Here is a 72,089-nt window from a genome sequence, read left to right as displayed (position 1 = left end):
CATTCATATTATTCAGCCGAGTAGGCGTCGGCACACTAGGCCAGGGCCATGAGAGGTCGTGACTAAGGCCGAGGTAGGCATAGAGCACGCACCATAATTAGCACCCCTACTCGTGCAGCTGCTGTAGAGCCACCATTAGCTCCTGTTGAGGAGAAGGTTCATGATTATCTTGAGCCGGAGATACCAACTCAGGTTCCCCAGGGTTTACTTGTTTCACTAGCTGTTCCGGATGCTTTGATTCATATGGCCAGTTAGTTTGAGACTTTGGCTCAAGCTGGGGCATTTTCTATTGTACCAGCTACTTCCTAGGCACAGGGTAGAGCGCAGAATCTAGCTACTTATACCCCAGAGCAGATGGCCCAAAGTTATAAGACCCCGGAGTGTTACTAGTTAAGGTACTTCAGCCTACTATTACTGTACAGCTTGAGGATAGGCCCGCGATATCAGCTGATGAACTAAAGAGATTAGATAAGTTCATGAAGTTGTATCCTCCTCACTTTAGTGGTACACCTTCAGAGGATGCCTAAGATTTTTGGATCGTTGTCATGAGATTCTATGTAATTTGGGACTAGTTGCGTCCAATAGAGTTGATTTTATCGCCTTATAGATGCAGGATCCAGCCAAGAGGTGGTGCCAGGTTTATGAGTTGGGCAGACTAGTAGCATCACCTCATCTTAGATGGGCTCAGTTTTCCAGGGCCTTTTTGGAGTAGTTTATGCCCCGCACTATGAGAGAGTAGATAAGGAGGCAGTTTGAGTACCTTGAGTAGGGTCACATATAAGTTACGTAGTATGAGATGATATTTATATAGCTGTCCCGTCATGCTACTATTTTGATTCCCACTAAAGAGGGGAGAGTGAAGAGGTTCATTGAGGGTCTTCACTATAGTATTTGCCTTGCTATGGCTAGAGAGACAGAGATCGTGACTTTATTTCACTAGGTTATGGAGATAGCACGTCGTGTTAGGAGCATCCGCAGTGAGATAATAGAGTTGATGCAGGGGGGATAAGAGGTCTCGACATTCATGTAGCTTCAACAGCGCCTTATCTAGGGGTCGAGGTCAATTTTGGCAGAGGGCATTCTAGCAGGCCAGTTTATCATTCACCACCGCGCAGTCAAGGAGCTTCTATGCAGTCTTCATTTAGTACACTTCCAGTGCAGGGTTCTTATTGCGCTCCATCTATTCAGGGTTCATAGGTACCAGGTTCTTCTTATGGGTATTCTGGTTCACGGGGTCCACCTCAGGGTATTTTTGGTCAGAGGTTGTTACGAGTGTGGAGATATGGGGCACGTCAGGAAATACTGCCCCGTCTTCGCAAAGATTTAGAACAGTAGGGAGGAAAAACTATGATTCCTGCGCTGGTTGTTACACCACCCGCTCAGCCAGCTTGGGATGGAGGTCATCCAGGACATGGTCGTCCTAGAGGGGGAGCTCAGCCCAATGAAGGTTAGGCCAGATGCTATGCATTCCTAGGGAGGAATGGGGTCATTGCTTTTCATGAAGTGACAGGTATTATTTCTATATGCCACAAGGATGATTTAGTATTGTTTGATCCTGGTTCTACTTATTCATATGTGTCATCATACTTTGCTTCTTATCTGGATATGCCACATGGTTCTCTTGATACCACTGTGCATGTGTCTACACCTGTTGGTGACTAGATTATGGTGGATCATATGTATCGGTATTGTGTGGTCACTATTGGTGGTTATGATACTAGTGCTAACCTTCTATTTCTTAGTATGGTAGATTTTGATGTGATCTTGGGTATGGATTGGCTATTTTGTACCATGTTATTCTTGATTTTCATGCTAAGACCGTGATGTTGGCTATGACGAGGTTATCGAGGTTGGAATGAAAAGGTTCTCTTGGTTGCACTCCTAGCAGACTGATCTCATTTTTGAAGGCTCAACGGATGGTTGAGACAGGATGTTTGGCGTATATAGCCTTTGTCAGAGATATTAGTGCTCACACTCCTACTATTGAGTCAGTTCCAATAGTGAGGGGGTTTTAAGATGTGTTTCCTGCAGACTTACCGGGCATGCCACCAGATAAGAATATTGATTTCGGCATTAATTTGGCACCAGGTACTCAATTTATTTCTGTTCCACCATATCTCATGGATCCTATTGAGTTGAAGGAATTGAAGGAGCGGTTACAGGAGTTGGTGGATAAGTGGTTCATCAGGCCTAATATGTTACCCTGGGATGCACCAATGTTGTTTGTTAAGAAATTGGATGGGTCTATAAGAATATGTATTGACTTCCAAAAGTTAAAAAAGGTTACCATCAAGAATAAGTATTTGTTGCCATGAATTGATGATCTGTTTGATTATCTTTAATGTGCCAGAGTGTTCTCGAAGATTGAATTGAGATATTGGTATCACTAGTTAAAGGTTAGGGCTTTGGACACTCCTAAGATGGCTTTCAGGACTCGTTATAGGCATTATGAGTTTTTGGTGATGTCGTTTAGGTTGACTAATGCCCCAGCAGCTTTTATGCATTTGATGAACAGTGTGTTCCTGCCTTACTTGGATTCATTTGTCATTGTGTTCATTGATGAAATATTGGTGTATTCCCGTAGTAGGGAGGAGCACGAGCAGCATTTGAGGATCGTGCTTTAGACTTCGAGGGAGAAGAAGCTATATGTTAAGTTCTCCAAGTGCATGTTTTGGTTGGACTCTATGGCATTCTTGAGTCATGTGGTATCTAGCAGTGGTATCAAGGTGGACCCGAAGAAGATTGAGGCAGTTCAGAGTTGGTCAGACCTTCTACCGCTATAGAGATCGGGAGTGTCTTAGGCTTGGCTGGGTATTATCACCACTTTATGGAGGGGTTTTTATATATTTTAGACCTATTAACTAATTTGACTCAGAAGGTCTCTCCATTCAAGTGGTCGGATGAGTGTGAGGAGAGCTTTTAGAAGCTCAAGAAAGCTTTGACTATGACTCCAGCTTTGGTTTTGCCTTTAGGATCGGGGTCGTATACGGTTTATTATGATGCTTCACGGGTTGGTATTGTGTGTGTGAGTTGATGCAAGACGGTAGGGTGATTGACTACGCGTAGCCAGTTAAAGACCCATGAGAAGATCTATCAAGTACCTGATTTGGAGTTGGCATCTATTGTTCACGCGCTCAAGATTTGGAGGCATTACTTATATGGTGTGTCTTGTGAGGTGTATATGATTCATCAAAGTTTCCATCATCTATTTAAATAGAAAGACTAGAATTTGAGGCAGCGAAGATGGTTGGACTTGTTGAAGGATTATCATATCACTATTCTCTACCATCTGAGGAAGGCCCATGTGGTAGAAGACGCCTTGAGTAGAAAGGCGGATAGTATAGGAAGTTTTGCATTCATTCCAACTGTGGAAAGACCTTTGGCTATGGATGTTCGGGCTTTGGCTAATAGGTTGGTGAGATTAGATATTTTGGAGCCTAGTAGGGCCTTTGCTTGTGTTGTATCTCAGTTATCCTAGTTTGAGTACATTAAGGCTCGTCAGTATGACGATCCTTATTTGCTTGTCCTTAAGGACACGGTGCAGCGAGGTGGTGCTAAAGAGGTGCCTATTCGTGATGATAGTATATTGCGGCTTCAGGGCCGGATTTGTGTTCCTAATGTGGATGACTTGAGGGATTTTATTCTTGAGGAGGCTCATAGTTCGTGGTATTACATTCATCCAGGTTGTACGAAGTTGTATCGTGATTTGAAGCAGTAATACTGGTAGTGAAGGATAAAGAAGGACATTGTTGAATATGTTGCTAGGTGTTTGAATTACCAGCAGGTCAAGTATGAGCATCAGAGACCTGGTGGTTTACTTCAGAGTCTAGATATACCGAAGTGAAAGTGGGAGAGCATCACCATGGACTTTGTGGTAGTGTTTTCACGGACATTGAAGAGATTTAACGTTGTTTGGGTTATTGTGGATAGACTGGCCAAGTCTGCAAATTTCATTCCAGTCATGACTCCTTACACTTTGAAGTAGTTGACTAAGATCTGCATCAGAGAGATTGTCCGCTTGCATAGTGTGCATGTTTCTCTCATCTCAAATCGTGGCGCTCAGTTTACTTTGCATTTCTAAAGAGCGGTTCAGTGTGATTTTGGCATGCAGGTTACGTTGAGCATTGCATTTCACCCTTAGATGGAAAGGTAGTCCGAGCGGACCATTCAGATCTTGGAGGATATGTTGAGAACCCGTGTCATATATTTCGAAGCCCAGTGGGTTTAGTTTCTTCCATTAGCAGAGTTTGCATACAACAACAGCTATCGGTAGAGCATCAAGATAGCTCTGTATGGGTCCTTATATGGGAGGCAATGTCGTTCTCTGATCGGTTGGTTTCAGCTAGGCGAGGCTAGATTTTTTGTCACGGACTTGATTTGTGATGCTATGAAGAAGGTGAAATTGACTCAGGAGCAGCTTCGTACAGCGCAATCTAGGCAAAATAGCTATGGTGATAGGAAGTTCGGGATGTAGCTTTCATGGAAGGTGAGAAGGTTCTTCTACGAGTTTTGCCTCTGAAGGGTATGATGAGATTTGGAAAGAAGGGCAAGTTGAGCCCTCGGTATATTGGTCCATTTGAGGTATTAGAGAGAGTGGGTAAGGTATCCTACAGACTTGCTTTAATACCTAGCTTATCGGGAGTTCACCCAGTGTTCTATGTTTTCATGCTTCAGAAGACTTATAAGGATCAATTACACGTGCGAATTTCAAATCAGTGCAGTAGGATGAGAATCTGGATTATGAAGAAGAGCCAATGGCCATTTTCGATGGGCAGGTTTGAAAGTAGATGTCTAAGGATATTGCATCAGTGAAGGTTTAATGGAGAGGCCAACTGATCAAGGAGGCGACTTGAGAGACCGAGCATGATATGCGAAGCATATATCCTCATATTCTTTATATCTTATGTATTATTCTAAACCCGTTTGAGGATGAACATTTGTTTAAGAGGGGGAGAATATAACGACCTAGTCAATTATTTTGTTTGTTTGAGCCTTGTTCCCCAATTTTATGCTTCCTATATGCTTGTTTGCTGTTATGTGATTTACGGGGATGGTTGGTTTAGTTTTGGAAAAGTTTTAGAATGAATCGGAATACTTAGTTCTATAGTTGGAAGCTTAAGTTGTAAGAGTTGACCAAGGTTTGACTTTTAAGTAGATGATCTCTAATTGGTGATTTTACTGTTCTAATATTTCTGTATGATAATTTTGGACTTAGGCGTGTGTCTCGATTTGGATTTGGAGGTTCCTAGGGTATTTTGGCTCTAATTGTAAAAAGTTGGAAAGTTGAAGGTTTGGAAGATTCATAGATTTGATCGGGAGTTGATTTTGAAAATATCGGGTTCGGACTGCCGTTTTGGGACTTGGAATAGGTTTGTTGGTCATTTTGGATTCGTGTGCAAAGTTTGGTTGAAATCCGAATTGGTTAGGCTTGAATCGAACACTTGGTTTGAAGTTGGAAGTTTATAAACTTAAGAGATTGATCTTGAGCGACTATTCTTGGTTTTGATGTTAATTATGATGTTGGGAGCCTTTGGATAGGTTTGGGTGATGTATTAGGACTTGTTGGTATGATTGGACGGGTCCTGAGGGACTCGGATGTGTTTCGGATAGATTCCGGACCATTTTGATATTGGATGGCAAGTCCGGTTCAAGTATGTCGCACCTCCAAAACTTTGACCGCATGTGCGTGTAAGAGTCCATAGAAGCAGAACTAGGCCTGGGGGAGAGTTTACAGATGCAAAGTTCAGTGTGCAAATGCTATTGCACAGGTACGAAGTTTTATCCGGAGGAGCAGATCCGCAGAAGCGGATGTTTGGCTGCAGGTGCGAATGGTTGGGAGTTTAGTGAAACTCAGAGAAGTGAGTCTTTTACCACACAAACAATGCTACAAAAGTGGCAAAAATGGTCGCAGATACAAAATCACTAGGCACAATATTATAATCGAGGGAGTGAGAATGCATGGGAGAACAATCTATTATTGATGTTAATTGTAATAGAATGAAACCTATTTATAAGTACACATAATATATAACCTACTCCTATTACATACGGGACTAGGACTAATTACATATATATTCACATAGCTATTCTAACACTCCCCCGCAAACTAGTGCATACAAATCATATGTACCGAGCTTGTTACATATATAACTAATACGAGGACTAGTGACTTGGTGAAAATATATACAAGATGATCATTCGACTTTACAAACATTATAGTAATATCTCCTAAGAGTATCTTTTCTCTGACGAAGTTACAGTCAATCTCAATATGTTTAGTTCTCTCATGGAACACTAGATTCGATGCAATATGAAGGGCAGCTTGATTATCACACACAAGTTCCATTTGGCTGATTTCACCAAATTTCAACTCCTTGACCAACTGCTTGATCCAAACTAGCTCATATGTTGCCATAGCCATTGCTCGATATTCTACTTCCGCACTATACTGAGAAATGACATTCTGTTTCTTGCGCTTCCAAGACACCAAGTTACCTTCTACTAAAACACAATATCCAGACGTAGAACGTCTATAAGAAGGTGATCCTGCCTAATCAGCATCTGTGTATCCAACTATCTGCTCATAGCCTTGATCCTCAAACAATAGTCCTTTTCCTAGAGCTGATTTTATATACCGAAGAATGCGTACAACTGCATCTCAATGACTATCACAGGGAGAATCCATAAATTATCTCATTGCACTTACAAGAAAGGAAATGTTAGGTCTATTCATTGTAAGGTAATTTGATTTACCAACCAGCCACCTATATCTTGCAGGATCGCTAAGTGGCTCCCCTTGTCCTGGTAGAAGTTTAGAATTTGGATCCATAGGAGTGTCAATAGGTCTACAGTCTGTCATTTTCGTCTCCTCAAGAATGTCTAAGGCATACTCATGTTGTGAGATCACAATACCTGAGCTAGACTGAGCGACCTCAATACCCAAAAAATACTTTAATCTACCCAGATCCGCAGTCTGAAAGTGCTTAAAGAGATGTTGCTTCAACTTAGTAATATCATCCTGATCATTGTCGGTTAACAATATCATCAACATAAACCACTATATAAATACAGATATTTGAAGTATAATACCGATAAAACACAGAGAGCTTCACTACGCGTCATGCTAAACTCTTGAATAATTGTGCTGAACTTACCAAACCAGGCTCGAGGAGATAGCTTTAGACCATAGAGTGACTGGCGCAGCTGATATACAAGGCCACTAGACTCCCCCTAAGCAACAAAACTAGGTGGTTGCTCCATATAAACTTCATCCTCAAGGTCACCGTGAAGAAAAGCATTCTTAATATCAAACTGATAGAGAGGCCAATGGTGAACAGTAGTCACAGATAGAAAAAGGCGGACCGGTGCTATTTTAGCCACGGGAGAGAAAGTATCACTGTAATTAAGCCCAAATATCTAAGTATACCCTTTGGCAACATGATAAGACTTAAGTCGATCAACCTGGCCATCTGGACAAACTTTGAATGCATACACCCAACGACAACCAACAGTAGATTTACCTGAAGACAGAGGAATAAGCTCCCAGTACCACTCGTATGTAAAGTAGACATCTCATTAACCATAGCATGTCGCCATCTTGGATGAGACAGTGCATCACCTATAGACTTAGGGATGGAAACAGAGGACAAAGAAGATACAAAAACATAATGGGGTGATGATAGACGATGATAACTTAAATCGACATACTAGAGATTAGGATTCAGTATGGTTTTTATACCTTTTTGAAGTGAAATCGGCTGACTAGAAGGAGACAAGTCCGCATTAGGAGCAGGGCTAGGTGCAGGACGTGAATTAGTTGGGCCTGATGTTGGGCGCGAACGACGATGATAAGTCAAGAGTGGTGTTCCTGTGGTTGGGGATCTAGGAGGAGTAACACTAGATTCCTCAATGGTTGGTCTGTGTAAGACTTATGTGGTTGAGAATTTAGGAGGATCTATAGGTGGTAGGGCTAAATCTCCAAAAGATGGAACTAGTAGTACCTCAGAAATGTCTAAGTGATCACCTAGGCCTGTGAAATATGGCTGAGTTTCAAAGAAGGTAACATCAGTAAACATAGGCACCGCTGGAGGTCAGGTGAGTAGCATCGATACCCCTTTTTGTGTTGTCGAGTAACCTAGAAATACACACTTAAGAGCACGGGGAGCTAACTTATCTTTTCCTGGAGTAAGATTATGAATAAAAAATGTGCTCCCAAAGACATGAGGTGGAAGGGAGAACAAGGGTGAGTGAGGAAACAACACATAGAATGGAACTTAATTCTGGATAGATGAGGATGGCATACGATTAATAAGATAACAAGAGGTGAGAACTGTATCCCCCTACAAACTCAAAGGAACATGAGATTGTATGAGTGGGATATGAGCAGTCTCAATGAGATGCCTATTCTTCCTTTCCGCTACCCTATTTTGTTGAGATGTGTATGGACAAGATGTTTGATGAATGATCCCATGAGAGTTCATAAACTGCTGAAATTGAGAAGAAAATACTCTAGGGCATTATCACTATGAAATGTGCGAATAGAAACCCTAAATTAATTTTGGATTTCAGCATAGAAGGTCTGAAAAATAGAAAATAATTCAGATCGGTTTTTCATAAAGATTATCCAAGTTCACTGGGAATAATCATCAATGAAACTAACAAAGTATCGGAATTCCAAGGTAGAACTAACCCGAATAGGACACCAAACAGCTGACTGGACTAAAGTGAAAGGTGACTCTGCTCGATTATCAGGATGCCGAGGGAAATGGGAGCGAGTATGCTTACCGGGCTGACATGACTCACACTCTAGAGTGAACAAATGAGACAAACCAGTTACCATTTTCTAAAGTTTTGACAAATTGGTATGTCCCAACTATTTATATAATAAATCTAGTGAATCAGTAACAGAATAAGTTGTTCATGTGGGTTCATGTGATTTAGCAAGGATAAGGTAATAAAGTCCATTTGATTCACACCTGGTACCAATGATTCGCCTTATACTACATTCCTATATAAAAACAAGGTCATCAAGAAATGAAACAGAGCATTTAAGTGATTTGACTAAATGACTAACGGCTATGAGATTAAAAGGACTACCGGGAACATATAGAATGGAATCTAAAAGTAAGGAAGGAAGTAGATTTGCTTGACCTATTTCAGTTGCCATGGTTTGAGACTCGTTGGCCATTGTGACTGTTGGAAGAGATTGAGAATATGAAATAGTAGTAAAAAGAGAGTTGTTACCAGAAATTTGATCAGATGCACCTGAATCAATGACCCAAGAATCAGAGGATGAAGATTGGGAGACACAAGTCAGAATATTATATGTTTGAACAATGGAAGTTGTCTCTGAAGATGTATGTTTACATGTTTTTTACTTAAGGAACTCAATATAATCTAGTAGAGAAACCATCCAAATATTCTTAGTATTTGTAACCATTTCGCTATAATTAATTTCTCAAATTCTTGACTAAAAGTTGTAGGGTTAACTTGGAATAGTGAAAATCAGTAACTCTTGCGGGAAAACTGAAGAAATATCTGGGAAAGCATTATTAACAGCAGAGACCAAGAATACTATTTTACGCCGAAAAATGATGTTCACACCAAAAAACACTGTAGCTCAACGAAAAAGTCCAAAGTTGTCGGAATCTATCAGAAATAGTACTGCTGGACTCGGAACTGTGGTGCGAGTAAGCTGTCTTGAAGGAAGTTTGTTGGAATATGGATGGAATGGGTCTCATGCGCCCGGCGCGTGCACAGATCTCGCTAGAAAATTTCCAGTCGGCCTCGCGCGTGAGTTGGTTTGTGCACAACACTGATAAATAGTGACTTTAACACAAATAGTCGTCACCGAGAAATTACACGGTGACTGAGTTCTTTCTTCCCAAATGTCGCTGGAATGATGCACAACTATCTTTTCTCATTGATGCTCTAATACCATGTGAGAATGCATGAGAGAAAAATCTATTATTAATGTTAATTGTAATATAATGAACCTTATTTATAAGTACACATAATATATAATCTACTCCTATTACATAGGAGAATAAGACTAATTACATATATATTCACATAGTTATTCTAACACAGAGGGTTTGGCTTCATTATGTCATATTTTGAGATTGGAATCTCAAATTGGGGCGATATTTTAGGCGATTTTTACCCACTTGGATTGGGTAAGATTTTTTAACTCAGATTTGATATTATTTGTAATTCTATCCTTGATTTTGGATTTTGGTTGATGAAATCTAACGGAGAAAATTGAGGCATTTTGTAAGAAATTTTGGAGAATGAATAATTGAGATTTGAATCCTAATTTGGAGTCGGATTTGGATGAAACTTGTATATTTGGACTTGTGTTAGAATGGATGATCGAGATTTGTGACTTTTGTCGGGTTCCGGTGTGCGGGCCCGGATTGACGTTTTGACTGACTTTGTATATTTGATTAATGATTGAGCCTATATGCTCTGTTATTGTTCCTTTTAGCATTATTTGACATTGTGGTGTGTTATTTGACTAGATTCTCACTGTTCAGAGGTCGATTCGCAAGGAAAGGTAATTTTGGAGTATTGACTTAGCTCGTTTGAGGTAAGTAACTTGTCTAAGCTTGATTGAGGGTAATTTCTCCATTGGCTATGATATTTGATACATGTCGGGAGTGACACACGTGTGAGAGGACGAGTGGATATGTTTACACCATAGTTATGAATGATACGGGTAGACTTTAGGCTATTATGTGCTTTGTTTTGCTATTATAGCTCTTTGTTATCGTGTTTTTCCCACTTATATGACTACATGAACTATTATTCATGTTAGGAATCATGTCTAGGCTATGTACTTATTTATTTGGGATATGATAGGTTTAGTATTACTATGTTGAGCTGTTTGCCTTAATTTTAGTCATATTCTCATTCATCATATTATATCCACATAATATATCTCTATCTCTGTGCAATATTTGTATGTTACTTCACAAGTTATTAGCGTCTTTATATGTGTGATATGGGCTGAGCTGAGTATTGTAAGATGTGAGCATTTTAAGACTCGGCCGGTTTGATGACTGATCTTGGGCTATAGAGCCGAGTTGATATTGATAGTGAGATAACGCATACTCCAGGCCCCATATTGGGCTAGGTGATATTTATAGTGGGGTGACGCGTGCACTAGGCCCAGTATTGGGCTAAGTGATATTGATCGTTGACTTAGATCCGATCAGCGCTTGAGTTAGGATCCGCCACTCCGAAGTCAGGTAATAATAAGTGGGTGCAGGCATACGATACGTGCTTGGTAAGGGACTTATGCCAGGCGCCTGTATAGTGATGAGTATGGTTGTGTGTGATAATTGAGGGATACTTGTGCCAAGCACTATACATGTGCTGAGACTTGGTATACTTGATGATTAAACTACGATATCGTTGGTTTTGGCATGTATACTTATCATGTAGGCATAGGGTTGTGATTTTTCCCTCATAATAATTTGTACTTGATGTCTCTATTTGATTTTTAGAACTTGGAATCGCAGTTAAATTTATAAACCCATGTCTAGGTGATTTCTACGGAAATATTTATGCCTTAACTTTTATACTTGAAAAGCATGCTTATTTCTACTCTTACTGCAAAAAGGTTGAACTTGATATTACTTGAGGTACGTGTTCTTTTTGTCATTACTGTACTGTTATTGTGTTGTTGGCTATCAAAAATGAATATGGGGCCTTGTCTAGATCGTCATTGCTTTCAGTCCGATGTTAGGCTTGTTACTTATTGAGTACATAATGCCGGTTGTACTCATACTATACTCTTCACTTTATGTGCAGATCCAGGTGCTTCTGATAGAGGCGATTGCTTGAGGGCGGCATCTATTCCTGTTGGAGACTCCGAGGTAGCTCTGTTGTTCCGTTTGCAGGCCTTGAAGTCCCTTTTCCAATTTCATACTATTACTATTTAGTCGTTCAAACAGTATTGTATTTTGATCAGATTTATGTACTTAATAATCTTTAGAGATCATGTACTCATTGACACCAGATTTTGGGTTGGTTTTCAATTGTATGACTATTCTAACTTCAATTATTTATGTTATTCCGTTGTTGAGACTATTTTTTGCTATTGTTGATGCTTATTTCTGATTTGTGGTGGGTTGACTTGCCTAGCAAGCGGTGTTAGGCTCTATTACGGCTCCGGTAGAATTTTGGATCGTGATATGAACCCATAATTAAAAAGTATAATGAATTTAGTGTTGAGAATTTTAAAGATCAAACCCATTAAAATTAGGAGAATGACAAAAATAGGACATTCCAGTGCCACTAATGATTTTTTTAACCCAGTAACAGAAGTTCGAAAAAAAAAGCTCCATGCCAGAATTTTAAAGTTTCGCTCAGCAGGATTTTCTCAATTGCTAGAATGTTAAAGTATACAGATAGAATTTTAAAGCATGCAGTAGTTATGGTGATCGTCAGGATATTGTCACAAATTCTTACGGATCACCAGAATTTTCAGCATTGTAGATAAAATTCTAGTGATCGTCATAATTTTCAGTGCTTCAAAATTCTGGCGAGTGTGTTTTAAATTTTTGACGGGCTATTTCTTAAAACTTTTCTTAACGACAGACTCTATCTAAGATTTTCCTACCATAGACAGATTCAGAATTTAAACTTGAAGGTTATCTTTAAGATTCTTAACATTAAATTCATTGCACTTTTAAAATTGCAATTTCATATCTAACTTCTATATATATATATATATATATATATATATATATATATATATATATATATTCCACGTCAAAAAAGACCTAAAGAAATTAAATTCAGATGAACCCGTAATCTGTGAGTTGCATCCACCACTGGTCCTTATAGGGACTAGGGAGTACTAACTTTGGAAAAAAAAGTAATACCAAATATACACCTCTCCTTCCTCATAGACTCACAGTATATCCATTTATATATTTTATACTCTCTCTATTTCATTTTGTTTATCGTAAATTTGACTTGGCATAACTTTTTAAAAATAGAAAGACTTTTGAAATGTGTAGTCTTAAATATTTTATAATATTTTGAGGTTATAAATATTTTAAACTTATTATCTTAAATGTGTTATAATATTTATGTGACTAAAAGATTCTCATTGAGAAAATATTAAAATGTGTGTCTTTTTTTTTTTTTGAACGAAGGGAGCAGTATAAAACATGTTTCTGAAACCGTAGTGGTGCTTGGAAATTGGAAACCAAACTTGAGTACTCTTTTTATTATTATCATAACTTAAGAGATTTATCTAATAGCTAAACTACAACGATCACTTCTCAAATCGGTTCAATATGTTTCTTAGCTTCTCTTTAACACTTTGCTAGTTTTAGAAGATGATCTCAAATTGGTTCAATATGTTTCTTCTCTTTAACACTTCATTAGTTTTAGAAGATGATCTCAAATTGGTTCAATATGTGTCTTCTCTTTAACACTTCATTAGTTTTAGAAGACGTCAATAATCAAGTTCCTAAAGTATTATATTGCTTGCATCTTAGAAGAAACTTGTTCATGACCAACAAACGTGTAGTGACTAGTGACAAATAACTAATTGACAATAACATTTTAGGAAAAATGCTAAAAGGTATTAAAAACGTTAACGTTAATTACTTACTTCTTTCTGTTCATATTATTACTGACAAAAATAGTAAGATTTAACTTTAATTCTCCACAACATGCATGTTAGTGATAGACCAACAGATAAGAGAAATCTTTGTGGCAATAAATTTAAAGGATTGGTGCTTAATTCTCATAAAGGAATCGAAAAGTACAAAATCTATTTCCTCCTAACGAATGGCCAAGAAAAAAATCCTAATATTCCCAATCTATATAACGTGTTCGCGTTTACTTTCCATGATACTTTATCAAGGGTTAAATAATTCAATTTTCAGATATGACTGTAAATATACATGCATTAGGTATTTACACTAAATCTATAAATACGTGACACATGTCTTCTAGTATAGTTAACAGTAAATCATAGTTAATTTATAAATGCACATTTTCACTTTAAGTATATTTATCACTTAACACTCGATGCAAATATGTTTTAACCACATCTATGTCCAAAATTAAAAAAAAATCCCCATTATATTAGTTATTAGTGAAAGGATGGAAAAAAGAAAACTCCTTATACTTACTCCATTTCACGTTACCAAAATAACCTGTCGACGAGTCCCTTTTTTGGTTTGTGTAGGGCTTATTGTTAATTGCCAATCTATCAAGCTTTTGCTTCTTGCTAAAACAATTCTGAATTTTGAACTAAAGGATCTAAAGAATAAAATTTATTACAAAAGGTGCCAGGACTCGGGAACATCATCCCCATCATTGTAATTTAGGGGGGGGTTACTTCTGAGGAAGATCTTAATTAGATTATCTGTAGTCACTGGGTTACCACAAAGTCACTTAGTTGTAAAATAAATGGCTGGTTGATAATGCAATTGCTCAAAAGAATTGTGAAAAAACACATGGGAAAAGCCAATACCTTTTGATCAATATTTAAATATCTGAATTATGTTACTCCTTCCTGTCCAAATAAGTATCAATTTGATCCAAAATAAGCATTAACAACTTTTTTCAAATTTAGCCTCGCTCTAACCAATGATCTAAAAAATATGAGGAGAGATAAATGGTAATTTAAATCAAAGTTTTTTTTTTTAATTAGTGGATGTGACAAATCTTAGATGACACTTATTTTGGATTGGAGAGAGTAATGTTCAACCTCTTTCATCACCATTCCACATGTCTTTAAACTTTGGACCAGTTGGTCCTTGCTCACCCAATACCTCATTTGGTAGGCTTCTCACAATTTTCTCAACAGCCCTCTTAAGTTTCCCAGGCATAAATCTCTCTACTTTGTTGAGCTCTTTTGATATATCATAGCTGATTTTAGGACCCCATTCCCTTGCATAATTTAGCCAAGGTGGCTCCACTATAGTTGTACCCAAGTATTCTGCACCAACTACTAAGAAATTTCCTCCTGTATCCATCAACTTCCCCTTTCCTGTATCATTTCTGATTCCTACATCTCCACTGCCTTGCAAATTCTGTCCTGGTTTCGGATAAGCAGCGTGTCCGTGCAACGATGAATACACCACAGGTTTGTTACCATTTTGGAATTCAAGCTGCGAAGTACTTACCCAAATGCCTCCACTGTGTTCCGACAAGTATACGCCTTGTAACTCTCCATTGAAGTTGCTAATCCTCAATGTAACATGCTCCCAATCGCCAACGTGCTCTCCAATTTTTCCCAATGAAATAGTCATGAACTCGAGTTTAGCCTTTGCAGCGCCATTGAAAGGGTAAAATAGCCACACAGCAATATCAGTACACGTTGCGCCAAACATTGGTTTAATGTGTAAGTAGGCTGTGGCACCCAGCAAATCTCCTCTCTTGACATTAGCTTTTGCTGCATTATCACTTGGGAGGTCCAACCAGTAAGCACCATCATTCGAACCACCTTGGGGAAGATTTGAACCTGTTGGCTGAATACCAACCGGTGAAGATTCTTGTCCTTTGGTGTATAATAATGCTCCATTCTGGAAAAACCAAGTTACTGATGAGGGGTAGAACTCTTCATTAGGATGAAAGTAAATCAATGGAGAGTATGCTTGAACCAAAGCTTTAACTTGGTTCAAATTTGGCATAGCAGATAAATTAGCTTTGACATTTTTTAAACAAGCTAGTGAGTCTGCAGCTCCATTGTTCTGAGCCATAAAAGCACCTGTTGACACTCCTAAAGCTTGTGTTCCCCTGTCTCTAGGTCTTGAAGAGTAAACATTCAAGCCATTGGTGCCCCAAATCCAATCATGACTTTCAGATACATCGGTAAGATCAGCACGAACACAACGGACTTTATCCAGAGAAGGCTTCTGAGGCGAGGTCGTGACAACATGGCCTATGGCTTTATAGCCCTCAGGAGGTATTGGCAGCCAGATATAGCCAACACCGTCCTGATTAATTTTCAACTTCTGACTACTCCATACTAGCGCGTAATCAGATGGCATCTTTAGGGCACCTCCTGATGTATCTTTTCCAGCAAGAATCCATCCGAAAAGGGGCATATTGTTAGGTTGGCTATAGGAACCAAGCATAAAGAATCCATTTGGTAAATTTGATGGTTCAAAAAACGTAGCTCCAAGATTATCTGGTCCACCTTCATGGGTAGCCCAAACTTTAGTTAACAACGATACTTGGGACACAAGTAATCCTCCAAGATCAATGACTCCACTTGCAAAGCCTTCACCTGAAATTTCAAAAAAACTGTGTTTTGACATGAACTTCACTTAAAAAAAGATTTGTGAAAGTTGATAACTGTGAGCAGAAACCATTGAAGTATATTATTTCACCAGCATCTCAAATTTCACAGCAATATTTGCAAATACTGAAGTATATTATTTGAAAATTGAAATAGTGAAAGAATATATCGACGACAAGAAACAAGTGATCGAATACTAATCAGGACAAGATGGGTAGTAAAATGGAAGGAATACTATATCGACGAAGAGAAAATACCTGAAGGCCACCTGGGCAATGGAGAAGGAAGCTGAAAGTGAGTATGAATTGGGATTGACATGCTGTTCTTTCTTGAAACATTATCCAGCAAAGAAGTTGCATTTAAGTTGCTTCCCATGGTTGAATCTTTGAAGGGAAGACTTGAACAACTCATTCTTAAAGGAAGCGCTGAGACTAAAATAATGCAAGAGACAACAAGCATATTCTGCAGACAATATATATTGTGAAGAGAGAATCAGACTGAAATTCCCACATTAGCTAAGACTATATATTGGTTAGTCGTGCAAGGGAGAGCTAAATCTGGTATGCAAGTAAAAAGTTACAATTTCCCAGCCTTGAAGAACTTATCTTCCTCTGTCTAGACAATTTAATTAAACAGTTTCTCTGATTTGCTTTTGCAGTTGCAAATTAGCATATTTAACAACCACAGGAACATTGCATACAAATATTCTTTCTTTTCTTAAGGGAAAAAAGAAAACTAGTTGCCTAGTCAAACATCGTCAAATAAAATGAAACGGAAGGAGGGCTTTGTTCGTGATCAGAATATGTTGAAATATAAAAAAAGGTTGTGCGTTGTTACTAAAATCTTTTTGTTTCACAAGGAGACTTGGTATTGGTGGAACTATCTTCAAGCTAAGTTGTTAGATTGCTTCAAGCTAAATGTTTAATTTTTTTGTACGTCATGATTCTTATTTATAAAGTTACAGTGCATCGACGCATGGAAGTCGTGAGCCATGGCAATAACAATAATCAAAGTATACATCTTTTTTTTAGTATAAGATAATCACAATATACTTGTGTGTGGCTATATTCAATAACTTTTTAACAAATCTTTAATTTTGTCATAGATAACAGCTACAACCTTAACTGCATGAAATGGATACTTAGACACTTTTTTGTATGAGACACTTTTATAACTAGACAAGATTTTAAAAATATCTACAGAATCTTAGCATCATTTATTGAATAACAAATAAGGCAATAAAAATATTATATTAGTAGCAGTTTCCATCTGATAGTCAATCAAATCCCAATAAATCTCATAATTTCTCTCCTAATTAAACTCCCCAATGATAACCTTCTACATATGATCTCCGTTTTTTCAAACAAAAACCGAAAGAAAAAAAAAACTCCAGTCTTCAAAAAACTAGACATACCATCAAAGGAAGACACAAAATAATCTCCACCATTGAAGGCATTTCCTTGAACTTCCAATTAAGTGAATTAGTATATTATGAGTATAGTGTAGGTTTGTGGTTGTTAATTTAGTATGCGTAGAAAATTATATACACGACATAATAATGGTATATCATAAATTAGTATTTGTTTAGTTATGTATAAATATATATAATTATATTATATCATGTATGAAGGGTATATTGTAGATTTGTTTTTCTTATTAAGTGTGTAATAATTATATACACATTATAATAATGGTATAACGTACATATGCATTTGTTTATTTATGTGCGCATATATAATTATATACATGGTATAATAAAGATATTCATAGTATAATAAAAAATATACATAGTATAATAAAGATTATGAAATTAGGTTAAGAATTTCAAAAAATTGAGAATAGCAGTCGCAAGAGAAATTAGATTTATGGTGAATTCGAAGGGAATATCAGATATATATATTAAATAAATTATATACTCAAAGTCATTATTTTGATCGAGTAACTATTTTTTGTTTAAAATTATCTAATAATCAATTATAAATAGTAAGAAAGAACTAAAATACAAACCAAACCTGTATGGTGGTCATCTAGCCGTCCCTATTGTCAAGCACTTTTCTATATTTATTAATAGAGAAACGAAAATATATTAATGAGGATGAAAGAGAAATGAATATGTATTTATAAGATTATAAACTAATTCCTAAATTAGTGGTCTATCATTAACCGTAAGTACTATTAGAATATGCCATAAAAGTAAACGAATCTGTCAATTTTGAAAAAAAATCAAAGGTTATGCCATTTATTTAAATAGTTTTATATATTTGCTCTACAGTGTTAAAATCTCTTTTTGTATATAATATCTACTATCATTCTCTCCGTCTCGTTTTATGAAACACTATTTAACTCTTACAATTATTTTCATTTGAAGTTAATGTCAATTATCCCAATTTTACAAGGAAAGGCTAAAATAGTTCAAACTACACTAAGAATTCTACTAATAATATTTCTCAAACTAAATTAAGAATTCTACTAATGATATTAATTAGATATATTTAGCAAAACATACTAAAAATTGGGGAAAATATTTTAAAAAGAAAAGTTTAATCTTAAGAAATTAAGGTCCCTAAGGATTTATTGTTTCCGTATGTGTTTGATTTGCTAGACGAAAGCCAATTTCCCATGAGATTTTTTTTAAGAACATTTATCATGAACAATATTTTCCTAAAAATATTTTCTAATATTATGTTGGTGAGTAAAAATATTTTTTTTAAAAGTATATTAAAGATCAATAGATATTAGCAAATTGGATAATGTTTCAATTAAAAATATTGACTATTAATGTTGGTTGAAACAAATGATATAAAATTCAAAGTCAAGATAGTTGTGAGTAAAATGAATTTCGTACATAAGTGAGGGAACTCTTTTTTTCCTTTTTTATGCTGGCAAACTAGACATAAAAAAAAATGACTATCATAAAAAGGTTGATTACGCAAATATTCTTTTTTAGGTCATAGTTTTAGATTTTATCCCTAGTTTAAAAAATTGCAAATATAGCCCTTGAGAAATTACCCTTTAGGAAATAAAAAAGAATCATTTACTAAACAACTGACACAAAGGATAATCTACCCCAAATACCAATTCAATTCAAAAGAACTACCTGTTTTTACTATCTTAAATGTTACTTATTTCAATTTATACTTATTTTTCCCAAATTAATTACCCGGCTTTTTTATTACTCCCTCCGGTCCATAATAAGTGATTTTTTTAGCCTTTTCTTTGTGGTCCAAAATAAGTAATTTTTTCAGATTTCAAGAATGAAGTAATTATTTTTTTCCTACATTGCCCTTGGAGTAAATAATGTTGGAGTTAGAGGTGTTTATATGAAGTGATAGTTAAGGTTAATATGGTAAATTTTATTGCTAATTAATGTTAAAAGGTGGATTTCTTAATCTGTGTGAAAACATCCAAAAAGTCACTTATTATGGACCGGAGGGAGTATAATTTATAACCACTATCATTACTAAACACTAACCCTAGCATTCAAAGGAGAAGACTAGCACTTGCTTCATATTTCCTTATTTTCATTGTCTTCTCAAGTATAAATAAATATTTTCATCTATCTTTCTCATCTTATAATAGGATTTATGTGTCCATTGAACATTTTTCATCAATTCATTCTCCATTTTTGAATTGGATTAAGGCCAAAACCGTTACAAATCGAGGTCAAAATTCTAGATCTGAAGAAGAAAAAAAAAAATTCATATGTATGAGTTCAAAGTTTCAAGTCTAAATTTTCGTGTGCGTTCGAAGTTTTTTTGTTGTTGGAATTTGTTGAATTGAATGTTATTTTTTGATGCAGAAATTGTGTTTAACACTAATTTTTGAAGATTTTTTGTAAGAAAAATTAAATCTACCATTAATGGACCTTGAAGCTTGAAACTCATAAATTGAATTTGTTGAGTTTATAGTTATTTTGATCCAATTTTTATGGGGTGTGGTCGAAATATAGATTGGAGGTTGTGAGTCAATTTTGAGTCAATTTGATGGAGATTTTGGAATCTATTTGTGGATTTTGGGTCGAAATTTTTGAGTCAAATTCGAAGAGTTTTATTGATGTTGCACAAAGAACATAATATACTATTTTTGAATACAGCGAAGGTCCAAATATACCCATGTACTTTCGAAAATGGTCTAAGAATACCCCTTGTTATACTATTGGGTTATCTATACCCCTGCAGTCATACTTTGGGTTCAAATATACCCCACATTTAAACGGAGGGACACGTGTCATCGTCCTATTGGCCAATTCTAAATATCTCCTAATTAATTAAAAAGACTCATTACTCATACCCGAAAAGCAATTTTCTAAAACAATTTTTTTTTTGTAAAAATTGGAAAAAACTGAATTGTTTTTTTTTACTAAAAACTAAAAAAAAACGAAAATATTTTTTTTTCAGTTTTTACAAAAAAACTGCTTTAAAAAAAACTGAAAAATATTTTCTAAAATAATGTTTTTGTAAAAACTGAAAAAAAAAAAAAAAAACTGAAAAGCAATTTTCTAAAGCAATTAAAAACTGGAAAAAACTTAAATTTTTTTAAGTAAAAACTGAAAAAAAAAAAAAAAAATTGTTTTTTCAATTTTTACAAAAACATTGCTTTTCAGTTTTTCTTTTTTTTTAGTTTTTACAAAAAAACTTGCTTCAAAAATTATTTTTCAGTTTTTTTTAAAGCAATATTTTTCTAAAAACTGGAAAAAAATATTTTCGATTTTTTCAGTTTTTAGTAAAAAAACATTCAGTTTTTTCCAATTTTTACAAAAACATTGCTTTAGAAAATTGCTTTTCAGTTTTTACAAAAATATTGTTTAAGAAAATATTTTTCAGTTTTTTTAAAGCAGTTTTTTTGTAAAAACTTGAAAAAAAATATTTTCGTTTTTTTCAGTTTTTAGTTTAAAAAAATCAGGTTTTTAAAGTTTTTACAAAAAAAAATTGCTTTAGAAAATTGCTTTTCAGGTATGGGTAATGAGTCTTTTTAATTAATTAGGAGATAATTAGAATTGGCCAACAGGACGATGACACGTGTCCCTCCGTTTAAATTAGGGGTATATTTGAACCCAAAGTATGACTACAGAGGTATAGATAACCCAATAGTATAACGAGGGGTATTCTTAGACCATTTTCGAAAGTACAGGGGTATATTTGGCCCTTTGCCGTTTTGAATATTGTATAACATTTGGTATACTATATTTAATTCAACAATATAGAATGAATTCCAACAATATACTATTATAGTATATCATATAATCTAACAGTATATTGTTATAATTTAGTCTTTTTTAAAAAATTTAAATTCTCAATTGAATCCTTTTTCAAATTTTCAATGGAGTTCTCATGTTTTTCGAATGTTTTCTTAAACGAGGTGTTTGATGGAGTTTCATGAAGATATTATTGACTATACCAAAAGCAGGTGTACGAATACACATAAAATAGTAATATACCTATTTGATATATTTGTATATCATTTGGGTATACTATTGAGAATTCATTTTACCGACCCCAACTTGATTTGGACTGAAGTGTAGTTGTTGTTGTTGCTAGGGATGCTATTGTCTTACCCAATATGAAAATTGTGTTAAAACTTTGAAGGCAATTTTAAAGAGAATTTAGATATTGAACAAAAACACACAAGATACCATTTTAATATATTGTATACCATTTTAGTATACAATATATAATTCAATAGTATACAATTTATTACAACAGTATTTTTTTTTTTTTTGGATGAAGTTTATTACAACAGTATATTATTATAGTATACAGTATAATATAACAATATACAATTATAATTGGAATCTTTTTCAAATTTTTTGAAGTTTCCAACTAGGCTACTTTTTAAATTTTCAACGAAATTCTCGTACTTTTTAATATTTTTTTCTTAAATGAAGTGTTTGATGGAGTTCCATGTAGGTACTATTCACTATATTACAAGTAGGTATAGGAATAAACATAAAATAATAATATACATATTTGGTATATTTATATACGGTGCTAGTATACTATTGTATAAAATATTTAACAATAATATTAAGTACTAATAAGTTATTTTATTAGACTAATATATTATTTCTTTATACTACTATACCATTTGATATAATATCGCCAGAAATATTTGCAATACACACATTTAGCACAGTAAAAAATAAAGATAAAAGGCATACTATACTTTATATAGAGAAAAAAAAGTAAAAAAATACTCTTTGACTTAATTTTTATCAAATATAGAGAAAAAGTAAAAAAAAAAAAAAAGTATATTGTATAAGTTATCGTTTTTATTGGTATAGAGAAAATAAAGACTAAATGAAAAAAAGAAAAAGGAGCAAAAACATGAATGAAATTAGAAAAAGAGAAAAAAGAAAGGAAAAAAAAGAGAAAGAAAAAAGAAAAGGAGAAAAAAATGGAAATAGAGAAGAAAAGGAGAAAAAGGAACGAAAAGAGAAAGATAAAAAAATAAAAATAAAAATAAAAATAAAAAAAGAAAGAAAAGAAGGGGACTAAAATATGTATAATGGTAATTATTGAACGGCGAAGGTCCAAATATACTCATATACTTTCGAAAATGGTCTAAGAATACTCCTCGTTATACTATTGGGTTATCTATACCCTTGTAGTCATACTTTGGGTTCAAATATACCCCTCATTTAAACGGAGGGACACGTGTCATCGTCCTGTTGGCCAATTCTAAATATCTCCTAATTAATTAAAAAGACCGATTACCCATACACGAAAAGCAATTTTCTAAAGCAATTTTTTTTTGTAAAAATTGATTATTATTTTTTTTTTACTAAAAACTGAAAAAAATGAAAATATTTTTTTTCCAATTTTTACAAAAAAACTACTTTAACAAAAACTAAAAAATATTTTCTAAAACAATATTTTTGTAAAAACTGAAAAGCAATTTTCTAAAGCAATTAAAAACTGAAAAAAAACTAAATTTTTTTTAACTAAAAACTGAAAAAAAAAATATATTTATTTTTTCAGTTTTTACAAAAACATTGCTTTAGAAAATTACTTTTCAATTTTTTTTTTTAGTTTTTACAAAACAAATTGCTTTAAAAATTATATTTCAGTTTTTTTAAAAGCAATATTTTTCTAAAAACTGGAAAAAAATATTTTTGATTTTTTAAGTTTTTAGTAAAAAAATATTCAGTTTTTTTCAGATTTTACAAAAACATTGCTTTAGAAAATTGCTTTTCAGTTTTTACAAAAGCATTATTTTAGAAAATATTTTTTATTTTTTTTAAAGCAGTTTTTTTGTAAAAACTGGAAAAAAAAATATTTTCGTTTTTTTCAGTTTTTAGTAAAAAAAATTCAGTTTTTTAAAGTTTTTACAAAAAAAAAAAAAATGCTTTAGAAAATTGCTTTTGGGGTATGGGTAATGGGTCTTTTTAATTAATTAGGAGATATTTAAAGATTGGTCAATAGGACGATGACACGTGTATATCTGTTTAAATGAGTGGTATATTTGAACCCAAAGTATGACGGCAGGTGTATAGATAACCAAATAGTATAACGAGAGATTATTCTTAGACCATTTTCGAAAGTACAAGAGTATATTTGGCCCTTTGCCGATTATTGAATGGGTAGGTAATTTCAACATTGTAAAAAGTCAAAAAGGCCAATTTACTCTATTCTTAATGGGTAGAGCAAGTGTAATTTATTTTGGCTTTTATAGGTATATTTGTGAATTTATCCCGAAATTTTACCATAAAAGACATTGTCCTAAAAAATTACTTTCGTGAAAGGTCCGAGCCCATTACCAGGGCCCAAGCCCATTGACTGTCATTGGGCAGCAGGTTGCCCAGCCAATGCGAAGAATCGAATCTCCAGAAAACAGTGAAAGATAACATCATTGGTTCTTCCCTCAATTCTATCTATGTATTGGTAAACGCAATACAGAAAGAGGACAACTTCTGGCAATTTGGCGCGTTTGTGCGTTCATTGAGAAAGAAGTTACTCTGTTCTACGTTTGTATCAAATCATAATACTTTTGCATAATTAATTAGACTGACCAGATTACATGACAAAAGTCTATGTACAGTCATGTATATCATAAATTGATTGGTACCAATATTTGAGTGTGTGTATTCTTTTCTGTTCGAATAGAGAAAGAGAGCTCGCTTACCTTGAGAAGTAGGTGAGTGTGAGATTGAAGGCACAGTAGAGTACGTGTCGAAGAAAATGACGCCATTGTCACCGGCGAGATCCCTTCCGAAATCCACCGAATCTTTTTCAACTTCTTCACAGAACAGCTCGATCGTGTCCTTCAACGCCACTAGGTAAATATCCACTACATTTACACTCTCACCCTTTTTTTTTTTGTTTTTGGACTTTAATCTAAAGCTGATTGGGGTAAGGTTTTGTTGCTTGTCATTTTCAGGTTATATTTGTATTAATTGAGGGAACATGGGTGGCTGGATTCTGGCATAGATCATCCTGTGTCTGCGAGTGCGATATTAATCTATATTACTTTAGGGCAATGCCTTTTTAACCTCTTCTTAGGTAACTTAAGTATTATTCCCATCCATTATTTTGCAACAATAAAGAGAGTCTTGGAGCAACAGTAGTCTTTGTGTGACTTATAGTTCACGAGTTCAAACATCGGTATCAACCATTGGTGCTTGCATTAGATAGGTTGTCTACATAACATTCTCTTGATTTGTGGCCCCTCTTCTACGTGAACGTAGAATGCTTTGTGCATCGTACTGCCCTATTTTATTTTACGGCAAAGGGCCAAATATACTCATCTACTTTCGAAAATGGTCTAAAAATACTCCTCGTTATACTATTGGGTTATCTATACTCCTACAGTCATACTTTGGGTTCAAATATGCTCCTTATTTAAACGGAGAGACACGTATCATCGCCATGTTGGTCAATTCTAAATATTTTCTAATTAATTAAAAAGACCTATTACCCATACCCGAAAATCAATTTTTTAAAGCAATTTTTTTTTTTGGAAAAACTGAAAAAAACTGAAATTATTTTTACTTGAAACTGAAAAAAACGAAAATATTTTTTTTTTCCAGTTTTTACAAAAAAACTGCTTTAGAAAAAACTGGAAAAAAAAAGCTGAAAATCAATTTTCTAAAGCAATTTTTTTTTGTAAAAACTCGAAAAAACTGAATATATTTTTACTAAAAACTAAAAAAAGTAATTTTTTAAAAAACTGAAAAGCAATTTTTAAAGCTGAAAAAAACTACTTTAAAAAAGCTGAAAAATATTTTCTAAAATAATATTTTTGTAAAAACTGGAAAAAAAAAACTAAAAAGTAATTTTCTAAAGAAATATTTTTGTAAAAACTGAAAAAACAAATATTTTCTTTTTTTTCAGTTTTTAGTTAAAAATATTTCAGTTTTTTTTAGTTTTTAATTGCTTTAGAAAATTGCTTTTCAGTTTTTGTTTTCAGTTTTTACAAAAATATTATTTTAGAAAATATTTTTCAGTTTTTTTTAAGCAGTTTTTTTGTAAAACTGGAAAAAAAATATTTTCGTTTTTTTCAGTTTTTAGTAAAAAAATATTTTAGTTTTTTCTAGTTTTTATAAAAAAAAATTATTTTTCGAGTATAGGTAATGAGTCTTTTTAATTAATTATGAGATATTTAGAATTGACCAACAGGACGATGACACGTGTCCCTCCGTTTAAATGAAGGGTATATTTGAACTCAAAGTATGATTGCAGAGGTATAGATAACTCAATAGTATAACGAGGATATTCTTAGACCATTTTCGAAAGTAGGGGGGTATATTTGGCCCTTTGCCGTTTATTTTATTTTGCAACAATATTGAAAATTGTGGTGGAATGGTTAGGTTCCTTTTGTATAATCCATTAAGAAGTGAATTAGTAATACTCCATTATTATAATTAATTTTAGCCTAAAATTAGCATAAGTAGTACACTGATTGGTTGGTTGTACTAGAAAAAATAATCACCGCCTAATTGCTGAATTTGAAATGCAATGATCAACCCATCAAATTTTCTGTGTGTAAACTCAAATATTGATTTCTCATTTTTCTTGAATTATAATTCACCCATTTCGAAATTATGTAAAGTTACGGAAATTTCCAACAAATAATTAAGACATGCAAGTTTTTCAAGTACATTTAATGTACTACTCCTATCTTTTTCTGACAGCTTCAGTTCATACTAGACGGAATTACGGGGTCTTCTTCATAAACAAAAAGCAATAGCTATGATTTTCGCATCAAAATAAATTGGATGAATAGGTTGGGGAAGGTTAGATTTTCAAATAAAGCAAATAGTTAGTTGATCTAACATCATTAACATCAATGATTTTACAAATGGCATCTTTGACTTTTCATTTTCCCGATACCCTAATATCTAAAAGCGCCCCCAATCTAAAATATTACCAATATATGAGCTCATATTAAATTTTTCGGTTCTTCCATGATTCCATGATTAATTGCTACTTGTCTTAATTGTCTTACTTGTTCACCTTAATTGTCATATATTTGATTTGTCTTGTTGCTTTGTATTAATTGTAGTATCTCTTGATTTGGTACGAGGTTCCTTTATGGCTTGCTTTCATATTCTTTATTCTTAGAGATTCGTGTAAATTGAGTTGCGAAATTTATTGCATCTATTGATTCTTGTTTATGGATCGGATTGCACGCCGCAACAGGTGGAATAAGGGAGGATTGATATTAATATGATAAGATCTGGGTTGCGCGCCACAACAGGTGGAATAAGGGAGGATTGATATGGTGAAATATGGGAGGATTATGATATTGATTATGATTATATGTTGGGATCGGGTTGCGAGCCGCAATAGATTTTACTTGTTATTATTGATATTGATATGGTGAAATAAGGGAGGATCGTGTTTGTACGATGAGATCGGGTTGCGCGCCACAACATATTGTGTATTTTGTATTCTTTGTTGTATTATGTTGGCTTCGTTGCTTTCGTATGAGATTCTGAGGATTGGTATTTCTGGTGTTACTGATTTCGAGGATTGAGTTTATTTTCATAAATTGGTTACCTTACTCTTTCTGCATTTCTTTCCGGTCATTATTATTATACTGCGTACATGTTATTGTAAGTTACTTGCCTTAGCCTCGTCACTACTTGATCGAGGTTAGGCTCGACACTTACAGAGTATATGGGGTCGGTTGTACTCATACTATACTTTACACTTCTTGTGCATATTTTGTAGTCGGTCCCAGCGGCAGTCAGTAGATTACTCGGATTGACAATCAGACGGAGACTTGAGGTACAACTGCTCAGCATCCGCAACCCTGAAGTCCCCTTCTACTTTATTCTAGCTATTTATTTCTTTCAAATAGTTTTACTTTCATTCAGACCATTATCTGTATTATTCTAGTCGTTCGTGCACTTGTGATACCAGATCTGGGGTTGCATCTAGATATTGCAGTTGTTATGACTTTTCACACTCTATTTCAGTCTAATTGGTATCAGCTAATTTGATTCATTGAAAATGACTAAAAATTATTATAGCGTTGGCTTGCCTAGCAAGTGAAATGTCAGGCGCCATCACGATTACGAGGGTGGGAATTCCGAGTTGTGACAGGGCCTTGACAATAAACATCAAAATTGAGAAATTTTCCCTTGTTTTGGACTTGAATGGTGCCTAGAGCTCGGCTAAGCTTGTTGCTAGCTCTATAACATGGGCCACCAATAAGGCAATAATACAAAAAGAGAATTTTACTTAGCTATACTAGTTTTGAAACTTATTTACCATCACTATTGAGATTTTAACTTAATCACAAGTTGATATATAATTTACTAATTCTATACAAATTAATATTAATTGAATATCCCTTGATTGTAGCCTTTTAATTTGGTAATTGAATCCCACACATGCGGGTAATCTCCCCCCCCCCCCCCTCTTCGTCTCTCTCTCTCTCTCTCTTCACTCTTCTGCCCTATTTTTTCTTCTTTAGATCTTCTATACTTCTCTCTCTTTGCTCATCTCCTTTTTCTTGTCTTCTTCTTCAGAGAATTCAATAATGGATTTGACGTCATCGCATGTCACCAACGAACTAGTCCTTGTCGCTACCTCCCCAGACATTGACAACCATAACAAAAAAGTTTCAAATCTTTGATTTTGAATTCGAATTTTTAAAAATTATTATTTATTTGGATTGGGTGTTGTAGCAAATGATCAAAAAAATCTTTTGAAGATTATATCTCAATTTTGAGGTGTTCGGTGAAGATTATAGTTGATTTTGGATGAATTTTCATATTAAATTTTGAAGAGGAAGAAGATGTATTAAAGTTGTGTTATAGTTGTATGAAATTTATATAAATACTGTATTAAATTGTATTCTATTGTAGTTATATTTTTATTTTTTTTTGTATAAATATCAAATGAAAGTTTTAAATAAGTCATATATTATATGAATCATTGTATGAAATTAGTATTTACGTTGTCTCTCTTTTACATAAAGTTATATTTATTTATCAAACTTATATTAAAGATGTATTGTAGTCATATGAAAATTGTATTATGTTGTAGTTGTATTATTTTTTGTATGAATATTATACAATTGTTGTATAAATATATCAAAGTTGTATTAAAGTTATATTATAGTTTACGAAAATTAATTTTAAGTTGTATGATGTTTTGGTTTTATTAGTTTTGTATCAATATTGTATGAATGATGTAAATAAGTTTCACTACCCAATCTCAGTACGTGAATAAATTTTATGTTTCGGGAGAAAATGACCCAAATATTAGGAATGATTTTTCAGTCATCACTATTTCATTTGAATCGCTGAATTTTTTTTTTTCATGATGGAGTATACTTCACGATTTACAAATCAATGGCAGCAATTGAAATATGTGGCATATTATAAAAACCGATGACAGCAATATATGGCATAAATTGGCAACAAATTAATAGAAGAGGAAAGCGACAGAAGAAGAGGGAGGCAACAGAAGAAGAGGGGGAGGGGAGAGGAAGAAAATGGTGGAATTGAATCCCTTAATTGATGGCAATAATCATGGTTTGGGAGCCTTTTAAGGGGAATGTATATGAATTGTAAATAATATATAGTTATAGTTATAGGTAAATAACAAACTTTAGAGAAATTTGGGAAATAAGTATGAATTATGATATAGGAACAAAAAATCTCATACCAAAATAAGTCTAAACGATTTGCTCCAACTAACACAACATTAGGAAAGAGAAGCAAAAGAGAGCGAAGACCCAATTGTTAATGGGCATTTTTATATATACCCACTTTTGAGGCCACCATTGAAGTTGTACTCGCATTGTACAAAATTTTGCCCGCTCGTACTTAAAGTAGTTTAATCTCTTCAATGCAACTTCAGAAATCTTTAAAGTCTTCTATCTTTCAAATACAACTTCAGAAATTCGAATCTTAAGTAGTTCAATCTATTGAATGCAACTTCAAATTTCAAATCTTAAATTCTGCAACATAAACTTGTTCTTCAAATTTCAATAATACACGATTCAATGTCCAAATCTATCCCAAATGAGCTCAAATTTGAAACATAACTTTCAAATATCATAAAGAACAAACATCAATCATCAAATTGTCAAAACAACAAATTTACCAAACCCATTTTGTAACTAAGAAGAAGAAGAAACTCTAAACACAAAGAAGAAAAAGAAGAAACAACAGTAAAGAAGAAGAGAAAAATGTATGTATCTGATGTTATCCTAAAATTGGGTATCAACTAAAAATTTTTAAAAAGTGGGCACAAATTCAATTAGTGGTGCAAAACTGGACGTCACATAAAAATTTTACAATTGTTATGCGAATTCGATCAGGTAGATTATCAATCATCCTCCCTTTTGTTCATCTAACAAAATGTATTAGAACATATAATGGCCAATAGCAGAGCAATTCCACAAACATTTGCGCATTCCATATTAATGCTATTGAACTACAAAACCTATAATGGTTTTGCCACCTAAGATAACAAAAGAATATTATCTGTCATTTACAATGCATATATTGGGTTATACTGTAGAGATAAAACTTTGAAGTCCAGGTTTTTTTTTTTTTTTTTTTTTTTTTGAAAAATCAGCTGAAGCTAATGCAGGGTTTCCATAATATGCAGCATAACTCTAGTGATTTACTGACCTCCCTATAAATACTCTAACAGGTATAATACCTACAGCCTGATGCTACAAGATTTCAACACTCTGTACATACAAGTCAAGCGAGAATAGTTCCACCTTCGCCGAAGCGCATTCATTGTGTGGGATGATATCGAAGATTTTGCTCATAAAAGTTTATCAACTGCAAAAGAAAGCAAAAGTTAATTCAATTAAAAAGAATAGAATATATAACAGAAATAATAAATTACATTAACCTCCTCTTCAGTTTTGTTACAGTTAAATGAACTTTTCCTCTAGTTTCTGAAATTAATCCATAGGTTAACATTTTTTTGTCAAATATACATAAAATGTCGATCATCAAATGAATAATCAATCTTAACGACCAAGTAAGAAGCAAATACTTTTTTTTATTTTGGATGAATTAAGATACATTAAGGAACTGTGTTAGCGATGATATGTTAAGAGATCAGGTTGGTGTAATTTTAAGAACAGCAGAGGTCTCTATAAGTATGGGAAACTAGAGGGTCACTATAAATAATCCATATTGAAAATATAATATCACTGCATTTTATGATGATGAAAGATTCAATAGAGAAAAAGAAAAGCAGCTACCACAAGTGGATTATTCATCTTTAGAAACTTGTTATCCACCATAACTTCCTTTCCATCAGACCTGCAGGAAACCATTGAAAAACAAAAAATGCCATCATATAACCTATAAACTTATAAAAGATTCACCACAATAATATTAAGTGGACAGATTGAACTAGACTATAAAGCGACAAGGACACTAGGCACTGATTCAACTAGGTAAAAGCTGATGAGACAAGAAAGAGAGGGGGGTGTAATATAAACAGATAACACCTATACGCTTTACCCATCCAAGAAAACACATAATATTGCTGCAACACAAATAGACACAATTTTCACAAAAATCACATTAAGTTTCATACTTTAACAACAGAAATTTCAAAGACTACATTGCCCCTGTTAAAATATCAGTCACAGTTCATTGAGGCATTGCTTGTGAAATTCTGCTTTTATTTTATTTCGTCCATTTCCACAAATCTGCCTACGTGGTTCTCCCCATTATTATTATTATTATTTTAATAAGGTAAAAGTTTATCTATAAGGTACCGAGATGGTACAAAATGGTACAAGAATCATCCCAAACGACAACATCAACAAGCTATCCTCCCCCTCCTAACACCTCCAGGAAGTCTAAATATTGATTCAGATTTCCTAACTGACTAACTTTACACCAAAAATACAGATTATGGAGACATATATTCTTAATTCTAATAATATGATTCCCATGTCCTTCAAAGCAAGCATTGTCCCTTTCCAGCCATAAGGTCCATAGAATGCACAACGGAATGTTTTAGCCTTCTAGGTACTCTATGAGATTGCCAAGCTTCTAACGAACCCCTGACAGATTGAAGCATCACCCAAGAAATACGACAGATGTTGAACAATAGATCCCTGCATTGCCTAGATACTCTACAATGAAGGAGGAGCTGATTCACTGATTCTTGCTCTTCTTCACATAGGTAACACCTATTGCATAGACTAAAGCCTCTTTTCTGCAAATTGTCCCGAGTCAAACAGGCTCCCCAGGTTGCTATACTACCTTAACTAGAACTCTAGTTTTCCAAATCATCTTCCAAGGCCAGTTATTATCTCTATGACTTAACTGCTCTATCAACCTGTTGTAACAACTATGGTTCTCCCTATTACATTCTTGCCCTTCCACAATGGCTGCCACAACACATTCAAGAATGATACTGTCCGTTGCCCAGTACCAAAAGTTTAATCTACCAGTATCTCTACTTAAACCTCTAAATACTCCACACAAAAGTTGCTTAACATGAAAATTATTCCAGTTTGTGGAATGGGAAAAATAATGTGATACACTACCCAGCATAAACTTTTGTTTGCAAAGAATAGGATTCACTAGGTTATATAGTTAGCGTCGCTAAAAACCTTTATTTTATGGTAATGTAGTTCAAAAACTTCAACAAAATAGTATCAAATCCCTTCTTAATATCATTAAGTAAATAACTTCAAAGATTTTTACAGAATAAAGCACTAACAAAAGATTTTTGGAGTTACAATTCTATTAAGGAGAGTCAGATTTAGAAGTCACAAAATTGTAAAAGAAAAGGGGTGTCGTGTGTGTTAACCTTGGTTAAAATAGTATAATTTAAAATATAGATGAAGAAATTATTTACGAATTTTCTTCTTATCCAAAATAAAGGTTCTTCCACAAAGAAGCACTAGCAAAAAATTATGAACCACGGTTTAATAAGCAGAGTCTAGTTAGAAAACAATTATTCTAGCTAAATTGTAAACCAAAGGGATATAAATGAATCGCTAGTGTATTGTGTTCAGGATGGCCAAATTCAATTTACTACTCCCTAGGGGTCATGTTTAAAGTAACTCTGGTCCAAACACTAACAACCAAAGCAGCATAGACAGTTTCAACTTGACCACGATAACCAACTTCACTAGAAATTACAGTTTATCCTTACCATGTCAAGGAGCAAGCCCAAGAAAAATATTAGTTGCTTCTACACAAGTTTTTTAAAAAATTTGTTAATAACAAGCTAGTTTAGGGAGATGCTATGCTCTTCATGGATAAAGTCTACACCAGGAGGATAGAGTAGTTTCCACAAAGGATTGGTCTTCAATTTGGATAGTTAAACAGACTGCAAAAGCTTACTAGAGTTGTGTTGTAATGTTGTTAAACGAGGTAAAGAACAAAGTCCAGTGGTAGCGGTGGATATTGCTAGAAATAATAAAGATAGAGATAGGCAGGGCAAGTTCTATTTAGCGACAATTTGGACTGAATAAATTGGTGCCTTTCGCCTGATACAATCCCAAAAGTTAGCTCATGGGACGAGGATTGCCCAAAGAGCATATAAGGAGGGCAGCAGCTCATTACCTTAACCAATATGGGACACTTAACACCGTTGCACGCCCAAAACTGAACATCTGTATAACATAAGGGCCCAAACATTTGATAAACCAAGATAGGCGTAGGACTAGCTCTAATACCATATTAAAAAAATGAACAATGAGTCTAACTCAACCCCAAAAGCTATCTCATGAGGTGAACATTGACCAAGACCCTATAAGGAGACAACATCCTATTCCTTCAACTAGTGTGGGACACTTAACAAAGATGGCTAGAGACGGTAAAGGAAATGTAAGAGACAGTAAGGCAATGTGATAAGGAAATAGCAAAGGAACAAGACGGACAGTATTCCCTTATATCTTGAAACTTGGTTATAAGTTGCAGTAGTATTGACGAGAGTGTAAGGCATTAAGCAAGTGAGTGAATTTTAAAGATATTCATTACTTATAAAAAAAAATTAAAGATATTCATTTGTTGGTATAATTGAAGGAAAGTCCTTTCAACAATTATACTTATTTTTCATTCTCAAAAATAAAACAATTATACTTATTTTCACATTAGTAAAGTAGTAAACATACTAAATCGAGTACAAATATATTAATTGATTCAAACTTTCACTTCTTAATCTCTAAGCAACGCCAAACAAGCTCAAATTTGACCAGGATAAAGGGAGTAACTTAGTAAATGATGAATGTTCCAAAACTCAACAAGCTAAAACCAAAAAGAAAGGTCACCTAGAGAAATCAAACGGATAAATGATAGTCCATCATTTTCTCTCCCTTTCCAAGTCAAAGACCTATCTCAGATCCTGATTAAATATTCCCTCTCAAGAAACTATTCCTTTTTCTTTGTTTAAAGGTTTCAGCACATCCTTCAAAGGGTATATGCAAAGCAGCTCTCTTAAAGAGGTTCAACCACTGGAGTGCAATGGACATATTCTGTTCCAAAGAAGAAAAGACAGAACGTTGCACTACCATTGATGGAAGAAACAATGGACACCAAACAAGACAATGCATGTGATAAAACAGAAAAAAAGCCAGTTAATTCCAATACATGGCATCCAGAAAATAAGTTACATCCAAGAATAGCTGAGGTAATTTGGATAAGTGAGTAAGCAACAAATTTAGTGCACAGCAAGCATCTTTTGTTCATTTGAAAGAAGTTCATTATTTTTACTGTACCTTTTTTCCTTTCTGAAGACATTAATTTCACTATATTTAAGGAAAGCTCATATTCTTTGCAACTGAGTAAAAACAAGTGTAGTCTGGAAGTCACAGACCTCTTAGCTAAAAAGGTCACGGACACATCCTGAAAATCACTCGATACAGATGCCGAATAGCTCATAGGCTTTATAATTTCTGCTATGGCACACGCATCTTTGGAATCATCCCACTTATTTTTGCAACCTAAAGCATTGCCCACAAATCCATGATCGTGAATTCCTTCCTGCGTGAATGCAACAAAAGGGCCACTAGTAGCATTTGCTACAGCATCTTGGGAATCATTCATTACACCTGAGGCAGTTTCCGGTTTAAACCTCCGAACAGAAGTAGGCTTCCTCCTTTTAGCTCCGGTACAGCGACCAGATTGAAGTGATTCTGTTCCATTGGCTGCTGAAAATCCACTTGTAAGGCCATCACCAGATGTATCCGCAGATGTCTCTTTTGTTGCTATCCCTCCCTTTAATTCACTAAGCTTTAAATCCAATTCATTTTTCTCATTAATTTCTTTTATAGAGGAATCGAAATTCAAATCATTACCGTTCGCCACTCCGTCCACTTGGATATCATTCAAACCACTACCACTACTATCCACACGATTAATAGCATCCAAGCTAGCCAGAGGAGATGAAGGCATAGGTTCCTCCATTATGCTAACCTTCACTGCAGGCACATCATATGTAGCAGCTGCAGGGGAACACTGCTGCTGCTTTCTTTTGATTTGAGTGTGAGTAACCCCATGCTGCCGCTTATGCTTACGTGCCAATCGTTGTTTCCCTGACCGCAAGCTTCAAAAAGAAAAATAAAGCACAACAAAAGAATGAAAAAGAGCCGAAAAATCAATATTCCCATTATTCTATTAAACCAACTCAGCTAACTACTATACTCAAGTAAGTGCAATGGACAAAAAATGCACACCTCTCTTCAAATGCATCAATAACATCATAGCACGTCATTAGATTCTCCACAGGTTCCCATGTGTTTGCACTCTCCGGCCAGCCTCGCCTGCATACAACAGAATCTTATCCTTCAATCTAGCAAATTTCATGGTACAACATTTCAAAAATGGAAAACGGGAAGCAAAGTAAATAACTTTATATATCTATTGCATTATGCATAGTAAACTTACCATTTGATTAGATACTGAACTTTGCCCTTTGTTTTTCCACAGCATTTTCAAGATTCCCAAATCCACACAATCACAGAAATTAAAGTCACAAATAAGGATTAAAAAAAAGTAACAAAAAAAGGGGAAAAGTCGTTTGACTCCAAAATGAAACTAACCTTTCGAACCCTCTTTCTCCATACATCCTCAATCTCATAAAACCCTTCAGCAAGCTTTGGTTTTTCCGCATCAGCTAATTCCTCTTCTTCGATTTTCTCTTCATACTCCTTTCCCACATCTTCATCCTCTTCGCCAGCATTCCCATCTCTTTTTTGCTGCTCAGCTTGTGCGGCACCGTTGGATGGCTGCTCACGACTGACACCATTGTCGCCGGCGACGGCATCGGAGTTCTGTTTCCCTCCTTTCATCTCTCTCTCTCTCTCTAAGTTTGTTTTCAGCTTTGCAGACTTGCAGTCTTCTGTGTGAAAGGACTGTTGTAAGAAACAAAAAGAGGTATGAAGTCCTTTTCTTTTGACAGATAATTTCAAGCTTTTGTTTTATTTGTTACTCCCTCCGTCCTAATTTTAAGGGTATTGTTTCGGAAAACAAAATAAAAAGAAAATAATTTTTAAAAGTTACTTATAATTATACGGCATTCTAATTACATGAGTAGTAATCACATATTATGATAATTATATAGCATAGTAATTACAATATCTTATTTATTTACGAGAATATATTAAATTATAATTTTCACTGTCATGTATGGCTAGACAAGTATAATATATTAAGTTTTATTGTGTGATATATATATATATATATATATTAAAAATTTATTAAATGATTATAAATAATTATATAATATTATAAAAATAATTGATATCTTCCAAATAAGAAATTTTGTTACTAAATTAATAAATAAAAATTTCAATAACCAATCTAATCTTTTACCAACTCATGTAGATATAAGAAATTTAGTTATGAGCTTAAAAACTATTTTTTATAACAAATATTTATACTAATGATTAGAAAATAAAATTAGTAAGATACAAAGTAGGCAAACTCTAATGTGTGACAAATATTTAAATATTATTTTAAAATGATAATATTAACTCAAATTAATGGAAAACAAAAGTAGCAAAGTACGTAAATGTTTTTAGGAAGCAAGCTCAAATTGAGAAAAAAGTGTTTAATAAGACAAACAAATTAAAGAAATAAAGATGGAAGAAGGAGCATGACTGACGTTTATTCACGTCGGAATGAATATGAAAGAGAAAGAGTTTTATATTTTAATATATTCAATAAAGAAAAAAATAAGTTTGAAAATAATTACACCAGATAATTACCATTAATTCTTGCATTCCCTTGAGAATTGAAGAATATAATTATTTCTCTTAATTACACCTAATTACATGCGACCAAGTAATTATTTGGCCTGATAAAGAGTCCTAAACTATGTAATTACACCAATTACATCCAAATCTTAGTACTAGATGGCTTTCCAAACATGCTCTAAAGTTAGTATTTGTTAAAGGAATTTTTTTCAAATGAGGAGTTAGTATTTGTTAAAGGAATTTTTTTCTAATGAGGAGGGAAATAGGGTGAATCTACTATACCAATCATAATTAATATAAGTCTACTTTTTCTTAAAATTATTTAGGTATTTTCTTTAATATCCATTAATGCAGAATGAACGTTGTATTTGTTTTTGTCACGTTCTATGTAGTATTGTTTATTCATGAATCCGGAAAAGTAATACTAACTAGATTTGAGACAAAAATTGTAACGTCCAGATCGGTAGTTTTGCTTTTTAGAACCCCGTTCCCCTAAATAAGGCTCCATGTACGTGTTTTTACTGTATTATGACTTGTGGGGATGGTTAGTTCGAGATTTGAAAGAGTTCGGGTTGAAATCGGAACACTTGGTTCCTTAAGGTTGGCTAAAAAGGTTAAGTTTGACTTTGGTCAATGTTTTGAGCAAACGATCTCAGAATCGGGATTTGACGGTTTCAATAGGTTCGTATGATGATTTTGGACTTGGATGCATGTTCGAATCGGATTTTGGATGACCCGGGAGCGTTTCGGTGCCTAATAATGAAAGTTGTCTCTTTGAAGGTTTTTGAAGTTCTTTAAATTTGGTTTGGAGTAGGTTTTGGAGATATCGAGGTCCAAATAGGATTCCGAGACCGAGAATAGTTCCGTATGGTGATTTAAAACTTGCACGCAAAATTGGGTGTCATTCCGAGTAGTCTAAGTATGATTCGACGCGTTCAGAACGATTTGGAAACTTGAAGTTCATAACTTGATTCAATTTTGTTTTGGGGTGTGATTCTTGGTTTTATTATTATTTTACGCGTTTCGAGAGTCGAGCAGGCCTGTATTATGTTTATAGACTTGTTGGTATAATTGGACGGGGGATCGGGTGTGTTTTGGACTACCCAGAGCCAAATTGAAGAGACCAGATTTTCTAGTTCTGGTTTCCTTCTTCGCGAACGCGGAAGGACCATCGTATTCGCGGAGGAGGATTTGGGCAGTGGGGCAATTTGCCCTTTGTGATCGCGAGAAGGGGACCGCATTCGCGGAGCCTTGAGGTCCCAGGCCTACGCGTTCGCGTAAGCCCCATCGCATTCGAGTAGAAGGGAGGGACCTGGGGAGTGGTCAATGCGAGTGCTCTTCGCGTTCGCGAAAGTGCCCTCGCGTTCGCGAAGGACAGGGCTGGTAAGCCTTTGCGTTCGCGAGGACCTGGTCGAGTTCGCGTAGGCCAAGTTTTCATGGGCCTGGGCCGTTGCCTTCGCGAACGCGAGGCCTGTTCCGCGTTCGCGAAGAAGAGAGCAGCCGAGCAGAGAGTTTTAAAATCGGGACTTAGCCATGTTTGGGCTCATTTATTGCACTCTTGGGCGATTTTTGGAGCTTCAAAAAGGGGGAGTTCGACCTAACTATTGAGGGTAAGTAATTTCTACCTACTGCGAGTTAAATACATAGTTTATGGGAAGATTATAAAATATAAACTAGTGAAAATCATGTGTTTAGGTGAAAACCTAGGTTTTTGATAAAAAGGGGATTTAACCACGAAATTTGTTATGGAATTTAGTAAAAATCATATATTTTAGTTCATGAGGTTATGGGTAATAAATTTCTTTAAATATTTCCGAAATCCGGGCACGTGGGCCCGGGGGTGAATTTTAGAAATTCTTCAATTAGGGCTGGGAAATCACTTTAATAGCTAGGATATGAACTTTTGAACGTGTATTGACTATTTTATATAACAATTGACTAGTTTCGAGTCGTTTGGCACCAAAGTGAGGGTTGAAGCACAATTTTGGACCGGGAAGTAAGCTTTGGGACGATATAAGTCTCTTTTCTAACCTTGTAAGAGGGAATTAACCCCATAGGTGAATTTAATTAATATGTGCTTCTATTTGTGGGGGGTTACGTACGTACAAGGTGACGAGAGTCCGTACATAGCTACTAATTATGCTTATGTACGGGTAGTGTTAGGCCTACACCATGCTTTGTTGACACCGTTAATTGATTATGCTTACTAATTGCCTTGAATAGAGTTGAGATTGAGGAATTCTAGATTTTAAAGGCTCCTAGTTGGATTTCTTGTTTTGGAAAGAATTGAGGAATATCATGATAACTTGAGAAATCTATGTTCAACCGCGTCGCAAGTATATTCCGCGAGCGGGGTAAATTCCACTACTCTCATGGGAGTGGGTCGTTCGCCTCGGCAGGTTAATAGATGCATCTATGGTTCCTGCCGTTCGACCCTCAGTAGTGCACAGAGTATATGTACATGTATTTTGGATCGGGCCGTGCATCCTCGACATAATTCGTGCGTAATAATACTGGAAGCCCAATTATATTTGATATTGTTTCATTGTCTTGAGAGGTAAATGGTTAAATGAGGGAAATTGATTTGGTACCTACTATAAGTGAAAGGATTGTTTATTTATTTCTTGCTTCTCAGTTTTATTGTCATTTATATGTCCCATGTTAAATTAGAATCATATATATTTCATTGTTGGCCCATAGTAAGAGTCGAAGTCGACCCCTCGTCACTACTTCTTCGAGGTTAGACTAGATATTTACTGGGTACATGTTGTTTATGTACTCACGCTACACTTCTGCACTAAATGTGTAGGATCTGAGGCAGGTGCATCTGGATATATGTCTGGCGCGTATCCTTGACTACTACCACGAGACTTCGCGGTGAGCTGCCTTCTAAGCCCGTTCTGCAGCAGCCGAAGTCTTTCTTTTGCTTGTATTTTTTATCTATCTCACTTCAGACAGTAGTGTAGTATTCTTTTGTATATTCTACTAGTGCTCATACACTTGTGATACCAGGTCTTGGTGATTTATGCTAGTATACACTCGATGGTTTATGTGTTATTATACTTATCTCACTTGCTTTAAAAATCTTGATCTCTCATTTTTATTAAATTCTTACTTCTTATCTATGCACAAACTAAAAATCAACTATTTCAAGTCTTTAAAAGAAAGGATCACAGAGTTAGTTCACTGTAGGCTTGCCTAGCGGCAACGTTGGGCAATATCACGACCAATAGGAGAAATTGGGTCGTGACAACATGGTATCAGAGTGCTAGGTTCACGTAGGTCTCACAAGTTATGAGGAAGCCTAATAGAGTCTTGCGGATCGGTGCGGAGAGGTCTGTACTTATCTTCGAGAGGCTATAGGGTTTTAGAAAACTACTCTTTCTTCATCTCCTATCGTGCAGTTGATGTTATACTAAGTGTCTTTCTCTTATTCTATCACATATGGTGAGAACGCGCACGTCGGATATTCCAGACCCGAGAGGAGTTGCCCCCTATTGCTAGAGGCCGATGTAGAGGCCGGGGGAGGGCACCAGCCCGAGGTAGGGGATGGGGACGTCCCAGAGTTGCCCCAGCTATACCACTAGCGGATCTAGCAGAGGATCCTACTATTGAGGAGTAGGGCGAGGTGCCTGCAGCAGAGCCAGCCCCGGTAGATTTCATGTCAGCACCGGGCTTTTAGGAGGTTATGGGCCGTATTCTACGGTTCATGGATACTATGACCCAGTCTGGTTTATTTCCAGTAGACCCAGCCACATCTCAAGTGGGAGGGGGAGCACAGACCCCTACTGCTCAGGCACCGGGACATGCAGCTGCCATATATCAGACTCCGGGTGCACTACCCGTGGGTGGAGCCCAGCCAGTTGCAGCAGCTGTACCTGAGCCTAGACCAGTTGCGGCCGGCGAGCCCCAGAAGCTATTGGATAGATGGACCAGGCTTCACCCTCCTATCTTCGGAGGTGAGCGACATGAGGATCGCCAAGACTTCATTGATAGGTGCAGGGACAGACTGCACAACATGAGTATATTAGAGTCCCATGGGGTGGATTTCACTACTTTCCAGCTGGAGGGCAGGGCCCGTAGATAGTGGCAGTCATATCTCCTCGGCAGACCAACAGGTTCTCCTCCCATGACTTGGGATCAGTTTACACGCCTTTTCTTGGATAGGTATATTCCACCCTCCTAGAGGGAAGAGTTGCAGTTTTAGTTTGAGCAGCTCCAGTAGGGTCCGATGTCAGTGATCGATTATGAGGCGAGATTCTCTGAGTTGTCTCGCCATGCACATATGATACTTCCTACTGACGCGGAGAGAGTACGAAGGTTTGTTGTGGGGTTGCACTCCGGTATTCAGGCCACTATAGACCGGGAGGTTAAGATGGGGACTTCTTACCAGCTAGTAGTGGAGATAGCTCTGAGGATTGAGGGTTACCGTCAGTGAGGTAGAGAGCAGATGCAGCGGGTTAAGCGATTCCGTTATTATGGGGAGTTTAGAGGTGCCCCGGCTGGGGGCAGAGGTCAGTTTGTGAGGGGTCAGCCTAGCAGGCCCACATATCTAGCATCGCTACCTCCTCGGGGTACTCCAGTGCGACCTTATTTTAGTGCCATGACAGAGAACTCATATCGCCCACCAACTATTCAGGGTCCTTCCAGTGGGTATTCAGGCCATCAATGTCAGACTTCAGGGTAGCAGTCTATTGTACCGTGAGGTTGTTACGAGTATGGGGATCTGGGCCACATGAAGAGGTTTTGTCCCAGACTTCGGGGCAAAGCAGTATAGTGACGAGCTAAAAACACAACACAAAATTATGCTCGCTAGTCGAATATAGTATAGAAAATATCGTATCCACAGGGATTGGATTTAAACAATATTTTCGTAGCTTCTAGTTTTAATTGCTATCCAAGATGATCAACAATTTAGAGTTGTGTGATTTGAAACTAAAATTTACTAAAAGTCTAAACCATTGGCTAATGACAATCGCAACAAGAGTAAGCAAGAAGATATCAAAGGGAGAAAATAGGGGTTGATTGGATAGGTGTAAGATATTTGTTTGGGAATTAACTCTAGTTACTTCACTTCTATGGTTCAAGTGAGTCTCTCGAATTCACTCTATTATGTTCAAACATTCAGTAGAAACTCCTTTCTCGATTAAGTCTCAACCTTACGATATGAACTATGTTAAGCTTGGTGAATATATGCAATAATTCGTAGTGGATTGATCCTTAGGAGAACCTCTTTCGATTATCCTCCTAACTAGGTCTAAACATTAATTCAACTAGCTTCTTTCGATTACTAACAAGAATCAATGAATTCAACCAATAAGATAATGCAGAACATCACAAATTATGCCTCTTTCGATTACATAAACAAATGAATATATATGTAACAATAAAAATACCCAAAATGATTCAATACATAAAACTAGAGTTAATATGCACAAACAATTCTCAAAACACCAAATTCATCAATCCCTAAGGAAAAATTACTCCATGGATATGGAGAAATTCATCACAATTAAGTTTAAGTCAAAGGAAAACATAAAACATCCAAACCCTTGTCTTGAGTGAGGATGAATGGTGAAATACTTGTGCTCTTGCTTCTCCCTCTTCTCCTTAGCTTCCTTAGGTCTATATTATGTCAAAAGTCCTCAAAATACTGTTTTTCTATGTATATATACCAAGTAGGGTCGGCCCCAAATAAATACACCTTCTTCTACGCGAAAAATACACTTTTCCGGAGTTGGACGTGCACGGCCGTGCACCTGGAAGTGTACCCGCACACTTGGCCACACACTTTTCACACTGTTCTGCGCCATAGGCGCGGTCAGTGCACGGCCGCGCAATTGGCACGCACTTTTCACCCTATTTTGTTGGGAATTTGAAACACTGTAAAACATGAAAGTTGTAGCTCTTTGAATTAACTTTCTAACAATATATTGTGGAGCCCAAACGAAGTTCCGAGAAAAATGTTATGTGCATTTTACTAGATACTGCGCAGTATGCCTGCTCGATTATTCATTCGTTCTAAACTATCATCCGTTGTTCCCCGAACACGATCCCGGCTTAATTTTTTGGGCTTTTACTCAGACTTCAAATCTCCAAATCACTTGAATTCATTCCATAACATCTACATAGCTCGGAATCACTCCTACAAGGCATAAAACACATAATTAGTGCAAAACACTAGCGATTAAAGCTCAAACTCAACTAAAGTGCAGTAAATTGGAATGTAATAATCGACTAAAACATGAGATTATAGCCTACCATCATACAACAGGGCCATCAACCCATGATTACAGCACCAGTCATCCGATCGCCCAGGGGCCGAGGGCAGGCGGGTAGGGGTCGGGCAGGGGGAGGTCAGCCAGCTACTGTTCAGTCAGGCAAAGGCCAGCCAGTCGGCGCTCCGTCTAGGTTTTATGCTTTTTCGGCCAAACCAGATGTAGTGGCCTCAGATGCCGTGATCACATGTATTATTTCTGTCTGCGGTAGAGATGCTTCGATATTGTTTGATCCAAGGTCTACTTATTCATATGTGTCATCCCTATTTGCTCACTTCCTGGATGTTTCTCGTGAGTTCTTAGGCACTCATGTGTACGTGTCCACTCCTGTGGGAGATTCTGTTATTGTGGATCGTATCTACTGATCCTGCGTGGTTACATTCCCTGGTTGTGAGACTAGAGCGGATCTTCTATTGCTCGATATGACTAACTTTGAGGTCATCCTGGGCATGGACTGGTTATCTCCATATCACGCCATCCTTGATTTCCATGCCAAGACTGTTACCTTGCGATGCCAGAGTTGCCTAGATTGAAGTGGAAGGGTTCGTCTATCAGTACACCTAGTCGGATCATCTCTTTTATGAAGGCTCGCCATATGGTCGAGAAGGGTTATTTGGCTTATCTAGCCTATGTTCAAGATACTACTGCAGAGACTCCAGCGATTGATTTAGTAACCGTAGTCCGGGATTTCTCCGATGTGTTTCCTTCTGATCTTCCAGGCATGCCACAAGATCACGATATCGATTTATGCATTGATTTGGCTCCAAGTACCCAGCCTATATCTATCCCACCGTACCGTATGGCTCCGAAAGAGTTGAAAAAGTTGAAGGAACAACTTGAGGAGTTTCTAGCAAAGAGGTTCGTCAGGCCGAGTGTATCGCCTTGAGGTGCACCAATGTTATTTGTGAAGAAGAAAGATGAGACTATGCAGATATGCATTAATTACCACCAGTTGAACAAAGTCACCATTAAGAACAAGTACCCGTTGCCGCAGATTGATGATTTGTTTGACCAGTTGTAGGGTGCCAGGTTGTTCTCTAAGATCAACTTGAGATCGGAGTACCATCAGTTGAAAATTCGGGATTTAGATATTCCGAAGACTGCTTTTCGGACTAGATATGGCCATTATGAGTTTCTAGTGATGTCCTTGGGCTTGACTAACGCCCCAACGACGTTTATGGATTTGAAGAACAGGGTGTTCAGGCCATATATTGATTCGTTCGTCATTGTCTTCATTGATGACATTTTGATCTACTCGCGCAACATGGAGGAGCACGAGCATCATTTGAGAGTGGTGCTTTAGACCTTGCGGGAACATAAGTTATATGCTAAGTTCTCCAAGTGTGAGTTTGGCTAGATTCTGTAGCATTTTGGGGCATGTCGTATCAGACGAGGGTATTAAGGTGGATCCCAAGAAGATTGAGGCAGTTCAGAGTTGACCTCGTCTCACTTCGGCGACTGAGATCAAGAGCTTCTTGGGGTTAGCAGGTTATTGTCGCCGATTTGTGGAGGGCTTCTCATCTATTGCAGCACCTTTCACTAAATTTACTCAGAAAGGTGCTCCGTTTCGTTGGTCCGATGATTGTGAGGCGAGCTTTCAAAAGCTCAAGACAGCTTTGACTACTGCACCAGTTCTAGTGTTGCCTTCCGATTCGGGGATGTATATTGTATATTGCGATGCTTCATGCGTTGGTTTGAGTTGTGTGTTGATGCAGGAGGGGCGAGTTATTGCATATGCTTCACGTCAGCTGAAGCCCCATGAGAAGAATTACCGTGTACATGATTTGGAGTTGGCTGCGATTGTTCATGCTCTTAAGATCTGGAGGCATTATCTTTATGGGGTGTCCTGTGAGGTTTACACTGATCATCGCAGCTTGCAGCATTTGTTCAAGCAGAGGGATCTCAATTTGAGGCAACACAGATGGCTTGAGATACTGAAGGATTATGATATCACCATTCTTTATCATCCGGGCAAAGCGAATGTAGTTGCAGATGCCTTGAGCAGAAAAGCAGAGAGTATGGGTAGCTTGGCATTCATTTCAGCAGAGGAGAGGCCATTGGCCCTAGACATTCAGTCCTTGGCTAACAGACTTATGAGGTTTGATATTTCAGAGCCCAGTTGAGTTCTTGCATGCTTCATTGACCAGTCCTCACTATTGGAGCAGATCAAGGCCTGACAATTTAATGATCCGCACTTGTTGGTTCTTAGAGAGACGATACTGCAGGTTGGTGCCAAGGAGGTTACTATCGGCGAGGATGGTGTTCTATGACTCCAGGGTCGTCTATGTGTTCCTAATGTTGATGGCTTGAGGGAGAGGATTCTAGAGGAGGCACACTGTTCTCGGTATTCTATTCATCCAGATGCTACGAAGATGTATCGCGACCTGAGGCAACATTATTGGTGGCGACGGATGAATAAAGACATAGTTGAGTATGTTGTGAGGTGTCTAAATTGCCAGAAGGTTAAGTATGAGCACCAGAGGCCAGGTGGCCTACTCCAGCAAATGACTATACCTGAGTGGAAGTGGGAGTGCATTACTATGGACTTCATAGTTGGGTTGCGGCGGACCTTGCAAAGTTTGACGCAGTTTGGGTCATTATCGGTAGGTTGACCAAGTCGGCACACTTCATTCCGGCTATGACCACGTATACTTCAGAGAGGTTGGCCCAGATTTATATTCAGGGGATAGTTCGGTTGCATGGTGTCCCTATTTCCATCATATTAGATAGAGGCCCTCAGTTTACTTCGCATTTCTGGAGAGTAGTACAGAGTGAGTTAGGGACCCAGTTAGAGCTCAGCATAGCATTCCATCCACAAACCGACGGCCAGTCGGAGTGGACAGTTTAGATCTTGGAGGACATGCTTAGAGCATGTGTGATTGACTTTGGAGGACAGTGGGATCGATTCTTGCCTTTGGCCGAGTTTTCTTACAATAACAGTTACCAGTCCAGCATTGAGATGGCTCCATTTGAGGCTTTATATGGTCGGCGATGTCGTTCTCCCATCGGATGGTTTGAGTCAGGCGAGGCTAAGTTATATGGTACTGATTTGGTGAAGGATGCCTTGGAAAAGGTAAAGTTGATTCAGGAGCAACTTCGCACAGCACAGTCCAGACAGAAGAGTTATGCGGATCAAAAGGCACGTGATTTATCATTTATGGTGGGCGAGAAGGTTCTCTTGAAAGTCTTGCCGATGAAGGGGATCATGAGGTTTGGGAAGAAGGGCAAATTGAGCCCAAGGTTTATAGGTCCGTTTGAGGTGTTGAGACGAGTTGGGGAAGTTGCTTACGAGCTTTCTTTGCCTCCCAGTCTATCGGGAGTTCATCTGGACTTCATGCCGGTTCAGCTAGATGAGAGCCTGGGCTATGATGAGGAGCCAGTTGCCATTGTTGATCGGTAGGTTCGCCAGTTGAGGTCCAAGAAGATTTATGCGGTAAAGGATTAGTGGAGGGGCCAACCGGTCAAAGAGGCGACTTGAGAGGCCGAGGAGGACATGCGGAGCAGATATCCACACTTATTCAGCACTCCAGGTATGATTCTAGACCCGTTCGAGGACGAACGTTTGTTTAAGCGGTGGAGAATGTATCGACCCGACCGGTCAATTTTCTTTATAGAACCTCGTTCCCCTAAATAAGTCTCCCCGTATGTGCTTTTACTGTTTTATAACTTGCGGGGATGGTTAGTTCGAGATTTGGAAGAGTTCGGGTTGAAATCGGAACACTTGGTTCCTTAAGATTGGCTAAAATGGCTAAGTTTGACTTCGATCAATGTTTTGAGCAAACGACCTCGGAATCAGGATTTGAGGGTTCCAATAGGTTTGTATTATGATTTCGGACTTGGGCGCATGTTCAGATCGGGTTTTGGATGACCCGGGAGCGTTTCAGCGCCTAATAGTGAAATTTGGATCTTTTAAGGTTTTTGAAGTTCTTTAAATTTGGTTTGGAGTAGGTTTTGGAGATATCGAGGTCCAAATGGGATTCTGAGATCGGGAATAGTTCTGTATGGTGATTTAAGACTTACACGCAAAATTTGGTGTCATTCCGAGAGGTCTAAGTATGATTCGACGCGTTTGGAGCGATTTGGAAACTTGAAGTTTATAACTTGATTCAATTTTGTTTTGGGGTGTGATTCTTGGTTTTGTTGTTATTTTACGCGTTTTGAGAGTTGATCATGTCCGTATTATGTTTATAGACTTGTTTGTGTAATTAGACGGGGTCACGGGGGGCTCGGGTGTGTTTCGCACCCCCTGGATCCAAATTGAAGAAACCAAATTTTCCAGTTCTGGTTTCCTTCTTCCTGAACGTGAAAGGACCATTGTGTTCGAGAAGGAGGATTTGGGCAGTGGGGCAATTTTCCCTTCGCAATCACGAGAAGGGGACCGCGTTCACGGAGCCTTGAGGTCCCAGGTCTACGCGTTCGCGTAAGCCCCATCGCGTTCGCGTAGAAGGGAGGGACCTGGGGAGGGGTCAATGCTAGTGCTCTTCGCGTTAGCGAAGGTGCCCTCGCGTTCTCGAATGACAGGGCTGGTAAGCCTTCGCCTTCGCGAGGACCTGGTCGCGTTCGCGTAGGCCAAGCTTTCATGGGCCTGGGCCGTTGCCTTCGCGAACGCAAGGCCTGTTCCACGTTTGCGAAGAAGAGAGCAGCTGTGCAGAGAGTTTTTAAATCGGGACTTAGCCATGTTTGGGCTTATTTATTGCACTCTTGGGCGATTTTGGAGCTTTAAAAAGGGGGAGTTCGATCTAGCTATCAAGGGTTAGTAATTTCTATCTATTGCGAGTTAAATACATAGTTTATGGGAAGATTATAACATGTAAATTAGTGAAAATCATGGATTTAGGTGAAAACCTAGATTTTTGATAAAAATGGGATTTAACCACGAAATGTGTTATGGAATTTAGTAAAAATCATATATTTAGTTCATGAAGTTATGGGTAACAACTTTGTTCAAACATTTCCGAAATCCGGGCACGTGGACCTGGGGGTGAGTTTTAGGAATTCTTCAATTAGGGTTGGGAAATCACTTTAATAGCTAGGATATGAACTTTTGAACATGTTTGACTATTTTATATAACAAGTGACTAGTTTCGAGTCGTTTGGCACCAAATTGAGAGTTGAAGCACAATTTTGGACCGGGAAGTAAGCTTTGGGATGAGGTAAGTCTCTTTTCTACCCTTGTAAGAGGGAATTAACCCCATATGTGAATTTAATTAATATGTGCTTCTATTTTTGGGAGGCTACGTACACACAAGGTGACGAGAGTCCGTACATAGCTACTAATTATGCTTATGTACGGGTAGTGTTAGGCCTACACCATGCCTTGTTGACACCGTTAATTGATTATGCTTACTAATTGCCTTGAATAGAGTTGAGATTGAGGAATTCTAGATTTTAAAGTTTCCTAGTTGAATTTATTATTTTGGAAAGAATTGAGGGATATCATGATAACTTGAGAAATCTATGTTCAACCGCGTCGGAAGTATATTTAACGAGCGGGGTAAATTCCACTACTCTCATGGGAGTGGGTCGTTCGCAACTACATGTTAATAGATGTATCTATGTGTGATGATCCAAAATACCATCTTTAAATTTAATAAGTAATTATGTGTTCTAAGTCCTCGAAAAGCACCATTTATCATTCCTCGACTTGCGTGCATAGCCCGTACAATTTTTCGAAAAGTTTTTATGTGAAAAATGGATTAAAATGTGAAATAGAGCTTTAAAAACTCAACTGAGTTGACTTTAGTCAACATTTTGAGCAAACGGACCCGAATCAGTGTTTTGACAATTTTTATAGGTCCGTATCGTGATTTGGGACTTGGACGTATGTCCGGAATCGAATTCCGAGGTCCTTAACTCGAGATATGGAATTTTGAAAAAAAATTAAAAGCTTGAAAGCTTAATGATTTCTAAGAAATTACTGATGTTGGATTTATTGACCTCGGGCCCGTATTTTGGTTACGGAGCCCGGTATAGGTCCACTATAATATTTAGGACTTGTCTGCCGAATTTGGTGAGAATCGGAGTTGATTTAACGTGATTCGGATGTCCGATTGTAAAAATATAAGTTTTAAAGTTTTGTTGAAAATTTCCTTTGATTTAGTGTCCGATTCGTAGTTCTAGGTGTTATTTTGGCGATTTGATCACGCGAGCAAGTTCGTATGATGTTTTAGAACTTGTGTGCATATTTGGTTTGGAGCCCCGAGGGCTCGGGTGAGTTTCGAATAGGCGACGGGATGATTTCGGACTTAGGAAATCTGGTTTTTTGCAGACTTTGGGCTTCTGGGATTTCCTTCATCGCGTTCGTGAATGTACTATCACGAATGCGAAGAGCAAACTGAGCTGGCCGAATTTTCCTTCTTCGCGAATGCGAAGATTGGACTGCGAACGCGAAGCTATGGGGACTTTACCCTTCGCGAACGCGACCAGCTCAACCCGAACGTGAAGCTTTAGAGGCCTGGGGGAGGGGTCAGTTGTCCTTATACGCGAATGCGAGCACTGGCACGCGAACGTGAAGGCCAGGGGGGAAAAAGCCTTTGCGAATGCGAAGGAGGACTCGCGAACGCGAAAGCCAGGGGCTGCTACTCATCGCGAACGCGACAGGCCCTTCGCGAACGCGAAGAAGGCCTGACCCCTGTCACATAAAACAGAACCGAATGTGAATATATTGTGAGAGCGGGTTGCACGCTGCAACAGAATTGAATGTGAATATATTGTGAGAGCGGGTTACACGCTGCAACAGAATTGAATGTGAATATATTGTGAGAGCGGGTTGCACGCTGCAACAGAATTGAATGTGAATATATTATGAGAGCGAGTTGTACGCTGCAACAGAATTGAATGTGAATATATTGTGAGAGCGGGTTGCACGCTGCAACAGAATTGATGGAAATGACAATTGGTTATGACTGTTGAGTTGGCTTCAATTATTATAAATGAATTACCTGATTTATTTCTATTATTGTTGTTCTTACTAATATTGCGTACATGTTAATGTAAGTGACTCACCTTAGCGTCGTCACTACTTCGTCGAGGATAGGCTCAGCACTTACCAGTACATGGGGTTGGTTGTACTGATACTACACTCTGCACTTCTTGTGCAGATTTCGGAGTTGGTCCCAGCAGTGCACCATAGACTTGCTCGGATTTCAGCTACCAGAGAAGACTTGAGGTATAACTGCATGGCGTCCGTAGTTCTGAAGTCCCTGTCTATTTTACTTTAGCTGTGTGTTTATTTCCAGACAGCTTTATTTATTCAGACCTTTATTTGTATTTATTCTAGAATCTCATGCACTTGTGACACCAATTCTAGGATGGTATTTAGACACCGTCATTTTTATGGATTATTTCACTATATTTCAAACTTTGCTTCCGCATTTATTTCTTTGATTATTAATAATTTAAAGATTGTTTAAAAATTGGTTAATATTATTCTAACGTTGGCTTGCCTAGCAAGTAAAATGTTAGGCGCCTTCACGGTCCGAGGGTGAAAATTTCGGGTCGTGACAGTTGGTATCAGAGCACTAGGTTACATAGGTCTCACGAGTCATGAGCAAGCTTAGTAGTGTCTGAAGGATCGGTGCGGAGATGTATGTACTTATCTCTTAGAGGCTATGAAGTTTAGGAACAATATCACTTCTTTCTTATTCTGTCGTGCGATTTTATTCTATCATCGATGATTGAACCATTTTACTCTTATTCTCTCGCAGATGGTGAGAACACATAATACCTCTACCAACGGTCAGGGACCAGAACCCCCGGTGGCAACTATGGCCAAGGGTAGAGGTCGAGGTCGAGGTCGTGCTAGAGGCCAAGGCAGAGGCCGATGTAGAGGTCAGTCCAGAGCTCGAGAAGCTGCACCTATTGAAGAACCTGAGGTGGACCTTCAGGAGGAGGTTCCAGTTCAGAATGTACTAGTTAGACCAGTTCAGGTCTAGGAAGGATTCATAGCCACTCCAGTACTTCAGGACGCTCTAGTCCGTTTGGTAAGTCTTATGGAGGGCGTGGCCCAGAATGGTACATTTCCAGTGGCACCAACCGTCTCATAGGTTGGGGGAGGAGCACAAACTCCCACTACTCCCGTTCCGAAGCAGATGGCTCCCCAGAATCAGGCTCCAACAGCCCCGCCAGTTGGGGTAGTTTCGCCAGTTGTTGCGGCACAGACCGGTGATAGGCCCGCCATGTCTTTTGAGGCCTTATTGAGACTGGATAAATTTACTAAGCTCTTTTCAGTTCACTTCAGTGGTACACCTTGTGAGGACCCATAGGATTATCTTGAACGCTGCCATGAGGTGCTGCGGAACATGGGTATAGTTGAGACCAATGAGGTTGATTTTGCTGTATATCAGATGATGGGTTCCACCAAGAGGTGGTGGAGAGATTACACATTGACCCGACCAGTCGGATCGCCTGCACTTACATGGGAGCAGTTCTCTCAGCTATTTCTGGAAAAGTTCCTCCCTATCACACTGAGAGAGGAATTCCGCAAGCAATTTGAGCGTCTACAGTAGGGAAGTATGACTGTTACTCAGTATGAGTTCTGTTTTGTGGATTTGGCCCGTCATGCTGTCCTTTTACTACCTACGGAGGGAGAGTGAGTGAGGAGGTTTATTGAGGGACTCACTCACCCTATCAAACTTCATATGGCCAAGGAGACCGGAAGTGAGATTTCTTTTTAGGCAGCTGCTAATGTTGCAAGGAGGATCGAGATGATTCTTGCACAAGAGAGAGGGCAGAGGTCCGATAAGAGGCCTCGTCAGTTCGGTAGTTTCAGTGGTGCCTTGTCTTGAGGCAGAGGTAATTTTGGTAGGGGTCATCCTCCTAGACCATTTCATTCAGCACTTCATGTATCTCCCGGTGCTTCAGGGAGTCACGGTCCTATAATGCCTTACTCTGGGCAACCAACATTGAGTGCACATTCAGTTCCTATCAGTGAACCACCACTCCAGATTTACTATAGTGGTTATCCGACCCATTTGGGTCAGCTTCAGCTTCAACAGCCACGGCATCAGGATGGGTGCTATGAGAGTGGGAACATTGGTCACATCAGGAGGTATTGCCCTAGATTGGCTAGTAATAGATCTCGGCAAGATTCTCGTGCCATCATACCGGCACCGGTTGCTTCACCGCCTACTCAGCCAGCTAGAGGTAGGGGTCAGACAACTAGAGGTGGAGGTCAGGCTATTAGAGGTGGAGGTCAGGCCATTAGAGGTGGAGGTCAGACCGTTAGAGGTGGAGGCCAACCAGTCAGAGGTCCCATGGACACAGTTCAGAGTGGTTGGGCCCAGCCCCGATTTTATGCTTTTCCAGCTAGGCCTGAGGCCGAGTCATCTGATGCTGTGATCACATGTATTATTCTAGTTTTCCATAGAGATGCTTCAGTTCTATTTGATCCAGGATCTACTTATTCCTATGTGTCTTCCTATTTTGCTTCATATTTGGTTGTGCCTTGTGATTCTCTGAGTGCTTCTATGTGTGTATCCACACTGGTGGGAGACTCTGTTGTAGTAGATCATGTCTATCATTCGTGTGTGGTTACTATTGGTAATCTTGAGACTAGTGTGGATCTTCTACTTCTTGATATGGTAGATTTTGATGTCATCTTGGGTATGGATTGGCTGTCCCCTTATCATGCTATATTGGATTGTCATACCAAGACAGTGACCCTAGCTATGTCGGGGTTACCTCGGTTAGAGTGGAAAGGAACTCCTGGTCATTCTGCCACCAGAGTTATTTCTTATATGAAAGCTCGGTGTATGGTAGAGAAAGGGTGTCTAGCCTATTTGGCTTATATTCGCGATCCCAGTGCGGATGTTCCTTCTATGGACTCAGTAACAGTTGTTCGTGAAATTCTAAAAGTATTTCCTGCAGATTTGCCGGGGATGCCACCCGACAGAGATATTGACTTCTGTATTGATTTGGCTCCGGACACTCAGCCCATTTCTATTCCACCATATCGTATGGCCCCGCCGGAGTTGAAAGAATTGAAAGAGCAGTTACAAGACTTGCTTGATCAAGGATTCATTAGACCTAGTGTCTCGCCCTGGGGTGCACCAGTATTATTTGTAAAGAAGAACAATGGCTCTATGCGGATGTTTATAGATTATCGGCAGTTGAACAAGGCCACTATCAAAAACAAATATTCGCTGCCAAGAACTGATGACTTATTTGATCAACTTCAGGGTGCCAAGGTATTTTTGAAGATCGATTTAAGGTCTGGCTACCATCAGTTGAATATTAGAGCATCTGATGTTCCTAAAACACCTTTTTGAACTCGGTATGGGCATTATGAATTCCTAGTGATGTCATTTGGGTTGATAAATGCCCCAACAACATTTATGGATTTGATGAATCGGGTGTTCAAGCCTTATTTGGATTCTTTTGTGGTTGTATTCATTGATGATATCTTGATTTACTCCAGCAGTCGAGAGGAACATGAGCAGCATCTTCGAAGTGTTCTTCACACCTTGAAGAATAATCAGTTATATGCCAAGTTTTCAAAATGTGAGTTTTGGTTAGACTCAGTTGCCTTTTTGGGGCATGTTGTATCGGCATAAGGCATAAATGTGGATCCTAAGAAGATTGAGGCTGTTCAGAATTGGCCTAGACCTATTTCAGTTACAGAGATCCGGAGTTTCCTGGGTTTAGCAGGTTATTATCGTCGGTTCATGGAAGGGTTTTCATCTATAGCAAGCCCATTGACCATATTGACCCAGAAAGGTGTCCTATTCAGATGGTCAGACGAGTGTGAGTTGAGCTTTCAGAAGCTCAAAACCGCTTTGACTACGGCGCCAGTGTTGGTATTACCCACAGTTTCAGGATCGTATACGATATATTGTGACGCATCTCACATAGGGCTTGGTGCTGTATTAATGCAAGATGGCAAGGTAATTGCATATGCGTCGCGGAAATTGAAAGTTCACGAGAAGAATTATCCTGTTCATGACTTAGAATTGGTAGCCATTGTTCATGCGCTGAGGATTTGGAGGCATTACCTCTACGGTGTCTCGTGTGAGGTATTTACTGATCATCGTAGCCTTCAGTATCTGTTCAAACAAAAGGATCTTAATTTGAGGCAAAGAAGATGGTTGGAATTGTTGAAAGACTATGATATCACCATTTTGTATCACCCCGGAAAGGCTAATGTGGTTGCCGATGCTTTGAGTAGAAAGGCTGTGAGTAAGGGCATTCTTGCATATATTCTGGTTGGTGAGAGGCCATTAGCTGCAGATGTTCAGACTTTGGCTAATCAGTTCGTGAGGTTAGATGTTTCGAAACCCAGTCGGGTTCTAGCTTGCACAGTCGCTCGGTCTTCTTTATATGAGCGCATCAGAGAGAGGCAGTATGATGATCCTTATTTACTTGTCCTTAAGGAAACGGTGCGGCACGGTGATGCCAAACAGGTTGCTGTGGGGGAAGATGGGGTTCTGCGAATGCAGGGTCATATTTGTGTGCCTAATGTGGATAGGCTTCCTGAATTAATTCTTGAAGAAGCATACAGTTCCAGGTATTCTATTCATCCAGGTACCGCCAAAATGTATCAAGATTTGCGGCAACATTATTGGTGGAGGAGAATGAAAAAGGATATAGTTGCATATGTAGCTCGGTGTCTGAATTGTCAGTAAGTAAAGTATGAGCATCAGAGACCTGGTGGTTTGCTTCAGAAGTTAGAAATTCCTGAGTGGAAGTGGGAGCGTATCACTATGGATTTTGTTGTTGGGCTCCCACAGACTCAGAGAAAATTTGACGCAATTTGGGTCATTGTGGACAGGTTGACAAAGTCAGCACATTTCAATCTAGTGGCAGTTACCTATTCTTCAGAGAGGTTAGCTGAAATTTACATTCGTGAGATTGTCCGCCTACACGGTGTGCCCGTGTCTATTATTTCAGATCGAGGTATGCAGTTTACCTCACATTTCTGGAGGGATGTACATCGTGAGTTGGGCACGCGGGTGGAGTTGAGTACAACATTTCATCCACAGACAGACGGATAGTCAGAGCGCATCATTCAGATATTGGAAGATATGTTTCACGCTTGTGTTATAGACTTTGGAGGATCTTGGAATCATTTCTTGCCACTTGCGGAGTTTGCTTATAATAATAGCTACCAGTCGAGCATTTAGATGGCTCCATATGAGGCATTATACGGGAGGCGATTGTTGGTTTGAACCAGGAGAGGCTCGGTTGTTGGGTACCAATTTGGTACAGGATGCCTTGGATAAGGTCAAGATTATTCAGGATTGACTTTGCACATATCAGTCTAGGCAAAAGAGTTATGCCAACCATAAAGTTCGTGATATTGCATTCATGGTTGGAAAAAGAATATTGCTCCGGGTTTTACCTATGAAAGGTGTAATGAGGTTCGGAAAGAAGGGAAAGTTGAGCCCTAGGTATATCGGACCCTTTGAAATTCTTGAAAGGGTGGGTGAAGTAGCCTACAAGCTTGCATTACCACCTAGTTTATCAGCGATTCATATGGTGTTCCATGTATCTATGCTCCGGAAATATCATGGTGATCCGTCCCATGTGTTAGATTTCAGCTCAGTCCAATTGGACAAAGATTTGACTTACGAGGAGGAGCCGGTGGCTATTCTAGCCCGGCAGGTACGGCAGTTGAGCTCTAAGAGTTATCCTTCAATTCGGGTGCAATGGAGAGGTCAGCCGGTAGAGGCATATGCCTGGGAGTCCGAGTCGGACATGCGGAGTAAATATCCACACCTTTTCTCCAGCTTAGGTACTTTTTCTAACTCTGTTCGAGGACGAACGTTTGTTTTAGAGGTGGAGAATGTGATGACCCAAAATGTCATCTTTAAATTTAATAAGTAATTCTGTATTCTAAGACCTCGAAAAGCACCATTTATTATTCCTTGACTTGCGTGCGCAGTCCGTACAATTTTTCGAAAAGTTTTTATGTGAAAAATGGATTAAAATATGAAATAGAGCTTTAAAAACTCAACCGAGTTGAATTTAGTCAACATTTTAAGCAAACGGACCCGGATCAATGTTTTGACAATTCCGTTAGGTCTGTATCGTGATTTGGAACTTGGGCGTATGCCAAGAATCGAATTCCGAGATCCCTAACTCGAGATATGGAATTTTGATAAAAAATTAAAAGCTTGAAAGCCTAATGATTTCTAAGAAATTACTAATGTTGGATTTATTGACCTCGGGTCCGTATTTTGGTTCAGGAGTCCGGTATAGGTCCACTATAATATTTAGGACTTGTCTGCCGAATTTGGTGAGAATCGGAGTTGATTTGACGTGATTCGGACGCCTGGTTGTAAAAATATAAGTTTTAAAGTTTTCTTGAAAATTTCCTTTGATTTGGTATCCGATTCGTAGTTCTAGGTGTTATTTTGGCATTTTGATCGCGCGAGCAAGTTCGTATGATGTTTTAGAACTTGTGTGCATGTTTGGTTTGGAGCCCTGAGGGATCGGGTGAGTTTCGGAGAGGCTACGGGAAGATTTCGGACTTAGGAAATCTGTTTTTCTGCAGACTTTGGGCTTCTGGTATTTTCTTCATCGCGTTCGCAAATGTACTATCGCGAACGTGAAGAGCAAACTGAGCTAGCCAAATTTTCCTTCTTCACGAACGTGAAGATTGGACCGCGAACGCGAAGCTATATGGACTTTACCTTTCGCGAACGCGAAGCTTTAGAGGCCTGGGGGAGGGTTCAGTTGTCCTTATACGTGAACGCGAGCACTGGCACGCGAACGCGAAGGTCCGGGGGAGGGGGGAGGGGGAAGCCTTCGCGAACGCGAAAGCCACAGGCTGCTACTCATTGCGAACACGACAGGCCCTTCGCGAACGCGAAGAAGGCTCGATCCCTGTGACTTAAAACAGAATTGAATGTGAATATATTGTGAGAGCGGGTTACACGCTGCAACAGAATTGAATGTGAATATATTGTGAGAGCGGGTTGCACGCTACAACAGAATTGAATGTGAATATATTGTGAGAGCGGGTTGCACGCTGCAACATAAGTGAATGTGAATATATTGTGAGAGCGGGTTGCACGCTGCAACAGAATTGATGGAAATGACAATTGGTTATGACTGCTGAGTTGGCTTCAATTATTATAAATAAATTACCTGATTTATTTCTATTGTTGTTGTTGTTGTTACTAATATTGCGTACATGTTAATGTAAGTGACCCGCCTTAGTCTCGTCACTACTTCGTCGAGGATAGGCTCAGCACTTACCAGTACATGGGGTCGGTTGTACTGATACTACACTCTGCACTTCTTGTGCAGATTTCGGAGTTGGTCTCAGCAGCGCACCATAAACTTGCTCGGATTTCAGCTACCAGAGGAGACTTGAGGTATAACTACATGGCGTCCGCAGTTCTGAAGTCCCTCTCTATTTTACTTTAGCTGTGTGTTTATTTCCAGACAACTTTATTTATTCAGACCTTTATTTATATTTATTCTAGAAGATCGTGCACTTGTGACACCAATTCTGGGATGGTATTTAGACACCGTCATTTTTATAGATTATTTCACTATATTTCAAACTTTGCTTCCACATTTGTTTCTTTGATTATTAATAATTTAAAGATTGTTTAAAAATTGGTTAATATTATTCTAACGTTGGCTTGCCTAGCAAGTAAAATGTTAGGCGCCATCACGGTCCGAAGGTGAGAATTTCGGGTCGTGATACTATGGTTCATGCCGTTCGACCCTCGGCAGTGCACACGGTATATGTACATATATTTTAGATCGGGCCGTACGTCCTCGGCATAATTCGTGCGTAATAATACTGGAAGCCCAATTATATTTGATATTGTTCCATTGTCTTGAGAGGTAAATGGTTAAATGAGGGAAATTGATTTGGTACCTACTATAAGTGAAAGAATTGTTTATTTATTTCTCGCTTCTCAGATTTATTGTCATTTATATGTCCCATGTTAAATTAGAATCATATATATTTCATTGTTGGCCCATAGTAAGAGTCGACGTCGACCCCTCGTCACTAATTCTTCGAGGTTAGACTAGATATTTAATGGGTACATGTTGTTTATGTACTCACGCTACACTTCTACACTAAATGTACAGGATCTAAGGCAGGTGCATCTGGATATCAGTCCGATGCACATCCTTGACTACTACCATGAGACTTCACGGTGAGCTGCCTTCTGAGCTCGTTTTGCAGCAGCCGAAGTCTTTCTTTTGCTTGTATTTTCTGTCAATCTCACTTTAGACAGTAGTGTAGTATTCTTTTGTATATTCAACTAGTTACTCATACACTTGTAACACCAGGTCTTGGTAATTTATGCTAGTAGACACTTGATGGTTTTTGAGTTATTTTACTTATCTCACTTGCTTTAAAAATTTTGATTTCTCATTTGTATTAAATTCTTACTTCTTATCTATGCACAAACTAAAAATCAACTATTTCAATTCTTCAAAAGAAAGGATCATAGAGTTAGTTTACTATAGGCTTGCCTAGCGGCAACGTTGTGCGCCATCACGGTCTATAGGAGAAATTGGATCGTGACAAAAATAAAAAGAATGTACATCTAATGTTGTAATTGAATTTCATAATAAGTTGTAAACAATGAACTCTAGCTTTAATGAATGCTTTTTTTTTTTTATGTGTGGACGTCTTTAAAAACTAACTATAATACATCAGTTAATAATCTCTTATTGAAGATTAGCATTTATAAGTGATGAGAACTTTCTAAATTACTTCTTAAATGCAGTGGCACGAGTTGGATTATCATATGAATCTGTAAAAAAAAAATACTCTGTATTTCGAACCGATTTTAAATTATTTATAAGAAAATGAAGAAGATGACGACACACACACACATATATATACGCGCAATGCGCGCGTACCCATATCAATCAATATATAATTTTAAAAAATATAGATATTATCAAATAATGTATGTGATTATTGTTATTTTTAAAAAGCGTAAGTCTTGAAAATAATGAATATTAATCTCATCTAACTATCTCAAAAAACTTGATAAGTGATAATACTGTTTTATTATTATTGTTAAAAGTTTGCAAATTTCTCAATTTTGTATAGATAATATGATCTTTTACTTTAGATCTTTGTGTGTATAGATTCATTAGAACTATTAGTCTCATTCACTTAATGTATCCAAAAAAAAAAAAAATAGGAAAATGTAATTTATTGGAATAAATGCCAAAAACAAAAGAGAGAGAGAATAGGCAACTGTGATTTATTGAAATTTTATTTATAAATATTTTGTCTTCTATTGTTTCATCCTTATTATTTCTAACTTGCTCTTTTTTTAATTTCTTTCACCACCAACACTATTCTTATGGAACAATTTTAGGTTCCTTCAACTTGAAAAATAACTTGGAAAACAAATTGGGTTCTTTTTCTAATTACTTAATTAAAAAACTTAATTATTTATTCTCAATATTAAAGGAACTAATTTAATTTTATTGATTCAATTTCTTAATATGATCTCTTGCCCGGTTTTAAATATATCACTATAACATGAAAGGATTACAATTATATTGCATTGCTCAAATAAGAAAAAAATTTATATGATGAATTTAGAGAAGAACTAAATTGGAATTTAACTAATCCGTTGATTCAAAAAAGTTTTTTTTTTTTGTTAAATTAGTTTGATTGCTTATTTATTTTGTTCACAACATTGAATTATGTTTAAGTAAAATATCAAAAATCAAAAGAAGACTACTTAAGCCACAATGTTAACATTTATGTAAGTCATTGACTTATTTATTTTGTTCTCGAATATTAAATACGTTTGAAAATTTTTATTTAGTTTTAAATATTAAGACCGCTTACGTAGTTCAATAAGAAAATATTTAATAATTAAAATTTTAGTTGATCTAAAAGACCTAAATTTTAGAAAAATAATTTTAATTACAATTCTATCCAATGTGAAATTTATTTTTAAAGGGTAAAAAAGGTGAACGATATTCAAACTTATAACGCGACTTAAGTGATTAGGAAGGATGTTTAAGGGGTTATTCATACAAGAGAAAGATGTGGGTGAAGGTGCATGCCCTTAGTCACTCTATAGGCGTATGTACATAAGATTTCACATATTAGAAAACGCAATTTGCTTGTCAATTTTCAATATCCAAGTGTGGACAAACGTATTTAGAATGTTTCACGAATGTTGCATGATCCTGAAGGTTGATGCTAGAAATTTGAAGATCATATTTCGTATTGTCTCTTAAAAGTAGAGATTTAGGAAGAGCAATAAAAGTTGCATGCTTCCCATAATGAGAGGTCAATGAGTGGCTATAGGAATGTGTTTTTAGGAATATAGGGCAAATGAAGGCCGTGGTTATCGTGTATTGGGTTGTTATTCCACTGTGTGGTGTGTCGTGTGGCAGGAGATGAAAGTCGCCCATGGAAGGTCCAAAGTTGGTATGATAGAGTTGATAGGGGCCAAAACTCGTTCACTAATCTATGGAGAAAGTCAAGATCATCACGGAATTGTTGTGTTAAAAGAATGTTAGGAGTTTACTTTTTATGAGTTATGTCCAAACTTGTACAGTTTATGCAAATGCTCCAATTGATAATATAATGCCTAGGATGTCACGGTTGGTGTTGTTTTCATGTCTATGGTGCAATATGGTGTTATCTATTTGTTGTTAGGATCGATTGCTAGGATTCTCTGGTAGGTGTATAGGCTCAATTACAGGGGAGACTCTAGCAAAAATTTTTGAAAATTTAGGAGGTTAGCCATAATTTGGAACTGCTGGTGTGTGAAGTCACAATTGAGACACATTGGATGCTAATAGCGGATTCTGACCCTCATTCGAGGACGAATGATCTTGTGCGGGGAAGAATGTAAGGCCCCATAAAATTTTGCCAAAAGGGATTCAAGTTTTGTGGTGCCGAGGTAGGGTAATGTGTACGGACCGCAGTACGAATTTTTTGAGGTGTACAGTACGTTTGGGAGTTGAAGAAATAATTTTGTAGAACATGGCATTTCTACGGTCAATTATGCGACCGCAGAACCACTATGTGGGCCGCAGATCCGCCGTAGAGTGAAACAGAGAAATGAGCTAATTTTAGAGGTTGTTATGCGGTCAGTTATGCGATCGCATAGGCGTTTTCCGGACCGCAGATCCATCACAGAACTAGCATGAGAAATTTCGGAAGGAGGTTCTGCAGTCCATTATGCGACCGTAGAATTGATCTACGGACCGCAGAGCTGCATAGAAATGCCCATTACGGAAGGCCATTATGCGGTCCATTTTGCGGACCACAAAAGTGTTATGCAACCACAGATCTGCATCAGGACTTCATTTTTCTAATTTTATAACCCGACCCCATTTTGTTTTATCTAGCCATAGGGGTCATTTTTTTGGGATTATTTGATATTTTGGAGAGAGGAGAGAGCTATTCTAGAGAGAAAAGGAAGTCCCAAGTTCTTTGTTCATCAAGATCTTGCTCAAGCCTTAGAATTTCATCTAAAGAAACTTGCTAGGATTTCTAAAAGGTAATAATTTCTTCCCCCCAATTCTCCAATTTTGGATTTGGGGTGATTATGGGTGAGGATAGTAGATTTATCACATACATGAGAAAGATCTTTTAGAAATCTTGTGATAAATCTATTAGCTCATGCATGTGATAAATCTACTATCCTTACCCAAAATCAACCCGAATCAGAAATTGGAGAATTGGGGGAAGAAATTCTTACCTTTTAGAAACCCTAGAAAGTTCATTTTGATGAAATCCCAAATTTTAAGCAAGATCTTGATGAACAAAGAACTTGTGGCTTCCTTCTCTCTCTAGAATAACTCTCCCTTCTCTCTAAAATATCATATAATCCCTAAAAAATGACCCCTATAGCTAGATAAAACGAAATGGGGTCGGGTTATAAAATTAGAAAAATAAAACCCCGATGCAGATCTGCAGTCGCATATACGACCGCATAACACTTCTACGATCCGCACAATGGACCGAATAATGGCCTTTCGGAACTGGGCACTTCTGTGCAGGTCTGCGGTCATATAATGGATCGCAGAACCTCCTTCCAAAATTTCTCATGCTGGTTCTGTGACGGATCTACGGCCCGCGAAACGCTTATGCGATCGCATAACAGACCGCATAACAACCTCCAAAATTAGCTCATTTCTTTGCTTCACTCTGCGGCAGATCTGCGGCCTACATAATGGTTCTGCGGTCGCATAATTGACCGCAGAAATGCCATGTTCTGCAAAATCATTTCTTCAACTCCCAAACGTACTGTACACCCCAAAAAGTCCGTACCGCGGTTCGTACACATTATCCTACCTCGACACCACAAAACTTGAATCCCTTGGCAAAATTTTACGGGGCCTTACATTCTCCCCTGCTTAAGATCATTCATCCTCTAATGAGGGTCAGAATCCGCCATTAGCATCCAATGTGGCTCAATTGTGACTTTACACACTAGCAGTTCCAAATTTTGGCTAACTTCCTAAATTTCCAAAAATTTTGCCAGAGTCTCCCCTGTAATTGGGCATATCCACCTGCCAGAGAATCCCAAAAATTGATCCTAACAACAAATAGATAACACCACATTGCACCATAGACCTGAAAACAACACCAACTGTGATATCCAAGGCATTATATTATCAAAATGGAGCATTTGCATAAACTGTACAAGTTTGGACATAACTCATAGAAAGTAAACTCCTAACATTATTTTAACACAACAATTCCGTGATAATCTTGAATTTCTCCATAGATTAGTGAACGAGTTCTGGCCCATATCAACTCTAGCGCGACCGACGCTCAACCGGGATAACCCTGTCGAGCAAGCTTGCTATATTTGCTTCTACCCAAACTCACCCATGAATAACGAGAAGATATATTTTTATTAATTAGACATTATAGAAATCATGTATACAACACCAATTCATTACTATTAGTTACTTCATTTATAAGTCCCCAAAATATTACACTACACATCCATAGTTTAGAAGTGGAATATGTGATACAATTACAACATCTTTAGTTTGACCTTCCCAATACCAACGTACAACCCACACCATGTCTACGGAGCCTCTAATGGGTACAAAAGAGGACTAGGATAGTGCCAGCAACAAGGCCCCAACTATATCTCAAAACATAATACATGAGAAACAAAAGATACATGGCCCCGATATGAAGTGGGGATCACCAAGTCAGCTGAGAGGAGGATGTACTGCTATCACTGATCGATGTCGCCTATTATGGAACCACCTGCATCCATTAAAAGATACAGCGCCCCCGGAAAAAGGGACGTGAGTACATGTGGAATAGTACTCGTATGTAAGGTAGACAGAACAACATATGGAAATACAGTAACTCAAATATGAGGCAAATACATTATGTCAAGAAACTACGAAATGACCCATAACATCATATGTTAAGTCTTATTACACTTACATCATTCTGAACTTCTTTTAGGATCAAGCGTGCCTATGAACTATGCGTGGGATACAAAATATAATGTAAAAGTACCAACATGTACAAACAAAGGCAATGAAAGTGGCACCTATTGTTCATGTTGCATATGCGTCTCACCAGACTGTTCATAGCCCTCTCTTACTATGCACTTATGTGTTTCATAGACCATCCATGGTGTGCACATATTATATTATACACCTATGCATTTCATAGGCTGTATATATGGTTCACATATTATATTATACACCTATGCGTTTCATAGACCGTCCATAGGATTCATATATTATATTATACAACTATGCGTTTCATAGACCGTTCATAGGGTTCATTCATATTATACACCTATGAGTTTCATAGACCGTCCATAGGATTCATATATTACACCATCATGCACATGACCATATTTACACTCAAGTGATATGATTAACATTACCATTAAGGTCGTAAGTTCCCAGATCATTCGAGTACCTAATGTTCATGCTCATCATGGAGAAACACAACTTATAACATTAACATGCATGACAAATCACTAAGTAGATTTAAATGGTGCATGGACCCAGTTTATTTTCTTAAGGTTCATCATCATTTAGCACATGACGTCTCTTTTCCACCTCCATTATATACCTCCTTGTTATCTTAAGGTCACTAGCTAAGTTCATGATTCTTGGTGACTTAACTTCGAAGTCATTTTCATTTATTATTTTAGAAGCATACAAACTATAGTTGAAACCATTGGAACATACAATGCCTCATGATTCTCATTTTGGCAAGTAGCCACAATTCATGTTCATACTATCACTTACTTGTACTTGCCATGGGTAATCATAGGACATTAATGACATTATTATATAAAGGAGTCAAAACTCATTTCATAATCTTTCACACATTCTTTCATTTCATTGGCACTATTATCCACAAATGTAATTTTTATTCTTGGCATGATGGCCACATTTCGACATCTCATACTCGCTTCTTTCACTTTCAAGCAACATCATAGGTTATCGATAATAAGAGCATTGAGTTTCCTTTCCAATTTTAAGCTTAGTAACATTCATTGAAACATGAATTGAAGTCATAACAGTTTGATACATAAACCATACTCGAACACATTTCCGAGGGAGAGCATAACGTGATAGGAGCAATTGAATCGCATTATGAGCATATGATTTCCGACACAATGCTTATTTGGAATAACTGAATATTTTAGGAATGACCCGAATCATGAGATAATAAGAACTTGGGCCAACCAGCTTGAAACATATGAGGACATCATGAAATTCGACTAAACTGAGGGAGTTTAGCCAACATACCTAGAAAGAGCTTTCCGTGGTGTATCAATAACGTCCCGACACTCCTAACGATGTCAATCTATAGAAGGGGAGAGAATTACAAGTACGATTAGAGGAATTGGTATGGCAAGAGCTGCTACAATGATGGCCCAACCTTTCCCTCAACCAATTCAAAAATAAAACTACCCAAGATTGCCCAACAACCTCCCCACAATCCCTATTAGCTCATGCATGCGATAAATCTACTATCCTCACCCATAATTAACCCAAGTCCGAAATTGGAGAATTAGGGAAAAAAATTCTTACCTTTTAGAAACCCTAGCAAGTTCCTTTTGATAAAATTCCAAGGCTTAAGCAAGATCTTGATGAACAAAGAACTTGGGGCTTCCTTTTCTCTCTAGAATAGCTCTCCCCTCTCTCTAAAATATCAGATAATCCCTAAAAAACGACCCCTATGGCTAGATAAAACAAAATGGAGCCGGGTTATAAAATTAGAAAAATAAAGCTCCGATGCAGATCTGCGGTGGCTTAATACTTCTGCGATCCGCAAAGTGGACCGCATAATGGCCTTCCAGAAATGGGAATTTCTGTGCAGGTCTGCGGTCGCATAATGGACCGTAGAACCTCTTTCCGAAATTCGTCATGCTGGTTCTACGACTGATGTGTAGCCCGCGAAATGCTTATGTGATCGCATGACTGACGGCAAAACAACCCCCAAAATTGGCTCATTTCTCTGCTTCACTCTGCGGCGGATCTGCGGCCCACATAATGGTTCTGCGATCGCATAATTGACCTGAGAAATGCCATGTTCTGAAAAATTATTTCTTCAACTTCCAAACGTACTGTACACCCCAAAAAATCGTACCGCGGTCCGTACACATTACCCTACCTCGGCACCACAAAACTTTAATCCTTTGACAATATTTTACGGGGCCTTACATTCTCCCCCGCTTAGGATCATTCATCCTCGAATGTGGGTCAGAATCCGCCATTAGCATCCAATATGGCTCAATTATGACTTCACACACCAGTAGTTCCAAATTTTGGCTAAGTTCCTAAATTTCCAAAAAATTCGCCAGAGTCTCCCCTGTAATTGGGCCTATCCACCTACCAGAGAGTCCCAGAAATCAATCCTAACAACAAATAGATAACACCACATTGCACCATAGACATGAAAACAACACCAACCGTGACATCCTAGGCTTTATATTATCAATTGGAGCATTTGCATAAACTGTACAAGTTTGGACGTAACTCATAGAAAGTAAACTCCTAACATTCTTTTAACACAACAATTCCATGATGATCTTGACTTTCTCCATAGATTAGTGAATGAGTTCTGGCACCTATCAACTCTACCACACCAACTTTGGACCATCCATGGGCGACTTCATCTCTTGCCGCACGACACACCACACAGTGGAACAACAACCCAATACATGATAACCACAACCTTCATTTGCCCTATACTCCTAAAAACACATTCCTATAGCCACTCCTTGACCAAGTCATGATTCGACATACTAAAGTACATCATTATGGGAACCATTCAACTTTTCTTGCTCTTCCTAAATCTTTACTTTTAAGAGATAATACAAAACATGATCTTCAAATTTCTAGCATCAACCTTTAGCCTCATGAAACATTCGTGAAACATTCTGAACACGTTTGTCCACACTTGGATATTGAAAAATGACAAGCAAATTGCGTTTTCTAATATGTGAAAGCTTAGTACATACGCCTATAGAGTGACTAAGGGCATACACCTTCACCCACATCTTTCTCTTATATGAATAACCCCTTAAACATCCTTCCTAATCACTTAAGTCGCGTTATAAGCTTGAATATTGTTCACCTTTTTATAAGCTTGAAGTAGGTGCAACATTCGATCTCTGGGCCTGGGAAGCCACTATCTGAGCCAATATTTGTATGGCTCCCCTAAGGTCCCTATCAAAAACACTGGGATTGGGTGTTAAGGTTAGAGGTGGAACTAGGATATCGGTTGGAGGAATTATTGCACCGTCAGTAGGTGTAGGAATTGGTGCAGTCTGAGCAGGAGTAGTAGAATTAGGCAGTGTAGTAACTAGGGGAATATCCTCACCCCTTGGGTGCTCACTCGCATCATCCAGTATAGAATCAAATGCCACTCCTGGGGTGGCATTGTCCCCTTGGCCAGTTCTTGCCTTCTTTTTAGGTGCAATATACTAAATATTAGAGCAATGCACGAGTTAAAGGAGGAACAATCTTTCAACCAACTCTATCGCACGATCTGGAACATCAAAGAAGGGTGTTATTCCTAAATGCCCAAGTAGCCTCCTAATTATAGACGTGGTCGACAACACACCGATAAGAAAGATTCTACTAGACATGGCTCCAAGACATCCTAGGATACTTTAAAACCTTAGGCTCCAAAAGCACTAAAAAGATGCTTTTTTTCTAAAGTTGAAGTGTTTGGCCAAGCTTTTTGAGGGAAAAAGTGCTTTTGTGTAGAAGTAGAAGTAGTTTTGGAGAAGCAAAAAATGTTGCTTCTCTCAAAAAGCACTTTATTGAAAAGCACTTTTTAGAAAAATACACTTAGAAGCAAAAGCTTGGCCAAACACTAATTGCTGCTCAGAAGAGCTTTTTAAATAAATGAGCCAAGCACAAACTGCTTTTCACCAAAAGTACTTTTGAAAAAAGCACTTCTCAAAATAAGCTGATTTTTACACCTTGGCCAAACAGGCTGTAAATAGTTTTTGAAATGAAACCTCCTATGTTATTTCGAAACAAAATAAAAAAGAAAAATATAGGAAATTTTACCTCCTATAGCAAAGGTATACACCCTATTTATTATAAACCAAAATCATTTCAAAATATTATTTTCTATAGCTACCTTTTATATTTTATAGCAAAATAAGTTTTATGGTATATACTACCATTGAGGCATGAAATAAGGCATGAAATATGCTATTTATGTTTTCTCTCTTTTTCTTTCAATTAACATACGATTCTCTCTCAAAATTTTTCTTCTTTCTCTCTCTCTTCGAGCAAAATAGGCCGAATCATAGATACACATAGGAAAAACAAATCATGAAAGAAAGCCTAAAAATCTCAAAATCAGAAACATGAAAGTAAACCTATAATTAAAAAAAAGGAAGCGGAGATACCTTGGGCGACAGAGAGATTGAAGAGAAAGAGGGATTCCTAGAAAGGTAAGTAAGAGAGAAAAGAGGAAGAAGCGGTCGAATTGGAAGCGTTGTAAATTATAATGGAAGAGGTAGTGAAGCGATGCAAGGAGTGTTGGCCGGAAAATGCCATCTCCGACGAACTTTCTTCTCTTCTTTGCTATTTATTCATATACAATGATACAAATACATTGTATTATGTACAAATTCACTCAAACACATTGTATTTTTGTATAAATATATTTTTCCCTATGTTTATGTATTTCGAAGGTCTGTATTTTTTAATACAACTGAATACACCTGTATTCATGCATACTGTACCCAAAATTAAAGAGAAGATATATTTCATTAATTAGACAATAAGAAGGTCATGCGAAAAACACCATTTCGTTACCATTGGTTACTCCATTTATAAGTCTCAAAATACATTACACATTCATAGTATGATAGTTTGACTTTCCCAATGCCAATATACCACCCACACCATATCTACGGAGCCTCTAACGGAAACCAAAGAGTGTTATGACAGTACCGGCGACAAGGCCCCGGCTATACCTCAAAATACTATGTACAAAGGACAAACAATACAGGACCCCAAAATGAAGTGGGGCTCACCAAGTCAGCTGAGGAGAGGGTGTACTGCTATCACTGCATAATGCCGCCTGCTGTGGAACCACCTGCATCCATTAAAGATGCAGCCCCCCGACAAAAAGGGACGTTAGTACATATGGAATAGTACTACTATGAAAACTAAACACCCTCTCAATAGAACGAGTAATAGTACAATGATAAAGAAACATGAAATCAATGAGGGCCTTATCAATATTAAAGTACCAAGTTAGGAGAAAGAATAAATTTCAAGCAAGTTTTAATATTTTAAGTTGGGAGATCTTTAGTACCGATACACCACTGTGCTTTTAGCATGGAGTCCTATCTTATCCCGATTGGCTAAGTCGTCTCACTCGAGACGTCCATTCATAATACCACTATGTGCGCGACATGACGTTTGATCTCAGCCCGATCGTCTAAGCCGTCTCAACATAATGCCGTGTGGGTTGACGTCACATCACATTCCGCTAGCAATCATCACATCCCATTTAAGGAGATTTATCTCAACACATCAATCTCATCCAATATTCGGGGAAAACTCTCACCACCTCACATAGGGATTTTACCCCTCACTCACTCCTACACCGGCACATGTAGTTTCGGGGTTAGGTTATTTCAACCTACCCTTCCTCGGTGACTAAGCGATACTCCCAAGTCATTTATTATTTAAAGAATTTACAGCCCATTTCAATGTCTATTGCACTTCTCTTCATTTCATTGGCACTAGTGGCCTATATTGTAATATCACTCTTGGCACGTTGACCGTGTTTCATATATCATGCTCACTTCTGTTTCTTTCAAACACCATCAAGGATTATCAAAAACAAGGTATTTCTATTCAAGACCTTAAGTACACATGTGAGCAAATAAGAGTCTTAGGCACAATGTGATTTCTTATACAATTTGACATAATAACTTTCATTAGGATCACATACTGAAGTTATAGCATGTTAATACACAACACATACTTAGATCACATTCTCGAAGGATAACACAATAAGATAAAAGCATTCGGAATAGTCAAGTTTATAATGATCAACTTGGGGCTTAAAAGAACATCGTGGGATTCAATTCAAAGAGAGAAGTTTAGCCAACATACCTCGCCGTGAGCTTCCTTAAATTACTACAATGATTTGGAAATCTTAGCCACTTCGATCTATTTGGAAATATAACAAAATTGAACACAAATTAGGAAGGAGTTCATGGTTCCAGCTTATTTGAGCATTTTACCAAACACTAGGTGGGCATTATGATTTTTAGGTCCTCCTATGGTGGATTCCTTCATCCCACTACCCAAGTCTACCCAATTGAGCTTAACAATCTTTCCACAAACCTTGATAGTACATGCATGCATAATGAACAACTCCCATACCCAAGAATTGCTTTTCTCATTACCTATTTTCAGTTAAATCCCGAAATTGAGGGCTAGGGAGTAGAATCTTACCTCTAGGATGAAGACCTAGTGCGTTCTCCTTGTTAATTCTCCAAGCCTTGAGCAAGATCCTCCGAACACAGCTCTGCGGTTGTAGAGTGGACCGCAGAATGGATATGCGGTCCGCAAAATGGGCTGCAGAAGTGATGTCAAGAACTAGGTTGTTCGGGTCAGGTATGTGACAGGTTTACGGTCCACAGACCAGTTCTGCGGTCACATAATGCGCCATAGAACTCCCATATGGAAATCTTTATGCTGGATCTGCGATGGATTGTGTGGCTCGCGAAAGCATTATGCATTCGCAAAATGGACTGCAAAACGACCCTCTAAAATTGGCCATTTTTCTGTTGCACTCTTCGGCCGTTCTACGGCCCGCAAAGTGATTTTGCGGTCGCATAGTGGACCGCAAAAATACCCTGCTCTGCCAAAACTTTTCTTCAACTCCCCAATACACTGTTCAACCCAAAAATTTCGTACTGCGGCGAGCTGAAGAATCTCTACAATCATCAACATATAAGTCCACCTTGGCATCACGAAACCCCGGGTTCTAGGTGAAATTTTACGGGGCCTTACATCCTCCCCCGCTTAAGATCATTCATCCTTGAATAAGGGTCAAAATCTGCCATTAGAAACCAATGTGACTCAGCTGCTATTTCACACACCAACAGTTCCAAATTTTTGACTAACTCCGTAAATTTCCAAAAGTTTTGGCAGAGTTTCCCCTGTAACTGGGCCTATCCACCTGTAAGAGAATTCCAGAAACCAATCCTAACAACATATACATAATCCAAAGATGCAACATAACATAAAGTTAACACCAACCGTGGCCTCATAGAGAATATATTACCAGAAAGGAACACCCTTAGCATGAACTGTACAAGTGATACATAATAATAATTCATAGGGGGAAAACTTCATAGAAATGATTACATAGCTATTCAAACAAATGAGGGTACTTCTTCTTCATTTCATCCTTGGCCTCCCAGGTGGCCTCTTCAATCTGTTGGTTTCGCCATAGCACTTTCACGAATGCAATCTCTTTGTTTCTCAACTTTCAAACTTGCCTATCAAGAATGGCAACTAGAATTTCTTCATAAGTCAATTCCTCATTAACCTCAATGGCCTCAACCGGAACAATGAGTGACGGATCTCCAACCACCTTCTTCAACATGGATACATGAAACACCGGGTGCACTAAAGACATATCTAGAGGTAGTTCAAGCTTATAAGCCACCTGACCAATCCTCTGAATGATTCTGTACTGTCCAACATACCTCGAACTCAATTTCCCTTTCTTACAAAACCGCATTCATGGGGGAAACCTTCAAGAACACCCAATCATCTTCTTTGAACTCCAAATCCCTACGACAAACATCCGAATAAGATGACTTCTGACAACTCTGAGCAGTTTTTAACCGCTCCTTAATGATCTTAACCTTCTCCATAGTCTGATGCACGAGGTATGGTCCTATCAACTCTGCTTCCCCAATCTCGAACCATCCAATGGGAGATCGACATCTCCTACCATATAAATACTAGAACGGTGCCATCTGAATACTAGCATGATAATTGTTGTTGTAGGCAAAGTCTATGAGTGGCAATTGATCATTCCAGCTACCCTTGAAGTAAAGAACACAAGCCCGCAACATATCTTCAAGCGTCTGAATAGTCCGCTCTACCTTCCCTTCAGTCTGCGGGTGAAAGGCTGTACTAAGATTCACCTGAGTACCCAAACCTTGCTGAAATTTCTTCCAAACATTAGCTATGAACTGTGCCCCCTGATCAGAAATGATGGAAACTGGAGTGCCATGCAACCTGGCTATTTCCTTGATATATAACTAAGCATACTATTTCGATGTGTCGGTAGCCTTAACAGGTAAGAAGTGTGCTGATTTCGTGAGTGGATCCACAATCACCCAAATTGAGTCGAACTTGCGTGGAGTGCGAGGTAGTCCTACCACAAAGTCCATATTGACCATCTCCCATTTCCACATGGGCATTTC

At 37.6% G+C, this 72,089-nt stretch overlaps 2 protein-coding genes across 3 annotated transcripts; both read right to left on the bottom strand.

Moving 5' to 3' along the window:
• Positions 1-14,484: 14,484 nt before the first annotated feature.
• On the bottom strand, positions 14,485-24,667 carry LOC104092840 (hypothetical protein At1g04090-like). The gene is made up of 3 exons (XM_009598516.4): positions 24,395-24,667; positions 16,531-16,735; positions 14,485-16,261 (listed from the first exon to the last, which is right to left on the bottom strand). Exons 1-3 carry the CDS (start codon positions 24,458-24,460, stop codon positions 14,733-14,735), a joined length of 1,800 nt encoding a protein of 599 aa, XP_009596811.1. The 5' UTR covers positions 24,461-24,667; the 3' UTR covers positions 14,485-14,732.
• A 5,458-nt stretch (positions 24,668-30,125) lies between these two features.
• On the bottom strand, positions 30,126-36,101 carry LOC104092839 (chromo domain protein LHP1-like). 2 transcript variants are annotated; one of them, XM_070182245.1, is made up of 6 exons: positions 35,765-36,101; positions 35,610-35,635; positions 35,399-35,485; positions 34,442-35,268; positions 30,956-31,016; positions 30,126-30,524 (listed from the first exon to the last, which is right to left on the bottom strand). In XM_070182245.1, exons 1-5 carry the CDS (start codon positions 36,011-36,013, stop codon positions 30,976-30,978), a joined length of 1,230 nt encoding a protein of 409 aa, XP_070038346.1. In that variant the 5' UTR covers positions 36,014-36,101; the 3' UTR covers positions 30,126-30,524; positions 30,956-30,975. The 2 variants fall into 2 exon arrangements, with proteins under 2 accessions (XP_070038346.1, XP_009596810.1); XM_009598515.4 differs by having other exon boundaries at positions 34,540-35,268; positions 35,765-36,099.
• Between the last annotated feature and the right edge of the window lie 35,988 nt (positions 36,102-72,089).

The sequence above is a fragment of the Nicotiana tomentosiformis genome, chromosome 8, assembly GCF_000390325.3.
Source record: "Nicotiana tomentosiformis chromosome 8, ASM39032v3, whole genome shotgun sequence".
Taxonomy (NCBI): domain Eukaryota; kingdom Viridiplantae; phylum Streptophyta; class Magnoliopsida; order Solanales; family Solanaceae; genus Nicotiana; species Nicotiana tomentosiformis.
The sequence above is the reverse complement of the archived record's forward strand: the minus strand, read 5'-3'. Positions and strand labels throughout refer to the sequence as shown.

Bases quoted from the DNA above. Each gene is read 5' to 3' on its own strand.
- LOC104092839 (XM_070182245.1), bottom strand. From the start codon at position 36,013: ATGAAAGGAGGGAAACAGAACTCCGATGCCGTCGCCGGCGACAATGGT. The intron at 35,486-35,609 runs GTAAGTTTACTA...TGTTGTATGCAG, and splicing joins GTTCAGTATCTAATCAAATG to GCGAGGCTGGCCGGAGAGTG. The intron at 35,269-35,398 runs GTGTGCATTTTT...TTCTTTTTGAAG, and splicing joins ATTGATGCATTTGAAGAGAG to CTTGCGGTCAGGGAAACAAC.
- LOC104092840 (XM_009598516.4), bottom strand. From the start codon at position 24,460: ATGGCGTCATTTTCTTCGACACGTACTCTACTGTGCCTTCAATCTCAC. The intron at 16,736-24,394 runs GTAAGCGAGCTC...TATTGTCTGCAG, and splicing joins ACACTCACCTACTTCTCAAG to AATATGCTTGTTGTCTCTTG. The intron at 16,262-16,530 runs GTATTTTCTCTT...TTGAAATTTCAG, and splicing joins ATTGCCCAGGTGGCCTTCAG to GTGAAGGCTTTGCAAGTGGA.